General features: G+C 47.1%; 2 protein-coding genes across 2 annotated transcripts; one reads left to right on the plus strand and one right to left on the minus strand.

Moving 5' to 3' along the window:
• Positions 1-32,961: 32,961 nt before the first annotated feature.
• Positions 32,962-34,161, plus strand: LOC147852281 (uncharacterized). Its single transcript, XM_087334432.1, has 4 exons — positions 32,962-33,176; positions 33,253-33,289; positions 33,561-33,662; positions 33,792-34,161. Exons 1-4 carry the CDS (start codon positions 32,962-32,964, stop codon positions 33,873-33,875), a joined length of 438 nt encoding a protein of 145 aa, XP_087190558.1. The 3' UTR covers positions 33,876-34,161.
• Positions 34,162-34,727: 566 nt separating this feature from the next.
• LOC147852282 (putative chlorophyll(ide) b reductase NYC1, chloroplastic) lies at positions 34,728-39,587 on the minus strand. Its single transcript, XM_087334053.1, has 10 exons — positions 38,853-39,587; positions 38,483-38,561; positions 37,886-38,021; positions 37,641-37,715; positions 37,320-37,548; positions 37,147-37,215; positions 36,920-37,059; positions 36,614-36,736; positions 36,197-36,389; positions 34,728-35,046 (listed from the first exon to the last, which is right to left on the minus strand). Exons 1-10 carry the CDS (start codon positions 39,564-39,566, stop codon positions 34,870-34,872), a joined length of 1,935 nt encoding a protein of 644 aa, XP_087190179.1. The 5' UTR covers positions 39,567-39,587; the 3' UTR covers positions 34,728-34,869.
• Between the last annotated feature and the right edge of the window lie 32,502 nt (positions 39,588-72,089).

Below are 72,089 nucleotides of genomic sequence, written 5' to 3' on the forward strand. Positions count from 1 at the left end.
TGAGAATCAAAATCAACTTCCCATAGGAATGGTGTTCACAGTAGGTAGTGGACCACTTAGGAGGACATTTCTGTAATTAGTAGAAAGGGCATTTGCCCTAGACTAGTTGGTATTTAAACCAACCTTTTGTAACTGAGTAAACGTTGGATGTAATATACAGTTTCTTATCTAGAACTCTCTCTCTCTCATTCTCTCTTATCTCACGTGCACATACACACACACACACACACACACACACACACACACACACACACACACACACACACACACACACACACACACAGTCCTTCCGCTACACAGAAACGAAACAAAACCCAACTTGACACACATCGACTACCTAGCGTGGAAGCAGGCCGTGAGCTGTGTGTTGTATGGCCTTGCGTCATGCATTCATGACCACATGCTTGGCTATATTCGAGATTCAAAAACACTGAAAGAAGCTTGGGGAAATCTCACGAAGATTTTTGCGGCCTATACGGATGCATGAAAGCTCCAACTTTGATAGGAGGTAAACAACATGCAACAGAGGGACATGTTGATCACCGGCGATACGTTGAAGATCAAGGAGTTGTGTGATGCCCTCGGTTCGATTAATGTTGTCATCGACAATGAAGAAATGGTGCAAATATGCCTCAACGGCTTGGCACCTTGATTCGGCACGATCAGATTGGCCATTCTTGCGAGGGAAAACCCTCCCTCCTTTTTTGACTTTCAATCGATTATGTTGGTCGAAGAAAATCACGTTCAACAAAGGAACAATGCACCTGATGGTCAGATGCACTACTCACAATTGGATGATAGAAGAGGATTTAGTCGTGGAAATAATGGGTGGTTCGGACGAGGCCGAGATGGTCGGCTGACCCAAGAGCGTAACCCCCACCATTGGCAAGAGGATAGGAGCAATCCCAGAGAGTTCGGCGGAAGGGGGAGCCACCCCGCCGGACCGAGCAATCGTAACAACCCGATCGAATGTGGGTACTATGGAAAACAGACACTATGAAGAGGAGTGCCAAAAAAAGATACGGGACTCGTCTTCGACTAGCCGACAACTCATGAACTACGCTTCGAATTCCGACTACGACGATCGTGGTGGGATGTTCGTAATGAGGCATGAAGCACATTCGATGTCGGCACAAGCCTCGACTAGCACCTCTTCTTCAGATAACATATGGTTTGTCGCCTAGGGAGCATCCAATCACATGACGTCCCATCAAGATTGGGTCCGAGAATTACGAAAGCCCGATCGACCCGTCTATGTCGAAACCGGAGATGAAACGACTCACCCAATTCAGCATGTCAGAAATGCTCCATTCGGAAATGACAGCAAACAAACCTACCTCAAGAACTTCTTGCATGTCCCAACCATCATGAAAAACCTAGTCACGGTAGGCCACATTGTCGAACAAGGTATGCAAGTACGATTCAATAATATCGCATGGTTTCCAAGAAGGCCGAATGTTCATCCTCGAATCAGAGGAGGTGAAATCGGCTATGTTCGCAATAAGCCTTAAAGTCAAAACAGACTTGAAACTGTGGCACATGAGAATCGGCCACATCAATCTCCAAAAGCTCCAGAACATGCAAACGAAAGGAGCCGTAATCAGACTTCCGAACTTTACGGATAGAGAGATTACAGGCATATGCGAAGCGTGCTATTTCGGAAAACAATGCCGACATCTATTCCCAAAAGAGAGGATTGTAAGCAAAGGGATCCTGGATGTAGTACATTCAGATATGTGAGGACCAGCTCAAACAACTACATTCGGTGGTTGAAAATATTATGTCACCTTCATCAACGACTTTTCCAGGCACACTTGGATCTACCTGTAAAGAAATCAGGAGCAAGTGCGACTGAGATGCAGCGGAAGGACTGTGTGTGTGTGAGTACATAAGGCAAAACAGAGAGAGAGAGAGAGAGCTTAAGACAGAGATAAAAGACTGTATGATACATTAACCAAAATACTTCCAACAATAACTAGGTTACAAGGGGTTGGTTTAAATACCAACTAAGCTAGGGTAAGTGCCCTTTCTACTATTTACAAAACTAGCCTGGTATGTCTATGAGCTAGTGTGAAACCTATTACTATGGGAAGTTGAGTTCAACTCTCAACACGCCCCTTCGAACACAACTTCCATCTATCGAAAAGTTGTTTCGGTTCGGTCTTCGTGTTGAGATATCAAGTTCAACTAGTTTAATCTAGTTAGTCAACACATGTAACTTAGTAGTTACCTAGATCGAATCTAGTTAATGTGTTGACCTTAAGCCTTTAAATAGGACCTTGTACTTAAGTGGGATATTCTAGATCCTCCACTCCTTAGTACATTTAAAGTAGGACTTACACATAAGTACCTATGTTCTACCCACACATGTGCACCTTTGCACATGGGTTGTATATATACCTCATTGTGGGTATTTTTGTATTGCGATGACACTTTTTAATATAGTCAATCATCCCCCATTTATCTTCATGCTCATAAGTGTAACTTCCTCTCTCTCTCTCTCTCTCTCTCTTCCTCTCACACACTCTCACGTGCATATCATACTAATCTTCCACTGCTTAACGTAACCATATAATTAGTCTCTGATTAACCCTAGTTAATTACCTAATTCCTTAACATGGTATCAGAGCACGTGGTTTAGGAAATCCACTAAGCCCACCGCTTATCCGTGATTGTGTGTTCGAGATGCCGACGACAAATCCCGGTTATTCGCTATCCGCTACCGTAGTGCCGCTACGAAGGACGTGTATGCGACCAAGAGAAGAAAAACAAAACGAAAGACACAACAATCAACATGAACACAAAAATGGGAAGCTCACTCCCTAACGAAAAGCTAGACTGAAGCAACTATTCATCTTGGGAGTACAAGATAAATCAATACCTTGTCGGCCAAGGGTATTGGAGCTACATCAACGGCGCACAAGAAAACAAACCCGAAACCAGACACGCCAACTACCCAACATGGGAGCAAGGCGTGAGTCGGGTAATGTATTGCTTGGCAACATGTGTAAACGACCACATGCTTAGCCACATTCGTGACGCCAAGACGCCCAAAGAGGTGTGGGAAAATCTCAAGAAGATTTTCGCCGCAGACACATCCGCGCGCAAGCTTCAGCTCCGGCAAGAGTTGAACAACATACAACAAAAAGAAATGTCTGTGACGGACTACACCACCAAGATCAAGAGCATTTGCAAATCTCTTGGCTCCATCAATGTCAACATCGACGAGGACGAGATGGTGCAAGTATGCTTGAGCGGACTCGCACAACGATTCAACCCGTTGAGAACGGCAATCTCGGCGAGAGATACCCCTCCCTCGTTCTTCAACCTCCAATCAATGCTATTGGTTGAAGAAAACCACGTTCAATCAAAGACCAACACATTGGAAGGACAAATGCTCTTCTCCAATACGGATGGTGCCCAAAGACGAGGTCGAAGCGGAAGAGGTCAATTCGACCTATCCCACGAAGGGAATTCACAATTTCGGCAAGGAAACGGAAGCCATCGAGGAACCTTCACAAGAAGGGGGAGCTTCCATGCCAAACAAGGTCGGCGAACGACGCCACCTACCTGCAACTATTGCGGCAAAATCGGCCATCGCAAAGAGGAGTGCCGAAAAAGACGAAGCGAGTCGGCCTCAACAAGCCGGCAACTCACAAATTACGTCGTGAACGCGGAATACGCAGACTACGGCGGACTCTTCGTGATGAGGCATAGAGTGAACTCTATGATGGCCTCCGATCCCGCAAACTCCGCAAGCACCTCCAACTTTGAACACGTGTGGTTCGTAGACTCCGGCGCCTCGCACCACATGATGTCGCACCAAGAGTGGTTTCGCGACTTGCGAACGCCGGATCGACCCAGCTACATAGAGACCGGAGATGACACTCCGCATCCCATTCGGCACATCGGCGATGTCCCATTCGGGAAAGAAGGTGAGCAAACCTCCATCAAGAATGTCTTGCACGTGCCCATAATAACAAAGAATTTGGTCTCAGTCGGCATAATCGTGGAGCAAGGCATGCAAGTCCGCTTCAACAATGAAGGTTGCTTCATCGAGAAAGACAACCGACTCATAGCCAAGGGACGGAGAGACGGTCGCTTGTTCATCCTCGACTCGAATGAGGTAAAATCGGCCATGTACGCCAAAGGTCTCAAGACCGAGACAAACATCGAGTTGTGGCACAAGCGAATCGGCCACGTAAACCTCCAACGGCTTCGCGGAATGCAATCAAAGGGAGTCGTAATCGGACTTCCGGCCTTTGAATCGAAACGAGTCGACCGAGTGTGCGAAGCATGCCAACTCGGCAAACAACATCGACTCCCATTCCCGAAGGAGAGCTCCGCAAGCAAAGGCCTCCTTGACATAATCCACTCGGACGTATGGGGACCGGCTCAAACGCCAACGCTCAGCGAATGCCGCTACTACGTCACCTTCATCGACGACCACTCGCGCTACGCGTGGATATACCCGATGAAGAAGAAGAGCGAAGTGCTCTCCCACTTTCAAAGGCTCAAAAACCAAGTGGAGAAAGAAACCGGTCGGCACATTCGATGCCTACGATCGGACGGAGGGAAGGAGTACTTCTCCGACGAGTTCACCTCCTACCTCCAAGGTGAAGGCATTCGGAGGTAATTCTCATGCCGACACACTCCCCAACAAAACGGAGTAGCCGAGAGAAAGAATCGGCAAATTCTCGAGGTAGCACGCGCCATGATGCATGAGAAGCACATGCCGAATTTCTATTGGGCCGAAGCGGCATCCACGGCCGTCTATCTCATGAACCGGTGCACCACCAATGGAGTCCACGAGCTTACTCCATACGAGATCTTCGTTGGAAGGAAGCCCATTCTCGCGCACCTCAAGGTGTTCGGAAGCATTGCGAATGTACACATCCTGAACGAAAGTCGAGAGAAGCCCGACGCGAAGTCAGAAGAATGTATCCTCATAGGATACTTGTCCACGAAGAAGGCGTACAAGTGCTTCAACCCTTCGACCTGAGCGGTGCGGATAAGTCGCGACGTTGTTTTCAACGAATCGGCACCTTGGTATAAGCCCGATGCGACTCCATCTGACCCAATCGAGGAAAAGTTGAACGCCAACTCGGATGACGAAACTTGGCCAAGTCCTCCACTGAAGGATAATCCAAGCTCTACCAAGCTAATTGGCCCACAAGGGCCTCCACAAGATGAAAACACGTCGTGGCCAAGTCTGACATCGGACAAAGGCAAAGGTAAGATGCCCGAATACGAAGTCGAGGTCCACCCCGACGATCGTGATTCGGATGATTCGGCTCGCTCACTAGACAGTGAGTTCGGTGTACCCATCATGAGGACACCCGGAGTAAAGAAGGCGCTCACATCGAAAAATGAGAAACTCCGCCACTCATCATGAGCAAAGACCCAAGTCACTCGTTATGCCTACAACGAGTATATGGCCCATCACTATGCCCTCGCGATGGAGATAGTGGCCGAACAAGAGCCCGAGGATCCAAGCCTTCGTCACAGGCTTGAGGGGGAGAACAAAGCCGCGGAGAGCCGCACAACGAAGCAGCGAAGACGCTAAGAAAGCCGCGCAACGCCGCGAAGAAAGCCGCAAGCCGCACCGATGCGTGTTGAGATATCAAGCTCAACTAGTTTAATCTAGTTAGTCAACACATGTAACTTAGTAGTTACCTAGATCGAATCTAGTTAATGTGTTGACCTTAAGCCTTTAAATAGGACCTTGTACTTAAGTGGGATATTCTAGATCCTTTACTCCTTAGTACATTTAATGTAGGACTTACACATAAGTACCTATGTTCTACCCACACATGTGCACCTTTGCACATGGGTTGTATATATACCTCATTGTGGGTATTTTTGTATTGCGATGACACTTTTTAATATAGTCAATCATCCCCCATTTATCTTCGTGCTCATAAGTGTAACTTCCTCTCTCTCTCTCTTCCTCTCACACACTCTCACGTGCATATCATACTAATCTTCCGTTGCTTAACGTAACCATATAATTAGTCTCTAATTAACCCTAGTTAATTACCTAATCCGGCTTCTGACATTCGTAATCCTTGAACTTGATTGTTCGGCTTTTCGGCTTCGTGCTCGGTTCAATTAACTGGGTGTTGCGTACTCGATCAATTGCGTACAGTGCGTGCGTCTCGTGTAGTACTCCCCCTCAAGTTCGGCAATGTGGATGTCACGAGACCAAGGTCCGAGGCGAATTGCCCAAGTTTGTCAACACCTAAGGCCTTCGTAAACATATCAGCAACTTGGAGGTGTGTACTGATGTGTTGTAGATCGATTTCTCTGGCATGTACGCACTCGCGGATGAAGGGGTAGTACGCGCGTGAAATTCGGGGTTTCGCACCAAGTAGATGTTGCTCATGTTGTCGCAGTATAGGCGAACCAGATCTTTGATGGGTATGCCCAGATCCTTTAGAATACGCTTGAGCCATACGGCTTCGCATGCGGTGACTGTCGCGCCCCTGTATTCGGCTTCTGTGCTCGATAGTGTGACTGTCGGCTGCTTCTTACTACTCCACGAGATCGCTCCACTACCAAGGGAGAAGAAAAATCCGGATGTGGATCGTCTATCCGTTTTGTATCCTGCCTAGTCCGTGTTTGTGTATCCTTCGAGTCGAATTATTGTATTTGACTGATACATAATGCCATAATCCATCGTCATACTGACATACCGAAGTATCCTCTTAGCGCAAGTGAGATGAAAGTTTCATAGATTCTGCATGAATTGACTAAGTAGCCCGACCGAATAACTGAGGTCGGGAGTCGTAATGGTGAGATAGATTAAGTCGTCGATCAGTTGACGATACTGAGTTGACTCGCACTTGATTGAGATTACGATCAAGATGGGTAGACACAAGTTTGCACTCGGTCATTCCGAACTTGTACAGAAGGTTGAGAATGTAGTGTCGTTGAGAAATCATTATTCCGACTGGTGTCCGAATTACTTCAATGCCAAGGAAGTAATGGAGCTCGTGCAAGTCTTTCATTACGAATCTGCCGGAAAGAAGTGATTTGACCTTGTTAATCTTGGCGAGGTCCTTTCCTCCGATGAACAAATCATCCACATAAAGGATGATGACAATCGGGCTATCCGAATCGTTTCGGATGTACAGAGAAGTATCGGATTTTGACATTCAAAATCCGATCTGATGTAGAGAGGCTTCTTGAGTTGGCACATGGAGTTCGGATGATTGCGCGATTCAAAACCGGGTGGTTGGATCATGTACACCTCCTCTTCCAATTCTCCTTGAAGAAAGACATTCTTGACGTCCATCTGGTTGAGGTGCCACCCTTTTTGCTGTCGTGATTGCAATTACGGTCCGCACAGTTGTCATGTTTGCCACCGGGGCAAAGGTTTCTTCGTAGTCTACGCCGTGCGTTTGCGCGTATCCTTTCGCAACCAGCCGTGCTTTAAAGTGATTTATGGAGCCATCGACATTGTGTTTCACTTTGTAAATCCACATGTAGCCAATTGCTTTCCTGTCGGAGGGTGAGGAACGAGATCCCAGGTCTCTTTTTTGCATAACGCTTCCATTTCCTCATTCATCGCATCGACCCATCGCGGATCCTTTATGGCTTCGAAAAGCATCTCCGGCTCCCGTACTGACGCTACCTTCATCATGAAGGCGTAATGTTACGCCATATAATCGTTGTAGCCGAAGCGGCTCACGGGGTTCTTTTCATGGGTGGACCGGCGTAACTTCTCTTTCGCGGAGATGAATGCTTTCTTCGCTCCATTCGTTTGGGAGATCGGGATGTCCAAGCCTTCGAACTCACTATCAAGGGAGTGAGTTAACGTGATATCGATTGGATCTTCGTATTCGGACATCTTGGCCTTCCCTTTGTCGAGTTTCAGACTCGGCTGAAATGTGCTTTGGTCACTCGGGGGCTCCCATGGTCCACTAAGCCGTGTCGTACTCGGGCTTTCTTCAAACATGCGCATGAGTTGATCTTCTTTTTCTATCTCCATTTTGTCAGAATCCGGGTCGAGCGGAGTCAGAGTCGAAGTTGTTTCTGGTGCGTACCAGGATGCGGACTCGTCGAAAACGACATCTCAACTTACGCGAGCTTTTCGGGTAGATGGGTTGTAGCATTTGTACCCCTTCTGTTCGAGTGAGTATCCTACGAGGATACATTTCTCCGACTTCGGGTCGATTTTTTGTCATGTATCGTCGGGAATATGTACATAAGCGATTGCGCCGAAAATGCGGAGATGTGATAAGTTTGGCTTCTTTCCAAAGAACTTCTCATGAGGAGTTACATCGTGTACTCCCGAGGTTGTGCACCTATTCATGAGGTAAATAGCCGTGTTCGCCGCTTCTGTCCAATACGATTTCGGTAGGTTCTTCTCATTCATCATAGCCCGTGCGACTTCTACTATGTGCCGATTTTTATGCTCAACTACGCCGTTCTGCTGAGGTGTGTGACGACATGAGAACTCTCGTCAGATTCCTTCGTTTCGGAGATATGTCGTAAAATTGGCCGAGAAGTATTCTTTGCCTCCATTCGATTGAAGGCATCATATGTGCCAACCCATAGCTTTTTCGATTTCGGCTTTGAATCTCTGGAAGTATCCAAACACTTCGCTCTTTTGTTTCATCGAGTAGATCCAAGTGTTCCTGGAGAAGTCATTGATGAACGTGACATAGTATCGGCAACCACCGAATGTTGTTTTCGGGCCTGGTCCCCACACATCTGAATGTATGACATCCAGGATGCCTTTGCTCACATTCCACTCTTTCGGGAATGGATGTCAACGTTGCTTTCCGAACTGGCACACTTCGCATACACCCGTAATCTCCTTCGCGGTAAAGTTCGGGAGTCTGATTACGATTCCTTTCGATTGCATGTTCTGAAGTTTTTGGAGATTGATGTGGCCGATTCTTTTGTGCCACAAATTTAAGTTTGTTTCGACTTTGAGGCCCTTTGTGAACATGGCCGACTTTACCTCATTCGATTCAAGGATAAACATATGGCCTTCTCGTCGACCGTGAGCTACGACTTGACCGCCCCTTTCGATTAAGCACCCGTCGTTGTTGAATCGTACTTGCATTCCTTGTTCGACAATCTGGCTGACTGAGACCAGGTTTTTCGTGATGGAGGGGACATGCAATACATTCTTGAGGTAGGTTTGTTTTCTGTCGTTTCTGAATGGGACGTTCCCGATATGCTATATTGGATGAGTCGTGTCATCTCCTGTTTCGACATATCCGGGACGTTCAGGCTTCCGTAGTTCTCGGAACCAATATTCATAAGACATCATGTGATTGGATGCTCCCGAATCGACAAACCATACGTTATTTGAGTCAGAGGCACTAGTTGAATCCTATGCTGACATTGAGTGTGCTTCGTGTCTCATTACGAACATTTCGCTATGATCGTCGTAGTCGGAATTCGTAAACATTCCACTACGATTGTCGTAGTCGGAATTCGATGCGTAGTTCATGAGCTTTCGGCTAGTTGAAGCCGAGTCTTGTACCTTTTTCCCGCACTCCTCTTCATGGTGGCCGTGTTTTCCATAGTACCCGCATTCGATCGGGTTGTTACGATTGCTCGGTTCGGCGTGATGACTCCCCCTTCTGCCGAACTCTCTGGGACCATTCCTATCCACTTGCCATTGGTGGGGGTTACGCTCTTGAATCTGCCGACCATTACAGCTTGTTCAAATCGACCTCTATTTCCACGGCCGTAATTTCTTCTATCATCCGACTGGGAGTAGAGCATATGACCCTCTAGTGCGTTGCTCCTTTTTCGGGCGTGATTTTCCTCAACGAACAATATTGATTGGAGATCAAAAAATGAAGGAGGGTTCTCCCTTGCAAGGATGGCCGATCTAATCGAGCCAAATCGGGGTGCTAAGCCGCCAAGGCATATTTGCACCATCTCGTCATCGTCGATTACGACATTAATCGAACCGAGGGCATCACACATCTCCTTGATCTTTAAGGTATAGCCCGTGATCGACATGTCCCTTTGTTGCATGTTGTTTAGCTCCTATCGAAGTTGGAGCTTTCGTGCAGCCGTGTTGGCCGCAAAAATCTTCTTGAGTTTTCCCCAAGCTTATTTCGGTGTTTTCAAATCTCGAATATAGCCAAGCATATGATCATGAACGCATGATGCAAGGCAATACAATACAACACATGGCTTGCGGCCTGCTACCAAGCAGGATAGTCGGCGTGTGTTGGGTTGGGTTGAGTTTCGTGAGCTCCTTCAATGTAGCTCCAATAACCTTGTCCGACAAGGTATTGACGCATCTTGTATTCCCAATATGTGAAATTCGTTTTGTCAAGCTTCTCAGTAGGAAGAGCGCTTCCCATATGAGTGTTCATTATGTCGATTTCTTCTCTGTTGATTATCGGTGTGTACCACAACACAGTTGAATAGATTCAATTAAGCAACCACACGCTTTGATACCATGTAAAGAAATGAGGAGCAAGAGTGGTTGAGATGCAGCGGAAGGACTGTGTGTGTGTGTGTACGTAAGGCAAAACACAGAGAGAGAGAGAGAGCTTAAGATAGAGATAAAAGATTGTATGTTACATTAACCAAAATACTTCCAACAGTAACTAAGTTACAAGGGGTTGGTTTAAATACCAACTAAGCTAGGGTAAGTGCCCTTTCTACTATTTACAAAACTAGTCTGTTATGTCCATGAGCTACTGTGAAACCTATTACTATGGGAAGTTGAGTTCAACTCTCAAAACTACCCGATGAGACAGAAGAGCAAAGTGTTTAGACACTTCCAAAGGTTCAAAAACGAAGTCAAAAAAGACACGGGTCGGTACATACGTTGCCTCCAATCGGATGGAGGCAAAAAATATTTCTCGGATGAGAGTACGACATATCTCTGAAAGGAAAGAATACGACGAGAATTCTCGGGCTGACACACACCTCAACAAAATGGAGTAGCTGAACGAAAGAATCGGCACATAGTAGAGGTGGCAAGGGCCATGATGAATGAGAAGAACATGTTGAAATCGTACTACGCAGAAGTGGCTAGCACAATTGTCTACCTCATGAATAGGTGTACAACCTCAGGGGTACACGATGTCACCCCTCATGAGAAGTTTTTTGAAAAGAAGCCTAATCTATCACATGTTTGGATATTCGGCTCAATTGCCTATGTGCATATTCCCGACGAGATATGACAAAAGCTCGACCCAAAGTCACAGAAATGTATCCTCGTAGGGTACTCGCTCGAACAGAAGGGATACAAGTGCTACAGCCCATGTACATGAAAAGCTCGAGTGAGCGAGACATTGTTTTCGACGAATTGGCATCTTGGTATGATCTAGAGACGACTCTGATTTCTACTCCAATCAACCCGGAATCGGCTGAACGAGAGATTGAAGCCAAATTTCGACTCGGACACATGTTCGAAGAAAGTCCGATTACGACAATGCTTAGTGGGCCACAAGCGCCCCCGAGCAACCAAAGCACATCTCGGCCTAGTTCGAAATCGAATCAACTCACTCTCTCGATAGTGGGTTCGAAGGCCTCGACATCCGGACAAATGCGGCGAAGAAAGCCTTAGTATCTGCGAACGAGAAGCTATGCCGGTCTACTCGTGAAAAGAACCCTGTAAGCCGATTCGGCTACGATGAGTACATGGCGTATCATTACGCTTTTATGATGAAGGTAATGACAACACGGGAACCGGAAACATTTTCCGAAGCTACCAAGGACCCGCGATGGGTCGAAGTGATGAATGAGGTGATGCAGACCCTACGCAAAAACAAGACATGGGATCTCGTTCCCCATTCTACACACAAGAAAGCGATCGGTTGTAGATGGATATATAAGGTAAAATACAACACCGACGGCTCGGTAAATCGCTACAAGGCACAACTCATACCTAAGGGATACGCTCAAACACACGGAGTCAATTACGAGGAGACCTTTGCCCCGGTGGCAAAAATGACGACTGTTCGGACAGTTATTGCTCTCGCGACTGCAAAAGGGTGGCACCTCCATCGGATGGACGTAAAGAACGCCTTCCTAAAAGGAGATTTAGACGAGGAGGTCTTCATGGTTCAACCACCCAGTTTCGAATCGATGAAACACTCAATAGAAGTCTGTCGACTCAAGAAGCCTTTATATGGCCTCAAGTAAAAACTGTGTGCTTGGCACTCGAAGATCACTCAATATCTTCACCAAATCAGCTTCCGAATGTCGAAATCGGACAACTCCTCATACATCCAAAACGAGTCGAACAACCCGATTGTCATCATCCTGTATGTGGATGATCTGGTCATCAGAGGAAAGGATCTCACCGAGATTAATAAGGTAAAATCGCTCCTATCCGACATATTTGAAATGAAAGATATGCACGAGCTCCATTACTTCCTCAGTATCGAAGTAATTCGGACACCAGTCAGGATATTGATCACACAACGGCATTACGTTCTCAACTTACTCTACAAGTTCGGAATAATCGAGTGCAAACCTGCGTCTACCCCTCTCGACCGTAATCTCAAGCTCGATATCGACTCCAGCACAACCGAGTGTGAGCCGACTCAATATCGACAACTGATCGGAAGCCTAATCTATCTAACCATCACACAACCCGACCTCAGCTATTCAATTGGCCTACTAAGCCAATTCATGCAGAACCCACAAAATGATCATCTCGATTGCGCTAAGAGGATACTTCGGTATGTTAGTACGACGATGGATTACGACATCATGTATAAGTCGAATACACTTATTCGACTCGAAGGGTACACAAACGCGCACTGGGCAGGCTATAAGGCTGGTAGACGTTCAACCTCCGGATTCGTTTTCTCCCTTGGCAGTGGAGCAATCTTCCATAAGAAGCAGCTGACAATCGCATTGTCAAGCATAGAGGCCGAATAAAAGGGCGCTGCAATCGCCGCATGTGAAGCCATATTGCTCAAGCACATACTGAAGGATCTGGGCGTACCCATCAGGCATCCGATTCGCCTATACTACGACAACATGAGCAGTATCTACCTAGCTCGCAACCTTGTGTTCCACGCAGGGACTAAGCACATCGAAGTGCACTACCACTTCATCCATGAGCGCGTTCCGGTGGGAGATGTCGATTTACATATCAACACGAATCTTCAGGTTGTTGACATCTTCACGAAAGCCATGGGTATCGGCAAGCTGCGATAGTTCGCGACGAACCTCGATCCCCGACCAGCCGAACTTGAGGGGGAGTACAGGAGTAGTCGACACCGAACATTAACCGATCACTTGATTGAAGCTGACTAGAGGAGTCAAAACGATGATAGTCATGCATGGAGTGATCGAAAGCCGAAAACCGATTTAGTAGAATAGAAGTATTTCAAAGATCAAAAACCAATTCAGCAGAATCGAAGTATTTCAAAGACCAAAACGTAACAACTTTTCGTCATCTGGAAGTTGGTGTTCGACGGGGTGTGTTGAGAATCGAACTCAACTTCCCATAGGAATGGTGTTCACACTAGGCAGTGGATAACTTACTAGGACATTTCTGTAATTAGTAGAAAGGGCATTTACCCTAGACTAGTTGGTATTTAAACCAACCTTTTGTAACTGAGTAAACGTTGGATATAATATACAGTTTCTTGTATAGAACTCTCTCTGTCTCTCTCATTCTCTCGTCTCACGTGCACATACACACAGATCCCTTCTGTTGCACAGAATCACACTCGATTCTTTACAAAACATGATATTTGGGTGACAAACGAAAGAGTTATGATCATTCCTTTTAGATTGTTTTTGGGTGGTCCGTTTTTTCTCTTTTTTACTTTTCTCCATGTCTCTTGCTTTTAGTTTGACTTCTCCTTAAGATCTTGGTTCGTGTTCTTGCCCTCCAAATGTAAATGCTCCATACCTTATATTATTCTAATATTCAATGGCTTGAATTCTAAAAACACTTTCACACATAGCATCACTTGAAAGCTCTAAGAGATCTTCCTCATCCCATCTTTTGAACCATTTTTTGATGTCCACTACCTAACCAGATGACAAAAATTTGTTCTTATGATTCATTTGTTGTTTACATCCATCCAACATTCGAAGCAAGATGTCGTAATATATGGTTTGGCATATTCTTGACTTTTTTAATGGATCTATATACTCTTTGTAGCACCAATATCTTGTTAGGAAACAGGTCCCTCCGGATGGGAAGTGTGAACCGGATGACAAGTACCCGGCTACGGAAGACCCGGTGAGAACCGGATGAGGTGTGCCCGGCAAGCGCCGGATGATGCAGGCCCGGTGAGGAGTGCTCACCGGATGAAGGGACATATTTGTAAATATGTTTCTGAGAGTCCATCGGGATATATTTGTAAATAGCCGAAAAGTCATATTATTATAAATATGACTTAGGGAAAACTTAGTGTAAGTGGTTGTCATTCTTGTTGGTTCAAGACTAGAGAGCTCGTAACAGTGTACAGAGAGAGAGAGAGAGAGGAAGAGGTTGTTGCCTCTGTTGTAACCGCCGTCTGTGGCGAAGATAGCAAGCTCGAGGTCGTGGCCTCGGTGCTTTCTTATTTGTACATTCTGACATAGTGATAGTTTGCGGTCTGTGGGCTGCTGTGGTTTTTTCCCGAGTTTGGGTTTTTCACGTTAACATCATGTGTACTCTTCTCTTCATTGTGTCGTGCATTCATTCCCCATTTTCTGTGTTTTGATTCTAAGCTCGGTTGTGGCCGAGCGTTGTTCATCGGGAGCGTGTAGTTCCTGTCATATCTCTATAGGTTGAACACCTATTTCCAAGTGCATAACTTGATAGAAGGTGGTGGATTTTACTCCCAATTGTCTCCTTAAAAAGATCTTTTGAATATCCTCAATCTCATTCCATGCACGAAGAGAGATTGTGCCTCCCCACACTTCTACTCCATAAGGAAAACTTGTGTTACCATGACATTAAATAGCATTAGTTTCACTTCCCATCCATGAGTATAATAACTTCTCCAACCTGCATAAAGTCTAGACTCAAATCATACTCTCCATTTATTTGTGGTAGGTACATCGATACCAAGATACTTAAACCTTTGTACAAATTGTACATGTTCTTCCTTGTATGTAAGCATCAAATATTCGTGAGGTTGGATGGTTCACACTACCATCATTTTTGTTTTATCCATATTTATGTTAGGATTTTGTCCCTCCTAATGGGAGAAGTCAGTAGTGAAATGGGAGAAGTCGGCAGTTGACTTCAGGATGGTCAATTGGATCGACCAACGGGTCGATTTGGTGGTCAACCATTTGAAGGAAAGGGGGAGTCGACTGTGATAGTCGTAGTTGACTGTATTGGATAAATGATCCAAGTGAAACACTAGGTTGACTAATCGGGCCAGTTGGATGTTTGAAGGACAAGTCGACAATGGGAGTGGACTGGTTGGATTGACTAGACTGTCAACTTGTGGGTCGGACAGTCCAGTTGACCAGTCGACCAATTAAATATTATTATAATAATAAATAATAACATATTTCCTTCTATAAATATGTTGAGTTAGGGCAAAACTTGTTGTAACGGTAGAAGGTGTAGGGCAGAATATATAGCAACACAATGTGACAGAGAGAGTGTGTGAGGCGAGAGAGAGCGTGTGTGGCGGCACAATTTAGTGGAACTTGCCAAAACCCTAAGGGGTGAATACCCTGATCATCAGAGTCTTTGTACTTTGTTCCTTTTTTTCTTGTATCTCTATTCTATATTGAAATTTGTTGCCTTGTGGTTTTTCCCTATTTAGGGTTTTCATGTAAAATGTGTGTATTGTGTATTGTGTATTTTGGTGTTTTCTGTTTTTTACTTATTTCACATATCTTTCTCGTCCATCTATGGTCCTAATCTCAACAATTTACAGTTAGTCCACTACTTTAGCAAAATGCTTCTAATGCTCCAAGTATACGTTGCATACCATCAACATCATATGAAAAGATAACCTTGTAGTTCGCATATAAATGCAACTAAACTTGTTGCATTAGTTTTGGGGCATCTAATCCTTCTTCTCCTGCAACCCTATTAACCACTTCTTCCAATTTATGTATGCATAAACCAAAGAGTGTTGGTGATAATGGACTTCCTTGCTTAACCTCCATGTTACTTAAAAAGTGTTGTGAGAAACCATTCTCAATTTTCACTTGGCATTTAACTTGCTCATATAATCGTGCAATAGCAACTTGATACTCTAGTGGCATGCCAATTTCCCCCATTCTATTCCAAAGCTCTCTGCATGGTATTATATCAAATGTTTTTCTAAAATCAACAAAGCAATAATAGAGTGTCTTTCATTGTAGTCGACTTTCTTTCATAATTACCCTTAATGTAACAAGATGATCTACTGTGGAGTGCTTTGGTCTAAAACCTGCTTGGCCAAGTGCTCATTTGTTTTGACTTTCAGCCCATGCACTTACTGCTTGCTCCATGATAGTGCTATACAAATTAGCAATAATGGAACTCCCCATGATTGTATGATAATTTGATACTTTATTTTTATCTATTGCTTTAAAAAATGCCTTAATCTAGTTCATGAGCTAATCATTCGATAAACCTTGTTTAATAGCTTAATATATGATGGACATGATCTAAGGACGAGTACTTGACATTGTCCATTTTAAGAGCTCACTTGTAATGGGAGTTACATCGACTTCTTTCCCATTAGCCATCTTCTTTGTGTCGAATACAGGTTCATAACATAGTTCCTAATATTCGCATACGTCCAATTTACTGGACGTACGCGAACGTTTGCAAACGTATGCATATGATACGCGATATTCGTTTGGCTTCCTTTTTTCTTTGACTTTTTTTGGGTTTTTTTAATTTTTGATATTCATAATTCTTTGTGAATAGATTATAGAAGTGACGTCTCACACACACACTCTCTCTCACACACACACGAGAACTGACAGATCTTCTCTCTCTACAAAATCTAGATATCTAATATACATATTACACACTCCCTCACACAGACAAAACCCATAGCTCCTCTCTGTCTCTGTCTCTCTCTCTTTCTCACACACACACACTATGTACACCATATACACCATATGTATATATCTATGTACCACATATGGATTTCAATCATACTTGGAGCCTTTTAACGTATGAGTATGATACGAATATTGGCGTTTGAGTATGACACGAATGTCCCGTATGGCTAGAACTATGGTTCATAATGGAAGTATTCACACTGTCCCATTGGACAAACTAGGTTTAGGCCATATTTGTAAATATTGGGAAGGGTAGTTGCACTAGGTCAGTTAGTATTTAAACTGACCTTTGTAACCTAGTTAAATGTTGTTGATGTTGTTGTTGCCATTGTAACTCTCTGAGATAATAATACAATTACTTCTGTGCCTCTCGGTTTCTCTCTCTCTCTCTCATACATTCTCTCTCTTTGATCTTGATCTTTGTGAAGTTGTCTCTGGTTCTAATATGTTAAATCAACTCCTTCATCTTCGACTTGGTGTTCTTCATCTCATGATGTTGTTCTTGTTTCCACAACTGACAGCCTTCCCTACAACACTTTGTTCCCTTATTCCTTTATAAAATCACCTTTGATATCTTCCTTTCTACCATTGAGTTGTCTCCATGCTAGGCTTGGTTGGAGCTTAAACAACCTTTTTTCTTTCTTTCTTGCATTTAGAAGCATTGCCTTTTCTTTCTCCTCACTACCTTCTTATACTGGCGTCGTACCATGACCCATTCACTTTCCCCTTTCGCAAACTTATATAGTTTGAGATATATCTTACATTCCTCATCAAACCAAGAATTACATGGGAAAGTAGAACTTTTATGTCCACCAGCACAATTTTGAAAGTGTTGATATCCTACCTCAAGGTTGACATCTTTCAAGTGTTTCTGATTTTCTTTAACATCATTACCTAAAGAGAGTGTTGACAAATGGTTCTCAACTTCTTTTGCATATATCATAGCTTTATTGTAACAAGGTCAAATGATGTATCTTCTTTCCTCTTTCACTTTACCACATTTGTTGATAGAGTGTAAGAGTGTAAGGTCCAAGTACAAGGGCTTATGGTTCGAGTCCGAGGATAGAGCAATGATCTTATATGTATTCACCATGGATAGATCACATACATGCCTTCAAAAATACATAATCTACTACACTTCATCCACTTGGGGTAGTAAACATGTGAGTACATTTGTCAAAGGAAAAACATTTATACCATTCAAGACAATCAAATTTGTGCAATCAAGCATATGCATAAGAATTCGTCCATAATGTTGGGAGACAGGTCCCTCCGGATGGTGTAGACCCGGTGAGAACTGGATGAGGAGTACCCGGTTACGGAGAGCCGGATGGGGAGTACCCGGCTGCGGAGAGCCGGATGGTGCAGACCCGGTGAGAACCGGATGAGGTGTACCCGGCTACGAAGAGTCGGATGGTGCAGACCCAGTGAGAACCGGATGAGGAGTACCCGGCTACGGAGAGCCGGATGGTGCAGACCCGGTGAGGAGTGCTCACCGGTTGAAGAGACATATTCGTAAATATGTTTCTGAGAGTCCATCGAGGCTATATTTGTAAATAGTCGAAAAGTCATATTAGTATAAATATGACTTAGGGCAAACCTTTTGATGTAGTTGTTGTCATTTCTTGTTGGTGCAAGAAAAGAGAGAGAGCGTAACTATGTACAGAGAGAGAGAGAGAGAGAGAAAGAGGTCGTTGCCTCTGTTGTAACCGCCGTCTGTGGCGAGGATCATGAGCACGAGGTTGTTGCCTCTGTGAACTAACTGTTGTACATTCTAACATAGTGATAATTTGCAGCCTGTGGGCTGCCGTGGTTTTTCCCCTTAGATTGGGTTTTCCACGTAAACATCCTGTGTACACTTCTCTTCACTGTGTCGTACATTTATTTCCCGTTTTCTGTGCATGATTCTAAGCTCGGTTGTGGCCGAGCGTTGCGTATAGGGAGCGTGTTGTTCCTGACAAGTGGTATCAGAGCGAAACGACACAGAAAATGGACAAATCGTTTGGCGTCATGTTCAAGCTCACCGGCTCCAACTATTCAGTGTGGAAGTCGAAGATGAGGGACATGCTCGTGGTTAAAGACCTCTGGCTGCCGGTTCAGTTTGGGGACAAGAGACCGGACAAAATCGACGTCGCGATATGGGAGGTGATGCACATGAAGACAACGGCGTACATACGGTGCTTCATCGACATGAGCCTATACAACAACTTAAATGAAGAGAGCAAGGCTCATGAGCTCTAGGAGAAGATCGGCATAATGTTTCAAAACAAAAATGTTGTTAATCAGGTTTCGGTATTCCGGAAGCTAGTAAGACTCCGGTACCAAGATGGCTCCAGCATGGCGGAGCACATGAATGCCTTCTAGGGGCTGATCCACTAGGCAACTTCATTGGAAGTACCTCTCGCCGATGAGGTACTAGCGTTACTCCTACTCGGTTCCCTCCCGGATAGCTGGGAGACGTTGGTTGTCACTTTGGGCAACGCCGGGTCGGAAGGAAAGCGGTTATCCCTAGCAAGAGTAAAGTCGAGCTTGCTAGATGAGGAGGCGCGTCTGAAAGATAAAGATACGAGCTCCGACTCCAAAGCGCTCCTTACCGAATCGGAACGCGGAAGACAAAGAAACCGTAGTCCCTAGAACCGGGAGAAGTCGGGGACACGGTCAAAGTCAAGGGGGAGGCCCACTTGCTTCTATTGCGGCAAGTCGGGACACTTCCAGAAGAACTTTCGGCATTTCCGAAAGGACAAGGAAACCGACGGTACCGATTCGAAGCGGATACCGAACCGGAACGGTAAAGACCGGAGGGGGCCGGACCGGAAGGGGACGACGGCAATCGCAGCAAGTGAAGAAGAGTTGATGCTCATCACCGAGGAGAGTGAGATAAACCTTGCCGGCGATGAGATGACTTGGGTGGTCAACTCCGGAGCGTCGTTCCACCTTACCCCGGACCGGAAATGCTTCTCATCCTACTCAGCCGGTGATCACGGCTGTGTCCGGATGGGGAATGAAGGTACATGCCGAATTGTCGGCATAGGAGACATGTGGCTGACAACACCAACCGGATGCAAGTTGCTGCTGAAGGATGTCTGACACGTTCCGACGGTTCGTCTGAACCTGATATCAGCCGGTCGGCTAGATGATGAAGGTTACACGGGTAGCATCCGGAACGGTGTCAGGAAGTTCAGCAAAGGGAGCCTGATTGTGGCTAGGGCCCGGAAGGTAAACACACTGTACCTGATGAATCCCCGGTTATGTCCGGAAGAAGTGAACCTGGCATCTGACACTGCCGGTGAGCTGTGGCACAAGAGACTGCAGGCTATCCGGTAAGCAAAGCCCGAAGACAAAAGCAGAGAAGGCGGATATGATGAAGATTCCATATGCCTCAGCCATCGGGAGCTTGATGTACGCAATGGTGTGTACCCGACCGGATATAGGATACGCAGTCGGAGTGGTGAGCCGGTTTATGAGCAATCCCGGCAAGGAGCACTGGAACGCGGTCAAATGGATACTCCGGTATTTGAAGGGCACTTCAAATATATGTCTCCGATTCGGCTCCGGAAAACCTCAACTTGACGGTTTCACCGATTCGGACATGTCGGCTGATGTGGATACCAGCCGGTCTACATCCAGGTATGTAATGACATATGCAGGGGGAGCTGTCTCGTGGCAGTCGAGTCTGCAGAAGACGGTTGCATTGTCAACCACGGAGGCGGAGTACATGGCGGAGTAATTGTGTACAGAGAGAGAGAGAGAAAGAGGTCGTTGCCTCTGTTGTAACCGCCGTTTGTGGCGAGGATCGTGAGCGTGAGGTTGTTGCCTCCGTGAACTCACTGTTGTACATTCTAACATAGTGATAGTTTGCAGCCTGTGGGCTGCCGTGGTTTTTCCCCTTAGTTTGGGTTTTCCACGTAAACATCCTGTGTACACTTCTCTTCACTGTGTCGTGCATTTATTTCCCGTTTTCTGTGCATGATTCTAAGCTCGGTTGTGGCCGAGCGTTGCGTATAGGGAGCGTGTTGTTCCTGACACATAATTTGTCACAATGCAATCCTTTGAGTCACATAATAGACAAGGATCAAATATCTCCATATTTTGGTATTTTCCAACTCTAACATTAAAGTCTCCCATAATCAATACTTTACCAAGCTTCTAAAAAACATGTCTTCATATAAATCCGAGAAAGGATCATCATGTTCCAACCCAAATCTATGAAGAGAAATGCGCGGAATATTGCTCGGCCACAACCGAGTAGTAAGTCACTTCTATAAGAATCAAACACAGAAATGGGATGTGGAGAGTACACAAGAAAAATGACACTAGATGTTTACGTGGAAAAACCCTAATAGGGAAAAACCATGGGAGCCCACAAACTTTGAACTAACACTATGAAGAGAAGGGGTACAATTAGAGACTCGGACGGAGGCAACGACCTCGAGCTCTGTTTCTTCACACAGTGGCGGTTACAACAGAGTATTGCTCTATCTCTCTCTCTCTCTCCCTCTCACACTCTCTGTACAACAATTATAGTAATATATCAACAACACAATCATGCTCACACCTTTAATGTGATTGCCCTAAGTCATATTTATAGCTATATGAACTTAGGGCTATTTACAAATATAGCCTCAATGGGCTTATTCAAGACATATTTACAAATCTGTCTTCTCTTCCGGTTCTCACCGGTTCTCCTCCGGTTTCTGGATCTCTTCCTGTTCTCACCGTGTTCTCTTTATTCATCGCCGGATCCCATCCAGAGAGACCGATTTCCCAACAATCTCCCCCTTCACTCCGGTATGGGATGTCTTGTAAGTCCGATCCGCTTCCAACATGCGTCCAGCTTGTCGGGTGTCAGCACCTTGGTCAGCATATCCGACTCGTTCTCCTTCGTGTGGATCTTCGTCAGCACGAACTCTCGATCTTCAACTCACTCTCGGATCCAGTGGTACCTACGCTGGATGTGCTTCGTTTTGGAATGGTATGCCGCGTTCTTTGCAAGGTGCATGGCACTTTGACTGCCGCAGTAGAGCAGGCATTCCTCTTGCCGGATCCCTAGCTCTCTGATGAAGTCCTTCATCCATAATATTTCCTTGCCGGCTTCCACGGCTGCCATGTACTCTGCCTCCGTGGTTGACAACGCAACCATCTTCTACAGCCTCGACTGCCACGAAACGGCTCCACCTGCATAGGTCATGACATATCCGGAATTTGACCGGTTGGTGTCCACATCAGCCGACATATCCGAATCGGTAAAGCCTTCCATGAGGGGTTTACCGGAGCCGAATCGGAGGCACATACTCGAAGTGCCCTTTAAGTACCGGAGTATCCATTTTACCGCATTCCAGTGCTCTTTTCCGGGGTTGGTCATGAACTGACTCACCACTCCGACTGCGTATCCAATATCCGGTCGAGTACACACCATTGCGTACATCAAGCTCCCGACCGTAGAGGCATATGGAATCATCATCATATCGGCCTTCTCTGCCTTTGTCTTCGGTCTTTGTTTACCGGATAGTCTGTAGTTTGCCGGGAGTGTCGATCCAACCGGTTTTGCTTCTAACATGTTAAACCGCTGAAGCACCTTTGTCACATACTTTTTCTGTGACAGCCACAATTGCTTCTTCGACCGGTCCCGGATGATGTGCATCCCCAGTATCTGTCTTGCCGGACCCAAGTCTTTCATTGAGAAGGTCCGGTTAAGGGCCTTCTTCAGCATCTGTATCTTGACTTGGTCTCGTCCGACAATCAACATGTCGTCCATGTATAGGAGCAATATCAGGAAATCTCCTCCATCAAATTTCTTCACAAACACGCAGTGATCGGCTTGCGTCTTGTGATACCCTTGATCGGTCATGAAGGAGTCAAACTTCCGGTACCATTGCCGGGGAGCTTGCTTCAGTCCATATAAGCTCGTCTTCAGTCGACACACCAGGTGCTCCTTTCCTTTCTTCTCAAAACCTTCCGGTTGATGCATGTAGATCTCTTCTTCGAGGTCTCCGTGTAGGAATGTCGTATTGACATCCAGTTGCTCTACCTCGAGGTCCATGCTTGCTGCTATGCCCAATACCATCTGGATGAATGTCATCTTTACTACCGGGGCAAAGATTGTTGGGATTACGGTCCCTCCGGATGGGATGTCCGGAGATGAATGACGGCAAGCCCGGTTGCGGTTACGGAGCCGGATGATGAAGACCCCGGTTACGGAACCGGATGATGAAGACCCCGGTTACGGAGCCGGATGATGAAGACCCCGGTTACGGAACCGGATGATGAAGACCCCGGTTACGGAACCGGATGATGAAGACCCCGGTTACGGAGCCGGATGATGAAGACCCCGGTTACGGAACCGGATGATGAATGTACCCGGAGAGAGATCCGGATGCGGAGACATATTTGTGAATATGTTTGCCAAGAGCCCTTGAGGCTATATTTGTAAATAGCCCGAAAGTCATATGTGTATAAATATGACTTAGGGCAAACAGTTTTACGTTGTTGCTCATTGTCTGTTTTTCCACTTAGAGGGAGCGAAGTGAGAGCAGCCGAGAGAGAGAGAGAGAGAAACGAAGAGGTCGACGCCTCTGTGTAATACCGCCGCCTGTGGCGAGGACAGCGAGCTCAAGGTTGTTGCCTTGTAGCCTCGCCATTGTATATTCCAGTGTATAGTGGTAGTTGGAGTCGTGCACTCCCGTGGTTTTTCCCGTTTAGGGTTTTCCACGTTATACCCTGTGTATTCATCTCTCTGTGTCTTTGTTTTCATTTTTCTGCTGCATTGATCCGTGTTGTCTCGGTTGTGGCCGAGAGGCGAAAGAATTGATAGCGTCAAAGCTTTACAAAGTGGTATCAGAGCGACTGTTGCAGAAAATGGAAGGCGGCGGCAGCGGGCAGCCGATGATGATGGTGCTGAATGCACAGAATTACGCCGACTGGAAGATCAAGATGGAGGATCTTCTGATTGTTCGGGACCTGTACGAACCGATTGACAGGTCGGAAATACCGAAAGGGGTACTTGAGTCGGAGTGGAAGCTCCTGAACCGGAAAGCCGTAGCAACGATCCGACAATACGTCGATGTAAGCGTCCTACAACATGTGGCGAACGACACCAATGCATACGAGATGTGGAAGAAGCTGTCGGGCCTCTATGAGAGGAAGAATGCGTTGAACCGGACCTCCCTGATGAGGAAGATTGTGAATCTCAAGTACCGGGACGGCGAGAGTATGGTGGAACACGTAAGCACGTTCATGGGATTCGTGAACCAGCTTGCGGCGATCAAGTTCCCGTTGGAGGATGCAATGCAAGCCATCATCCTGATGTGTACATTGCCGGACAGCTGGGAGAACTTGGTGGTGACTCTCAGCACCTCCTGCACAGAAGACAACTTGTCCCTACAAACGGTAAAGACAAGTATTCTAAATGAAGAAGCGCGTCGGAGAGATAAAGAACCGGCCTCCGACTCGAAGGCGCTGCTTACCGAATCGGAACGGGGAAGACACTGGAACCGGAGTCCGCAAAGACGGGAGAAGTCGGGGACCCGGTCGCAGTCAAGAGGAAGACCCATTTGCTTCCACTGTGGGAAGCCGGGGCACTTCCGGAAAAATTGTCGGCATTACCGAAAGGACAACGGAGCCGACGACACCGATTCGAAGAAATCACCGGAGAGAAACGGTGCATACCGGGGAGCCACGGACCGGAGAGGTCCGGATCGGCGAGGGCAGGACCGGAAAGGAACGACGGCACTCGCGGCAAGTGAAGAAGAGATAATGCTCATTACCGAAGAGAGGGAGCTGAACCTTGCCGGCGTAGAGATGACCTGGGTGGTCGATTCCGGAGCGTCGTTCCACCTGACCCCGGAGAAGAAATACTTCTCATCCTACACAGCCGGTGAGCACGGCTGTGTCCGGATGGGAAATGAAGGTACGTGCCGGATAGCCGGCATAGGAGACGTGTGGCTGATGACATCAACCGGATGCAAGATGCTGTTGAAGGATGTGCGACACGTTCCGGAGGTCCGATTGAACCTGATCTCGGCCGGGAGGCTAGATGATGAAGGCTACACGGGTAGCATCCGGAACGGCGTAATGAAGTTCAGCAAGGGGAGCCTGATAGTGGCTCGGGCCCGGAAGGTCAACACTCTGTACCTGATGAATGCCCGGTTATGTCCGGAAGAGCTGAATGTAGCAGCCGACACTGCCGGTGAGCTGTGGCACAAAAGACTGTGCCACATGAGTGAGAAGGGGATGAAGAGGCTTGCAGAAGACAACCTTATTCCAGTGAAGCATGTGCACCTGGAGAAGTGCACCGACTGCCTGGCCGGTAAGCAAAACCGGACCTCCTTCCACTCAAGGCCACCGACGAGACGTAGCGCACCCTTGGAGCTGGTGCACACTGATGTGTGTCAGGTAGAAACGAAGTCACATGGCGGAGCCCAGTACTTCGTGACATTCATTGATGATCACAGCCGGAAGCTGTGGACGGCACCGTTGAAGACAAAGGACCAAGTATTGTCCGTCTTCAAAGAACTCCACGCGAGAGTGGAAAGGGAATCCGGCAAGAAGCTGAAAGCGATACGAGCGGATAACGGAGGGGAATACCGGGGGCAGTTCCAGGAGTACTGCCGCTCGAAGGGAATCCGGCTCGAGTTTACTGTGCCGAAGACGCCGGAACTGAACGGGCTGGCCGAGAGGATGAATCGGACCATAATGGAGAGGGTCCGGAGTATGCTAGCGCATGCGAAACTACCCAAGGGATTTTGGGCTGAGGCAATGTCGACGGCGACGTATGTGATAAATAGATCACCCTCAGTACCTTTGGACGGAGACACGCCGCAGAAAGTGTGGACCGGTAAGGAAGTGTCCTACCGGCATCTGAAGGTGTTCGGGTGTCTCACATACGTGCATGTGGCAAAGGACCGGAGAGGAAAGTTAGATCCAAAGACCCGGCCATGCATATTCCTCGGTTACGGCGACGACGAGTTTGGCTACCGAGTATGGGACCCGGTCGACAAGAAGATATTCAGGAGTCGAGATATCATTTTCATGGAGGACAAGACGCTCGCCGACTGGGAGTCGGAGAAGAAGATGAAGAGCTCCAAGTCGACCGGTGAGGATAAACTCTACGAGGAGCAGTCCCGACCGGCAAGGGACCGGTTAACACTCGAAGACCCGGCCGAAGACGGTGAAGAAACAGAACCGGCTGAAGAGGATGAAAATGATACCGGAACCGGCCCCGATCCCGAAATGGATTCGGATGAAGAAGAAGAATCGGAAGAACCGGTTACCGAAGCTCCCGAACGGAGATATCCTCTAAGAGAGAGAAGGGCCCCCCGGAGATTTCCGGAACCAGAGCACGTGCTGCTAACCGACGAGGGGGAGCCGGAGAGCTTTGAAGAAGCAAAGCACGACACCCAGAGCCGCAGGTGGTTAAGTGCCATGCAGGACGAGATGGATTCCCTGCATGAGAACCACACATATGAACTTGTGGAGTTGCCGAAAGGAAAGCGGGCACTTCGAAACAAGTGGGTGTTCAAGCTGAAACCGGGAGATGCCGGAAACCCCCCGAGATACAAAGCCCGGATCGTGGTGAAGGGGTTTCAGCAGAAGAAGGGCGTCGACTTCGACGAGATATTTGCCCCGGTAGTGAAGATGACCTCCATCCGGACGGTGCTGAGCATAGCGGCAAGCATGGACCTCGAGGTAGAACAGATGGACGTGAAGACGGCATTCCTTCACGGTGACCTCGAAGAAGAGATCTACATGCAGCAACCGGAAGGATTCGAGAAGAAAGGGAAGGAGCACCTGGTATGCCGGTTGAAGAAGAGCCTTTACGGACTGAAGCAGGCTCCCCGGCAATGGTACCGGAAGTTCGACTCCTTCATGACCAACGAAGGGTACCTCAAAACGCAGTCTGACCACTGCGTGTTTGTGAAGAAGTTCGAAGGAGGAGACTTTCTAATACTCCTCCTGTACGTGGACGACATGTTGATCGTCGGACGGGACCAGGTAAAGATACGGATGCTGAAGAAGGCTCTTCACCGAACCTTCTCAATGAAGGACCTGGGTCCGGCGAGGCAAATACTAGGGATGCACATCATCCGGGACCGGAGCAAGAAGCAGTTGTGGCTGTCACAAGAGAAGTACGTGACAAAGGTGCTTCAACGGTTCAACATGTCGGAAGCAAGACCGGTCGGATCAACCCTCCCGGCAAACTGCAAGCTGTCCAGCAAGCAATGTCCCAAGACAAAAGCTGAAAAGGAGGATATGATGAAAGTACCGTATGCCTCAGCCGTCGGGAGCTTGATGTACGCCATGGTGTGTACGAGACCGGATATAGGATATGCAGTCGGAGTGGTGAGCCGGTACATGAGCAATCCCGGCAAAGAGCACTGGAACGCGGTCAAGTGGATACTCCGATACCTGAAGGGCACAGCGAATGTGTGCCTCCGATTCGGCTCCGGTAAGCCCGAACTCGACGGCTTCACCGATTCGGATATGTCGGCTGATGCAGATACCAGCCGGTCCACATCAGGGTATGTGATGACGTATGCAGGGGGAGCCGTTTCGTGGCAGTCGAGGCTGCAGAAGACGGTTGCGTTGTCAACCACGGAGGCGGAGTACATGGCAGCTGTTGAAGCCGGCAAGGAAGTAATATGGATGAAGGACTTCATTAGAGAGCTCGGTATCCGGCAGGAGGAGTACCGACTCTACTGCGACAGTCAGAGTGCAATCCACCTTGCGAAGAATGCGGCCTATCACTCCCGGACGAAGCACATCCAGCGAAGATATCACTGGATCCGGGAAAGGATAGAAGACAAGGAGTTCGTGCTGACGAAGGTCCACACGGACGAGAACGGGTCGGATATGCTGACCAAGGTGCTCACACCCGACAAGCTGGAAGCATGCCGGAAGAGGATCGGATTGGAGAGACATCCCATGCCGAAGTGAAGGGGGAGTTTGTTGGGATTACGGTCCCTCCGGATGGGATGTCCGGAGATGAATGACGGCAAGCCCGGTTGCGGTTACGGAGCCGGATGATGAAGACCCCGGTTACGGAACCGGATGATGAAGACCCCGGTTACGGAGCCGGATGATGAAGACCCCGGTTACGGAACCGGATGATGAAGACCCCGGTTACGGAACCGGATGATGAAGACCCCGGTTACGGAGCCGGATGATGAAGACCCCGGTTACGGAACCGGATGATGAATGTACCCGGAGAGAGATCCGGATGCGGAGACATATTTGTGAATATGTTTGCCAAGAGCCCTTGAGGCTATATTTGTAAATAGCCCGAAAGTCATATGTGTATAAATATGACTTAGGGCAAACAGTTTTACGTTGTTGCTCATTGTCTGTTTTTCCACTTAGAGGGAGCGAAGTGAGAGCAGCCGAGAGAGAGAGAGAGAGAAACGAAGAGGTCGACGCCTCTGTGTAATACCGCCGCCTGTGGCGAGGACAGCGAGCTCAAGGTTGTTGCCTTGTAGCCTCGCCATTGTATATTCCAGTGTATAGTGGTAGTTGGAGTCGTGCACTCCCGTGGTTTTTCCCGTTTAGGGTTTTCCACGTTATACCCTGTGTATTCATCTCTCTGTGTCTTTGTTTTCATTTTTCTGCTGCATTGATCCGTGTTGTCTCGGTTGTGGCCGAGAGGCGAAAGAATTGATAGCGTCAAAGCTTTACAAAGATCTCCTCGAAATCCACTCCTTTCTTCTGCTAGAAGCCCTTCACCACGATTCGGGCCTTATACCTTGGTGGATTTCTGGCGTCTCCCGGTTTCAACTTGTACACCCACTTGTTCCGAAGTGCCCTCTTTCCTTTCGGCAACTCCACTAATTTGTATGTGTGGTTCTCATGCAGGGAATCCATCTAATCCTACATGGCTCTCAACCACTTGCGGTTGTGGGTGTCTCCCCTTGCTTATTCAAAGCTTTCCGGTTCCCCCTCATCGGTTAGCAACACATGCTCTGCATCCGGAAATCTTCGGGGGGCTCTTCTCTCCCGGAGAGGATATCTCCTTCCTTGGTTTCTGACGGTTGGTTCCTCCATTTGTTCCTCATCCTCATCCGATTCGGGATCTTGTCCAGTTCCAGTGTCATCATCATCTTCTTCTTCTTCTTCGGTCGATTCAGTTTCTTGTATGAATCCGGCCGGTTCGTTGAGTGTCATCCGGTTACCGGCTAACATCTGATTTTCAACCGGGTATATCCTTTTGTCCTCAAGCCGGTTTTCAATGGATGATCCGGAGTTTGTTACCTTCTTCTCCGACTCCCAGTCGGCAATGGTCTTGTCTTCCATGAAGACTATGTCCTGACTCCAGAACACCTTTCTGTCGACCAGATCCCACACCCGGTAACCGAACTTATCGTCGCCAAATCCAAGGAATATGCATGGCCGAGACTTTGGATCCAGCTTTGCTCTCTTGTCCTTCGCCACATGCATGTATGCGAGATACCCGAACACCTTCAGATGCCGGTAAGACACATCCTTACCGGTCCATACTTTCTTAGGTGAGTCTTCGTCCAAGGGTATTGAGGGTGATCTGTTTATCACATAGGTCGCCGTCGTCAGCGCCTCAGCCCAAAACGTCTTGGGTAACTTGGCATGTGCGAACATGCTCCGGACTCTCTCCATTATGGTTTGGTTCATCCTTTCGGCCAGCCCGTTTAGTTCTGGCGTCTTCGGCACAGTGAATTCGAGCTGGATTCCCTTCGACTAACAGTACTCCTCGAATTGCCCCCGGTATTCTCCTCCGTTATCTGCTCGAACTGCTTTCAGCTTCCGACCGCTTTCTCTTTCCACTCTTGCGTGGAGCTCCTTTAAGACGTATAATACTTGATCCTTCATCTTCAACGGTGAGACCCACAGCTTCCAGCTGTGGTCATCTATGAACGTCACGAAGTACTGCAATCCAGCATGTGACTTCGTGTCAACTTGACACACATCGGTATGCACTAGCTCCAGTGGTGCATTCCGTCTCATCGGTGGTCTTGACCGGAAGGAGGTGCGGTTTTGCTTGTCGGCCAGGTAGTCGGTGCACTTCTCAAGTTGCACGTCCTTCACCAGAATGAAGTTGTCTTCAGCAAGCCTCTTTATCCCCTTCTCACTCATGTGACACAATCTTTAGTGCCATAGCTCACCGGCAACGTCAAATGCTACGTTCACTTCTTCCCGGCATATCTAGGCATTCATCAAGTACAATGTGTTGACCTTCCGAGCTCGAGCCACTGTTAAGCTCCCTTTGCAGAACTTCATGACACCATTTCGGATGCTACCTCTGTAGCCTTCATCATCTAGCCGACCGGTTGATATCATGTTCAGTCGAACCTCCGGAACGTGTCGGACATCCTTCAGCAGCAACTTGCATCTAGTTGATGTCGTCAACAACACATCTCCTATGCCGATAATTCGGCATGTCCCTTCATTCCCCATCCAGACACAGCCGTGCTCATTGGTTGTGTAGGATGAGAAGCATTTCCAATCCGGGGTAAGGTGGAATGATGCTCCGGAATCGACAACCCACGTTGTCTCGTCGACGGCAAGGTTCAACTCACTCTCCTCAGTGATGAGCATTAGTTCTTCTTCACTTGCCGTGATCGCCGTTGTTCTCTTCTGGTCTAGGCCTCGCTGATCTGAACCATTTTGGTCCGGTGACTTCTTCGAATCGGTATTGTCGGTTCCCTTGTCTTTCCGGAAATGCCAATAGTTCTTTTGGAAGTGTCCCGGCTTGCCACAATAGAAGCAAGTGGGCCTCCCCCTTGACTTTGACCGTGTCCCCGACTTTTCCCGGTTTTGGGGACTCCGATTCCTTTGTCTTCCGCGTTCCGATTTGGTAAGGAGGGCTTTGGCGTCAAAGATCACCTCCTTGTCTTTCCGTCGCGCCTCCTCATCTAGCAAGCTCGACTTGACTCTTGCTAGGGATAGCTATTTTCCTTCCGGCCCAGCATTGCCCAACGTGACAACTAACGTCTCCCAACTATCCGGGAGGTAACCGAGCAGGAGTAGAGCAAGTACCTCATCGGCGAGAGGTACATACAACGAGGTTGCTTGGTGTATCAGCCCCTGGAAGGCATTCATGTGCTCCGCCATACTGGAGCCATCTTGGTACCGGAGCCTCACTAGCTTCCGAAATACCGAAACCCAATTAATGACATTCTTGTTCTGGAACATGATGTTGATCTTCTCCCAGAGTTCATGGGCCTTGCTCTCTTCATTGAAGTTGTTGTACAGGCTCATGTCGATGAAGCACCGGATGTATGACATCGTCTTCATGTGCATCACCTTCCACATTGTGGCGTCGATCTTATCTAGTCTCTTATCCCTAAACTGAACTGGCAACCAAAGATCTTTAACCACCAACATGTCCCTCATCGTCGACTTCCATACTGAGTAGTTGGAGCTGGTAAGTAAGTCACTTCTGTAAGAGTCAAACACAGAAATGGGAAGTGGAGAGTACACAAGAAAAATGACACGGGATGTTTACGTGGAAAAACCCTAATAGGGAAAAACCATGGGAGCCCACAGACTCCGAACTAACACTATGAAGAGAAGGGGTACAATCAGAGACTCGGAGGCAACGACCTCAAGCTTTGTTTCTTCACACAGTGGTGGTTACAACAAAGTATCGCTCTGTATCTCTCTCTCTCTCCCTCTCACACTCTCTATACAATAGTTACAGTAATATATCAACACAATCATGCTTACACCTTTAATGTGATTGCCCTAAGTCATATTTATAGCTATATGAACTTAGGGCTATTTACAAATATAGCCTCAATGGGCTTATTCAAGACATATTTACAAATCTGTCCTCTCTTCTGGTTCTCACCGGGTCTCCTTCGGTTTCCGGATCTCTACCAATTCTCACTAGGTTCTCTTTATTCATCACCGAATCCCATCTGGAGAGACCGATTTCCCAACAATCTACTATAGTAGTTTGACTTTTTATGAGGAATGTAGCATGCAGCTATGTAGAGATTCTCTTTGCCCAAATTAATCTTGATCCATAGGTATCGCTTATAATCATCATAATTACATAATCTTATATAATTATCTAATCTCTCGTTGTAAATGCATGTTATCCCTACATGTCCGATATTCCCTTTAGAGTGAGGCCATATTCATTTTATAAGGTAGCTATCTATCTTAGGTATGCATTTTGCATCATGCTCCCAAGTTTCAACCAAAAATATAACATTACTAATTTGCGCTACATCACTTAGTCCTAATCCCTTATCCCATGGATATCCTTGATAGTTCCAAAACATGATTTTCAAAATTGAGGTATATGTAGTCCCATGGGTCATCACTTGCTATGCATTTTGCATTCCTTTCCTAGATTTGTATGCTTGCATTTTGTGTTCTTGCTCTTTTGGAGTTCAATCCTCTATTATAAAGAAACTTGTGTGTGCGAGGAGGGGCAACCAAGGTGACGTAGTAGTAGTTGCGCTACTACTATTGTTGTAGTTGGTCGTCGACTATCGATCAACACTGACTTGCACACCACATGACGTGTTGATGCGACTAGCCAACCAACGCAAAGGCCAAGCCTCACTAATCCAGCGTGGGAAATATTGCCTTTATTACAAAGTGCGATTATTACTAGGAATCAGCAACACCTCGGCTCAAGCCCGAATCCAACCGTTAAAACCGTTTTTTAAAAGCTAAAAGGTTTAGCGGGTTGGTTTGGTTTAGGCTTGGGCTTCCTTAACAGGTTTGAGCTTAGGTTAGGATGGCTCAAACCGAACCGAACCGATTTGGGCCAAACCGGTTAAGGCTTAATCGGCTTGGCTAAACCTAGGTAAATCGGTTTAGGCTTAACCGGTTCGGTCAAACCGGTAAGCCTTAACTGTTTTAGAAATAGATTCGGTTCAAGTTCAGAAACTCCCAAACCGGAAAAGGCTTAAGTGGTCCGGTTGGGTCTAGGCCAAACCAGATAAGCCGAACCTGGACCGTTGCCAATTCCTAATCGTGGACATAACATGTAAATGTAGAGAGGAGAGAAGGGATATGGCTAATCAATATGGTCCTTCTTCTTCTTCTTCTTCTGGAAGAGCAGGGGATGGAGGAGGAGGCAGAGGCAGAGGCAGAGGCAGAGGAGGTAGGCCATGGGAGCGTAGCTTGGTCTGTGTCTTGAAGGCCCTGCGTGGGATGGAGGTGCTTGTCGAGCTCCAGAACGACGCCGTCATCAGGGGATCTCTCGATGACTGCGACGATGTCATGAAGTCAGTATCATCTCCTCTCTCCCTCCTTGCCCAATCTTCTGCTTAATGAAATGAAATGCAATGGACTTGTGTGCAGCGTCACCATTACTGATGCGACCATGGAAGATGTGGAGGTAACATCTCCCTCCCTCTCTCTCCATTTGCCTCTTTTCTCATAGGCTATGTCTCTAGTGCTCCTAAAGTATTTAGGGTTTAGGAGTAGGCTTCTAGTGTTTGAGGTATTGGGTTAGGTTTTTTAGTGTTTCTAGGCGTTAGGGTTAGCCTTTAAAATTAGTTGTAGCATTTAAGATTTAAGGTTAAGGGTAATGTTGTTTGGTTTTTTTTTATTGGCTAATGGTTACGTCTAGGATCGGCCGATCCTTTCTTCTCTTTTAACATTCTCAGGGTAATATGAAGACACTACCTCTCATCTTCATTAGAGGCAGCAATGTCCGGTTTGTCCACATACCAGATGGCATCAATGTATCTGATGCAGTAGAAGAGATGGTAACTTACATTCATGCTTTTCTTTGGTGTGCATGTATATATACCTATACATATAAAGATACATACATACATACCCTTGTTGCTTTATATTTTGTATGTTATTTTGCTCTTCTTCCCATCCCCTTGCAGAGACTTCTGCAAGATAAAGCTGCCTTTGCATATATGGGGAGAAAACCTGGTGAATCCTCCTCCGGCGGGTCAAGCATCAAATAGTAGGATTTAAGATCTTTAGGGGCAATGTGATGCCTCATTATTTATACATGAGACAGGGAAAAATCATTTATATACATGACAGAAAAACTGAACTTGATGGAAAGGTTTATAGCGATGGAAATTGAGGGAAAATTCATTTATATACATGACGGAAAAACTGAAGCTGATGGAAAGATTTATGGCGATGGAATTTGAGGTGAATAGAAACAGAGTTACTGAGATTTCCTTAGAATTTTTTTTACTGCATAATTTTACAGAATCAGAATAGAAGTTCTTATTTTGGGCACATTTCATTGTGGATAATAATTGCATGTTTATATTTAACTTTGAGCATTTCTGGTAAATAGAATTCTTGCGCCTATATGCATTCAAAATAATGCATATGCTAAGATTTTCCTTAACTGGTCATGAAAAGGTTTCGATGCTTTTAAGTTTAACATCAACCTATTATAAATCAAGTTGTCTCCCGGAATGAGAGTTTGATATAGTAAATATGAGAAAATATGCCATAAGCAAATTTGGATAGGCATCTAAGTAATGATCATTCAATGAATCGTTTATAAATACCAGGTTTTAAATTTGTACAATTGTCTTGTTCACAAGTTCATATATCTTCCTTCACAAGTTCATATATCTGGATGAACTTGCGTATCAAACAATGTGTAAGCTGCTTTACTATTGAGATCATGCCATTGTGTGACTAGATCTTCTATGTAAGTTACCCAAGTATATTAACATATAGGCTTCATATGATGATCAAACTGAAGTGTGTAATATTATAGACTGTATCATGATGATTGGACTGAAGTGTATAACATAGAGATTGTTATGATGTTGATGATCAGGCTGAAATGTATAATATAAAGAATATATGATGATGATCAGATTGAAGTGTATAATATATATATTATAGACCATATGATGATGATCTGGCTGAAGTATACAACAGATAGACTATACAATAATGATGATGGAATTACCCTGAATGACATCGCTATGTTCCTGAGATTCCACTTTCGAGCATTATGAATGCACAAATCACTGTAATGGAAAAGACTGAAACCAGTGTGGTATCGGAGAATTGCTCTATAGCCGCAGATACAGGCAACCTTGCTCGGTCTTCAGCCCAATTACGCAATCTGTCTGCCTCTGCAGCATAAACAGCTCGACCCTATAGATGCATTCACAACTTGGTCAACATTTGGGCATGCAACATACGTTCAGCATTTCAGCATCTAATAGAGAAGTATCCAACATATGTTTTATTACTTTCCCTATTCCCCCCCCAGTCAACCTTTGAAAGATAGAGAAAGGGAATGAGTTGAGAGTAAAACTGATCAAATATCACATATTTGGGCTTTGAAAATTGGGAAAGGGTTTGATCAATACATGGGGGATGAATTGGTTATATATTTAATCTCCGCATTTCAACATCCAATGGAATGTTTTAATAGTTTTATGTATTCCCTTCGGTCATCAAACTCTTAAAGTTGGACAAGGGAATGAATTGATCATATAATGGTACATCTAGTCTAGAAGAGGTTAAATAGGAATGATTTGCGAACACAATTTTTGCTCAAATAGCTCAAATGATTGAGACAAAGGCAATGAATTGGATATCAAATGCAAGACATTTTTAATAAAACTAGTGATGAATTGGTAACGAATTGTATTCGTGATATTATTGCTCGTGAGTAGCAATCAAACTCAAACCGTTTAAAGAAATTGAAACTTAAACTGTACAAAACCAAATCGTTTAAACCGAACCGTTACAAAAAAATCAAGCTCATACCTAATGGTTTTAGAGACTTTTAAACCATTAAAATCGTGGTTTTGCAGTTCGGTTTTGGTTTTCAAGTTCAGGTCAAAATTCAAAATTTCACAAAGGCTCTAACCGAACCGATAAAAACCCCAAACTGAACCTGAACCCGAACCGTTTACAAAAACCTGAACCGAATCAAACCGTTTAAATCATTAAGCTGTGGTTTAGCGGTTCGGTTCGGTTCAGGTCGCCAATTAAATAATTATTACTCGTGAGGCAGTTCCCAAGGTCATTTGGAGATGAAATTCTAGAGGCTTCTCTTGGAAATACAGAAAATTTCCTATAATACATAATGTGGGCCTTTAAACCTATCTTAAACTATGTGCATGCACATACTTATTGGGAAAAGATAATGTACACACATCAAAGAAAATATAACGGTAGAACAAAGAGCTTTTCATCGGTATCCATTTAGTCTTTCTTAAACCATGTATTCGTATTGATTTTTCCTAATTTAATGCAATCAGCAATGGCATGAAAGCAAACGAAGTCTACACACCTCTTCATCAAACCATCGACCGCGGCGTAGCCATGCTGTTACTAATGCTAGTAGTATTCGCGGGGGTGTGAGGAAGTTGATTGCTTTCCCTGTACCCTTGATGTCTCGCATCCTTGGGACTAAGGTTCTAGCCACAGTCTCCGGTAGCTCGCAGATTATGTTGAACATCTTTTTGTTTTGAAGTGATGCACCACTGCAGAAACAGCATGTAAAATTGACATTTCCACAGATTTATCAATATGTATAATTGATATTCCGGAGAGGATATTCCAGAGATAAATTGAGCGCCTTTGGGAAAATAACCAAAACTTGGGGAAAACAATGAAAAAACTTGGGTATCTCAGAGTTTTGTTTTTCACCAAGATTTTCCCAAATGATATGTAGTAAGCAAAGTTATGGGGGAATCCATGCTTTTACCTCAGGAGGAGATCGGTGAGAACCATTCCAGGGGAAGCTGTATGAATACCGACTCTTGATCCTTTGCATTCTTTTAATAGTGAACCATGTAGCTGGCGAAGACCACATTTTGTTGCCCCATACCTGCAAATAATCTGTCTCTGCTTGAGCAGCACTATACATGTTAACTTTCTGTTCTTACTTAGAATGGTTTTGACTGTGAAATGGATGGATATGATCAAATAAACTAAGTTTTGAGTGCAAACAGATGTTATCACAATTCATTTCGAGTGCAAATGGATATTATCACAATTCATTTTCTCATACACAGCAGTAAGAGGAGTGCTCGATCCTCCAGATCCAGCTCCATCCATGTTAAAAATATGCCCACCCTTCCTTTGCAACTTCATCACCCGGATCGCTTCTCGAGTACAAATCAATGACCCGATCATATTGGCAGAAACAATCTGTAGTGGGAAGGTTGAATTCCATATTCATGTATAATAATGTGTTTTCATTATAGCCACAAAGATTTCGATCTCAAGAAAACTCACCTCCTGAATGTCATCATCAGAGAATTGAGTAAGTGGTCTAAACCCTTTGTTGATACCTGCATTATTGATCTGTCCATATGATATATCAACATCATGATATTAAGGGTACAGGAATGTAATTTGAACATAAAATATCATAATATGATATGTTTGTGAGCATTGTGAAGACCTACCCATAAATCAATTGATCCAAGTTCACTCCCAGCAAATTCTGCCAATGCCTTTACATCATTGACTTTAGACACATCACATGCAATTCCAATAACTCTGGCCCCATCTTTCCTATCCTTGAGTGATAGAGAGTCATGAACCATTGAAAATGGGTGGTATAATCTGGATGCCAACTCAACTTGAAGCTCCTCGACCGTTTCAGCAACAGATTCAGGACTGAACCAAAAGTAGCTAGATATATTGACATTGAATTTCTACAACACTTTGAAAAGAAAAATGTGTATATTATATATATCTCCACGGCACTGAAAGGTGATGCATACCTCCGTGATGCAATTACCACCCGATCTCCAGCAAGGAGGAATTCCCTTGCCAAAGCCTTCCCTAGACCACGCGTGCTGTCATGTCACCGAATATAGTTAATGAGTTCAGTTAAAGCTGCATTGGAAAACTATAATTGTGCAAATTTTCAAGATTTGGATGGCTTTTGATAACCATAATGGTATATTGGTAGTTATCCCCAAATTATGAAACAAAAATGTCACTTGATGGAATTCAATCGGCTTACCTTCCAGTAATTATAACATTCCGAGGTCCCGATCGAAACCGCTTTTGCATAACTTTCTCAGCACCGATCATTGATCCTACAATGATTCCAGCAAGCCAGCTGAGCCAGATTACTGTCTCTAGTTCTGAATCTCCTCCTTCATTGACCAGAATTGATGAAAACAGAAACACATAAGACTTAGGCAGACAGACATTGCTTCAGAACAACCTTCAGAACTAGAACTACAAACTTCACAAGTAGAAATCATATGAATTTGCAAACACCATGATGGACACAATTCAGCAGAGCGCCCCCCTACATTTTTGTTATTTCACCAAATGCCCCTGGTCAAACCCTGGAAGCGTGAAAAAGATGGATGATTCGAGCAAATAATTGCTCAAATAGCATGTAGAAGTGAGAAAAATGGGTATCAATTGACCATATGATTGCTCGAATGCCACATGTTAACTTCTCGAGCGGTGGTTGACCAAGGTTATGTGGGAAAGTAACAAAAAGTTAGGGGGAATTGCAATGAGATAAAGAAAATCTCAGAGGTAAAGTTTCATGGTTTTCTCTCCAGATATAAATTATTCATATATGTCTTTGCATTGAGCATACCTGCTAGTTCATAACCTGTGGCAAGAACAGTTCCAGTTGCCATCATGGTGAACAAGAATTTTCCTAAATGACTAGTGAACTGGTAAAGAGACAATCAGAGGAAGAAAAATATTAGCTTTCATGTCTGCAGATGGCCAAAAGACTTTCGCTATATAAGCATCATACAACTCTATGTCAGCTACTATGGATTTATTTCATGTATGAAACATCTTTTTAAATTCCTCCATTACTTGTACCTAGAAATCATGTTTGAAGATCAACGTGAACAATGATATCTACAGTTGCTTCTCATTATTTGTGACACAAGAAAGTCACCATTTTGAACACAGGAAAGACCTGATATTTTACAGATTTAATATTATGAACTTACTGTAAAGAAATCAGCCTCAGCCTGCCTTAATCTGCGGCGGATCTTCCTTCTATGGTAACTAGGTGGCCATGATCCTGTCAACATCTTCACGAAGCTCCACGAAGTTCTTAAATCATCTGCTTCTGATCGCTGGAGCTTCTTGTTCTTCTTTTTCTTTCTCTCGTTCCCGAGCGATAAGTCCTTCAGATTGGATCCGTTCACTACCCTAATGAGAGGGCGAACTGTGTTGATGAAGCCATACTGAAACCAAGTCAACTTCCTTCCATCTCCGTCTATTAAATCAGTGCAGTTATTCAATGATTCAAAACTACCAGAAACATCTGGTAATTCTGTGTCTATTTGAAGATCCTTGCTGTCGCCATATCTGTTGGCCACGAAACCACTTCCATCTTGGGAAGAAGGGCTATCCTTCTTCTCCGCTTGCGTGGACTCCTCACGGATCAGAGAGTACGCGGAATCGTTCTTGCTGGTAGCAGAGGCAGGGATTCTTATCGAACTGCGAGGGTCCTTGGAGGAAGGATGGGGAAAGACAAAGCAGAAGATGGAGGAGGGAGGAGGGCCATGGAGGGGAGGGTTAAGCTTGGATCGGAGTGGGAATGGGAGCTCGGAAGCACAATTGTGGCGAGGCAGGGCGGCGGCGGCGGTATGTGTGGGGATCATGATGGCTCTGTAAGACAGTGGAGGAGGAGGATTTGAGGTATGCAGAGCCGCCATGGAAGCTTGAAAGGAAAGGAAAGGAAAGGAAAGGAAAGAAAGAAAGAAAGAGAAGGAAGGAGACAGGTTCATCAGTTTTCTGGTTGCGTGTGGATAGGCCATGTGGCCACGATCTGCTGCCACGTCAGCCGGCCGCCAGGTCCACGTGGCTGGCCCGCCCCCTGCACGGGGCCCGGGCTGCCGGTTCGTACCAACTCATATGTCCCGCCCGCGCCCCCGGTCTCTAGACCACAAACCTTCTCTGCGTTTCGGCCGAACCGAACCGAACCGAACCAATCAATTCTTTTGCTCGTCCTGTCCATTCGCTGCGTCTTTTGACTAGTAAGGCATCCTACGAGAGCCCGAGCCAATCAATCGACCACTTGTATTCGATTGATCGGCTCGGGTAGGCTTCTTTTCCAGTTCTCGTTCTCGGCCGTTGCTTCTAAGTCAAATGTAGCCTCCCCCCCCCCCCCACGTCCTTTGCCTTCTTAGCCAATCAATCAACCACTTGTATTCGGTCGAGGTGCACCTATTGCTCACCTCTGCTTTTTGAGATGTCCATTAGATATTTTTTTGCGTAGGGGTATCAAAAAGAATCTTGGTTGATGTAGTAGACCCCTCCACGTCTCCTTCTTGCTTTGTTAAAATGAGAAAAGTGGGATGTGAGGACAAAAGGGAAGGAGTATTAGTTTAACATCTCGAAGAGCACGGTCTATGAAACCTGGCAATGATCAACAATGATTTCGTTATAGAGCTATTTCTTTGGTTTTTGAAGCTTGACACAAGATTTGTATAAAACTCACCTTTTGTAGAAACCAGCCTCTCCTTTGATGTCGATGAAACATGCCCCTTAAAGTAATTGTGCCATATTCAACAACATTTTAGGTGACATAAAGTTCTATCCAAGGGAAAAAGGGACGAGAATATTCACATTCCCTAAATATTTTCTCCCGTCCAACAAATTTTCACAACACAAATGTTTACATATGGACACATGCACACTTGAACAAACATATACCCATAATTACTCGTACACAATAAAACATACATCTATATATATGCAGATCACTAATAGTGTTATGGGCATGACAATAATTTATCCCATGGTAAGTTGTACCGTAATATTCTACACACGAGGATAAAGTGTGAGGGTTAATCGAGAGTGTAAAGAAGGTAGGATTACATTTAATCTTAAGAATTGAGACAACCCATAAGCGCCAAGTGTGAACTTGCCTAGGGGTCTTAGGTCTGGTTATAAATATGAGGCCTATCTACTCTCATTAGTCACATTATCCGACTACATTGATACTGTGATATTGTGGTGAACAAACTCTTGTAGTGAGTGCGCAAGTACCATGTACGACTCGATGTCATGGCAGTGGTAGGGGATGTTGATCAAGGCTCGAGTCCGTCTCGATCCCTCTACTCGGGGGTGGTCGGGTGGATCGACACCCTTCTTTCTCTCTCTTTTCTTATTTTTCTATCTTATATTTCCTTATGTTTACATTAGGAATGATCTCTAACATATGGTATTTGAACGATTTCTTTAATGTTTCTTTTGTTGATGTGATTTTGTTTGGATGGTGATTGATCAATGTTTGTTAGAGCTTGATCCAGAAAAGGTGTTAACAAAGGAAAGTCGGTACTTCCTTCTTTTGCTATTCTTTCTTCTCCCATCTCAATAATGTTTAAGTTGATATGTTAAAATGTTAATCATTCAATTATGTTGTAGTGGTCATAGTTTGTTTGTATAAAACGTACATGTGCCATATGCGTAAGAGTTCAATACCTCAATTGCGTATTACGTTCACTCTTATGTCTTGGATGTTGCATGTGCGTAGAGGCTACATGCCTTGACTATGTATCTCGATCACATCATTCATTGGTTTAACAGTAGGTCATTTGAAATAGGTAACATGTCACATTCTCTTTTCCATATCTTGGTGAGATGTTCAAAAATGTCTTATTTTAGCAAACTTTCAAAAACACATGTGTACATGGTTTTTTAACACAGTGAAAAATAGAACTAAGTAATATAAAGACAACAAAGTCATCGGACGTATAATATGTCTACCATGTTTTTCATCCAAATCTTAGATAAGTATAATTGTATCATGACTCATTGTGCATAATCTAAAAATCAAACCCCACTAAATAAGTGTCTTCTTCTAATTTTGTGTGTATATTTATATATAATACATCTTAAAGGAAATTGTGAAGGTTGCAATTAAGAGATACTATTATATCGAGAGAAATATTCCATTGACACATGACACTGTCAATGTGGAAAGAAACCAGTCTACAATAACGTTCCAATAAGATGAACAACTGATAGAGTACAAATTTATCATGTGAATACGGTTGGGAAAACAGGTCCCTCCCAATGGGAAGAAGAGAACAAACTGAATCGAAGAAGAAATCGAAAATCGAAAACCGGAATCGAGAATAGATTATATAACCGATTTAGGAGACTATAATATTTGTAAATAGTCTAAATGTGCTCCATGTGGACTATATTTGTAAATAGCCAGAAAGTTGTAAGTAAAAATACAACTAGGGCAAACTTTATTAGTAGGTAATGTACCATTGTAGTTGATTATTATTACTATTACATAGTTAGAGAAGGTTGTTGCCTCTGTAATTGTGAGAGAGTGAGAGTTAGAGTAGTAATTCTCCCGCCGTCTGTTAGACGAATGAGAGCTTAAGGTTGTTGCCTTGGAGCTTCTCATTGTACTCCTCCAATCATAGTGCTATGTTTGGAGTTTGTGGACTCCACGTTGTCGTGAAGGATTTTGGACAAGAGAAAAGGAGCCAAGTGCACACAAACGATTGTGTGCACCGATGCACACAAATAAAGTATTATATACCAACATAATGTAAATAGCATAGGACTAGTAAGTACTAGGTAGTACAATTTAATGAGGCACTTTAAAGTCCCACACATTAAAAAGAAATCAGGGAAGAGGGAAATCTCTAACACCGATCACGATGTAATAGTCTTCCCTTGTGTTATAAAAGGGGAGGCTTGAGCCTATTTTAGGCATCTGGTTTTGGGAGCACGAAGGGCTGCCGATTTGTGGGCTGACTTCTCTCTCTCCCTCTCTCTCTCGTTCGCTGTCTTGTGCATGATTCTGTAAGCTCCCGGCCAGAGGCTCCTTGGTCTGTCTGTGTGCGTGTGTGCATGAGGATGTGTTTCGTAGAACGTACGACTCTGCTACCGGCTGAGCTCGATTGTAATCTGATTACCTTAATCTATTAGTTTCGATAGTTCTGGTTTTCATCTCGATTTCTGAATCTTCGTAACTGGTTTCCCGATCTACCTGTGGGCTACGTGACATGGTGCCTTTCACGAACCTACACACTCGTTGTCCGGCTTTCGGTAACCGACTAGGCACACTGTCACGATTGCTCTTCCTACTCCCTCTGACTCCTTGGCTCGAGGCCCCCGTGGTCCTGCCCGTTTCAACACTTACTCGTGGAAAATCTCGACATCTTTGGTGAACCCAACGTGAAAGGGGCAACTGAGGAGTCTGAAGATGAGAGGAAGCGAACTCGCTGAAGTAATGGCGGTGGTTGTAGACCGCCTAGTTAATGCTCGCGAGGGCAAGAGTGCCTTTGATAGGGCCATAGAAACGATGGTCGACAAGATAGGCTGGTTTAATGGGAAAGACGCAACAAGCTACCTGGAGGCCTATAGGACCGAGATGCTGATGAGGAATATTTCGGAGGACAGACAGTTGTTTGGATTCCCTCGGGTCGTAATGCCGAGAGTCCATGCAAAGGTGCTCGAAGTGAAAGTGGATTGCCGTAATTGGGCAGACTTCGAGGGGCGGTTGCTCAAGAAGTATGGCTTCAATGATTCTCTTTGGTTGTCAAAGAAGGACTTTATGGATGTTGGGAGACAGGTCCCTCTGGATGGGAAGGGAGAAGAACAGTGCTGATGAACAAACTCGGCCGAGGCCGATAGGCCGAGACCGAAACCGGATAAGGAGTATCCGACTACGAAGAGCCGGATGGTGCTGACCTGGTGAGAACCGGATGAGGAGTACCCGGCTACGGAGAGCCGGATGGTGTAGACCCGGTGAGGAGTGCTCACCGGTTGAAGAGACATATTCGTAAATATGTTTCTGAGAGTCCATCATGGCTATATTTGTAAATAGCCGAAAAGTCATATTAGTATAAATATGACTTAGGGCAAACTTTTGTATGTTGTTGTCATATTCTTGTTGGTGCAAGGATAGAGTGATCGCGTAACTGTGTACAGAGAGTGAGAGAGAGAAAGAGGTCGTTGCCTCTGTTGTAACCGCCGCCTGTGGCGAAGATCGTGAGCACGAGGTCGTTGCCTCCGTGAACTCACTGTTGTACATTCTAACATAGTGATAGTTTGCAGCCTGTGGGCTGCCGTGGTTTTTCCCTTAGTTTGGGTTTTCCACGTAAACATCTTGCGTACTTTTCTCTTCCTCGTGTCGTGCATTCTCTCACCGTTTTTCTGTGTATGATTTTAAGCTCGGTTGTGGCCAAGCGTTGCGCATATGGAACGTGAGTTCCCGTCAAGTGGTATCAGAGCGAAACGACATAGAAAATGGACGATTCGTTATGAGGCATGTTCAAGCTCACCGGCTCCAACTATTCGGTATGGAAGTCGAAGATGAGGGACATGCTCGTGGTTAAAGATCTTTGGTTACCGGTTCAGTTTGGGGACAAGAGACCGGACAAAATCGACGCCACGATATGGGAGGTGATGCACATGAAGACAACGGCTTTCATACGGTGCTTCATCGACATGAGCCTATACAACAACTTCAATGAAGAGAGCAAGGCTCATGAGCTCTGGGAGAAGATCGGCATTATATTTCAAAACAAAAATGTTGTTAATCAGGTTTCGATATTCCGGAAGCTAGTAAGACTCCGGTACCAAGATGGCTCCAACATGGTGGAGCACATGAATGCCTTCCAGGGGCTGATCCACCAGGCAACATCATTGGAAGTACCTCTCGCCGATGAGGTACTAGCGCTACTCCTGCTCGGTTCCCTCCCGGATAGTTGGGAGACGTTGGTTGTCACTTTGGGCAACGCCGGGCCGGAAGGAAAGCGGTTATCCCTAGCAAGAGTAAAGTCGAGCTTGCTAGATGAGGAGGCGGGTCGGAAAGATAAAGATACGAGCTCCTACTCCAAAGCGCTCCTTACCGAATCGGAACGCGGAAGACATAGAAACCGTAGTCCCTAGAACTGGGAGAAGTCGGGGACACGGTCAAAGTCAAGGGGGAGGCCTACTTGCTTCTATTGTGGCAAGCCGGGACACTTCCAAAAGAACTGTCGGCATTTCGGAAAAGACAAGGAAACCGACGGTACCGATTCGAAGCGGACCCCGGACCGGAACTGAAAAGACCGGAGGGGGCCGAACCAGAAGGGAACGACGACAATTGCGGCAAGTGAAGAAGAGTTGATGCTCATCACCGAGGAGTGTGAGATAAACCTTGCCGACGATGAGATGACCTGGGTGGTAGACTCCGGAGCGTCGTTCCACCTTACCCCGGACCGGAAATGCTTCTCATTCTACTCAGTCGGTGATCACGGCTGTGTCCGGATGGGGAATGAAGGTACATGCCGAATTGTCGGCATAGGAGACGTGTGGCTGACAACACCAACCGGATGCAAGTTGCTGTTGAAGGATGTCCGACACGTTCCGGAGGTTCGTCTGAACCTGATATCAGCCGATCGGCTAGATGATGAAGGCTACATGGGTAGCATCCGGAACGGTGTCATGAAGTTCAGCAAAGGGAGCCTGATTGTGGCTCGGGCTCGGAAGGTCAACACACTGTCCCTGATGAATGCCCGGTTATGTCCGGAAGAAGTGAACGTGGTATCCGACACTGCCGATGTGCTGTGGCACAAGAGGCTGTGTCATATGAGAGAGAAGGGGATGAAGAGGCTTTTAGACGACAATCTCATTCCAGTGAAGAACGTGCACTTGGAGAAGTGCACTGATTGTCTGGCTGGTAAGCAAAACCGGACCTCCTTCCGACAAAGGCCCCTGATGAGACGTAATGCACCACTGGAGTTGGTGCATACGGATGTGTGTCAAGTAGACACGAAGTCACATGCTGGAGCGCAGTACTTCATGACGTTCATAGATGACCACAACCAGAAGCTATGGGCCACACCGTTGAAGACAAAGGACCAAGTGCTATGACGGAGACACGCCACAGAGAGTATGGACCGGTAAGGAAGTATCCTACCGACATCTGAAGGTGTTCGGGTGTCTCGCGTACGTGCATGTCGCTAAGGACCGTAGAGGAAAGTTAGATCCAAAGACCCGACCATGCATATTCCTCGGTTACGGTGACGATGAGTTTGGCTACCGAGTGTGGGACCTGGTTGACAAGAAGGTATTCCGGAGTCGAGATATTATCTTCATGGAGGACAAGACGTTCGCCGACTAGGAGTCGGAGAAGAAGATAATAAACTGAGAGTCGACCGGTAAGGATCGACTCTACGATGAACAGACCCAACCGGCAAGAGACCGGTTAGCACTCGAGGGACCAGCCGGTTACGGTGAGGATACCGAACAGGCTGAAGAAGAAGTAGAGGAAGCTGAAACCGGAACTGACCAAGACCCTGAATCGGATTCGGATGAAGAGCAAATGGAGGAGCCGGTTACCGAAGCCCGAAGACGGAGATATCCTCTCAGAGAGAGAAGGGCGCCCCGGAGATTTCCGGATGCAGAGCATGTTCTGCTGACCGATGAGGGGGAGCCGGAAAGCTTCGAAGAAGCGAAGGATGACACCCACAGCCGCAAATGGTTAAGTGCCATGCAGGATGAGATGGATTCCCTACATGAGAACCATACGTACGAATTGGTGGAGTTGTCGAAAGGAAAGCGGGCACTCCGAAACAAGTGGGTGTACAAGTTGAAACCGGGAGATGCCGGCAAGCCCCTGAGATACAAAGCCAAGATCGTGGTGAAGGGGTTCCAGCAGAAAAAGGGCGTGAACTTTGACGAGATATTTGCCCTGGTAGTAAAGATGACCTCCATCCGGACGGTGCTGAGTATAGCGGCAAGCATGGACCTCGAGGTAGAACAGCTGGACGTGAAGACGGCATTCCTTCACGGCGACCTCGAAGAGGAGATCTACATGCAACAACCAGAGGGATTTGTGGAGAAAGGGAAGGAGCACCTGGTATGCCGGCTGAAGAAGAGCCTGTACGGACTAAAGCAGGCTCCCCGACAATGGTATCGGAAGTTCGATTCCTTCATGACCGATCAAGGGTACCACAAGACGCAAGCCGATCACTGCGTGTTTGTGAAGAAGTTCGAAGGAGGCGACCTCCTGATACTCCTTCTGTACGTGGACGACATGTTGATCGTCGGATAGGACCAAGCCAAAATACGGATGCTGAAGAAGGCTCTCAACCGGACCTTCTCAATGAAAGACTTGGGTCCGGCAAGACAGATGTTGGGGATGCATATTATTCGGAACCGGTCAATGAAGCAATTGTGGCTGTCACAGGAGAAGTATGTGACAAAGGTGCTTCAGCGGTTCAACATGTCAAATGCGAAACCGGTCGGATCGACACTTCCGGCAAACTGCAGGTTATCCGGTAAGCAAAGCCCGAAGACGAAAGTAGAGAAGGCGGTTATGATGAAGATTCCATATGCCTCTTCCGTCGGGCGCTTGATGTACGCAATGGTGTGTACCCGACCGGATATAGGATACGTAGTCGGAGTGGTGAGCCGGTTTATGAGCAATCCCGGCAAGGAGCACTAGAACGCAGTCAAATGGATACTCTGGTATTTGAAGGGCACTACAAATATGTGTCTCCGATTCGGCTCCGGAAAACCTCAACTGGACGGTTTCACCATTTCGGACATGCCGGCTGATGTGGATACCGGCCGGTCTACATCCGGGTATGTAATGACATATGCAGGGGGAGCTATTTCGTGGCACTTGAGGCTGCAGAAGACGGTTGCATTGTCAACCACGGAGGCGGAGTACATGAAGGCTGTGGAAGCCGGCAAGGAAATATTATGGATGAAGGACTTCATCGGAGAGCTCGGCATCCGGCAAGATGAATACCGACTTTATTGCGACAGTCAAAGTGCCATCCATCTTGCCAAGAATGCGGCCTACCATTCCCGGACGAAGCATATCTAGTGAAGATATCACTGGATCTGGGAAAGAGTAGATGACCACGAGTTCGCACTGACGAAGATCCACATGGCTCAGAACGGGTCAGATATGCTGACCAAAGTGCTGATACCCGACATGCTGGATGCATGCCGGAAGAGGATCGGACTAGTAAGACACCCCATGCCGGAGTGAAGGGGGAGTTTGTTGGGAGACAGGTCCCTCTGGATGGGAAGGGAGAAGAACAGTGCTAATGAGCCTATTTTAGGCATCCGGTTTTGGGAGCACGAAGGGCTGCCGGTTTGTGGGCTGACTTCTCTCTCTCCCTCTCTCTCTCGTTCGCTGTCTTGTGTATGATTCTGTAAGCTCCCAGCCAGAGGCTCCTTGGTCTGTCTGTGTGCGTGTGTGCATGAGGATGTGTTTCGTAGAACGTACGACTCTGCTACCGGCTGAGCTCGATTGTAATCTGATTACCTTAATCTATTAGTTTCGATAGTTCTGGTTTTCATCTCGATTTCTGAATCTTCGTAACTGGTTTCCCGATCTACCTGTGGGCTAAGTGACATGGTGCCTTTCATGAACCTACACACTCGTTGTCTGGCTTTCGGTAACTGACTAGGCACACTGTCACGATTGCTCTTCCTACTCCCTTTGACTCCTTGGCTCGAGGCCCCCGTGGTCCTGCCCGTTTCAACACTTACTCGTGGAAAATCTCGACATCTTTGGTGAACCCAACGTGAAAGGGGCAACTGAGGAGTCTGAAGATGAGAGGAAGCGAACTCGCTGAAGTAATGGCGGTGGTTGTAGACCGCCTAGTTAATGCTAGCGAGGGCAAGAGTGCCTTTGACAGGGCCATAGAAACGATGGTCGACAAGATAGGCTGGTTTAATGGGAAAGACGCAACAAGCTACCTGGAGGCCTATAGGACCGAGATGCTGATGAGGAATATTTCGGAGGACAGACAATTGTTTGGATTCCCTCGGGTCGTAATGCCGAGCGTCCATGCAGACGTGCTCGAAGTGAAAATGGATTGCCGTAATTGGGCAGACTTCGAGGGGCGGTTGCTCAAGAAGTATGGCTTCAATGATTCTCTTTGGCTGTCAAAGAAGGACTTTATGGATGTTGGGAGACAGGTCCCTCTGGATGGGAAGGGAGAAGAACAGTGCTGATGAACAAACTCGGCCGAGGCCGATAGGCCGAGACCGAAACCGGATAAGGAGTATCCGACTACGAAGAGCCGGATGGTGCTGACCTGGTGAGAACCGAATGAGGAGTACCCGGCTACGGAGAGCCGGATGGTGCAGACCCGGTGAGAACCGGATGAGGAGTACCCGGCTACGGAGAGCCGGATGGTGCAGACCCGGTGAGAACCGGATGAGGAGTACCCGGCTACGGAGAGCCGGATGGTGCAGACCCGGTGAGGAGTGCTCACCGGTTGAAGAGACATATTCGTAAATATGTTTCTGAGAGTCCATCATGGCTATATTTGTAAATAGCCGAAAAGTCATATTAGTATAAATATGACTTAGGGCAAACTTTTGTATGTTGTTGTCATATTCTTGTTGGTGCAAGGATAGAGTGATCGCGTAACTGTGTACAGAGAGTGAGAGAGAGAAAGAAGTCGTTGCCTCTGTTGTAACCGCCGCCTGTGGCGAAGATCGTGAGCACGAGGTCGTTGCCTCCGTGAACTCACTGTTGTACATTCTAACATAGTGATAGTTTGCAGCCTGTGGGCTGCCGTGGTTTTTCCCTTAGTTTGGGTTTTCCACGTAAACATCTTGCGTACTTTTCTCTTCCTCGTGTCGTGCATTCTCTCACCGTTTTTCTGTGTATGATTTTAAGCTCGGTTGTGGCCGAGCGTTGCGCATAAGGAACGTGAGTTCCCGTCAATGGATTGGGTCGAGAACCCCGCCAAGGGACGAAATACTTCGGCTCTACTTCAGGTGTTCGAAAGGTAGTTTGCGTGACTCTCGGCGCTAGACCAGACCGTGCTCGATACGAGCAAGGTCCTATTGTTTGTGAAGTCGGTCGACGTGCTCGACAGCGAGAAGGTTGGTTTCCTCTTGGAGACGGATGAAGGGCTCACGATCGATTGGGCCGTGGGAAAAAGAGTTTGTGGTCGTTTCGACAAACGAAGCGATTGGAACGACGCGGGGTTGTCGACAACCGACACGGTTTCTAGGAGGAAGCCGGAGGAACAAATTCTGACGAGAGCAGACGAAACGAGATGGTGGTTCGAGTCGGGCATGACGCTGACCAATGTGGTCACAGGACCGTCCGGGGGCGTGACTCTAGAGGAGCTGACAAAGATGGTGCGCAATCTCCAGATTGCGCAAGCTCGGAGAGATGGCTGGGGACAGTTGCATGACCTGAGGCCTCTGTTAGACCAACGATGCATGTGGTGCGATGCCGTCGGCCACATCCAAAGGGAGTGTGCTAATTTCGCAAAAGCACTCGAGAGCAATGTCGTGTACCTCTGGAAAGGGCGGGTACATGCATGCGATACGCGAAGGCCCCTCGAAGTGAGTACTGGACGAGGTGGCATGAAGAGGATAATGGAGGAAGTGGCCCGTAATGCTAAGGCCATCCACTATTCGGTGTCAGTGGGGATTCGGGTAGGCAGAGAGAAGGGTGCCGCATCCGAAAGCAATATGGGATTTTGGCCACTCGTATTGGAAGGCCTGACGGGAGTGAGGCTAAGGAAGGACGAGGCGAACCGTGCGGAGAGACGGGTCCAAGAGGGCACCGGGTGGAGTGACCCGGTAGAAGAGAAAACCGGCTTTGTGGAGGCCGTTTGCCAAAACTACGAGGCTCTAGTTGAAGACAAGTGGGCTGGAAAATCCTGAGGGGTCGGACCTTCGAACTGATACGAGACCCGAAGCGGTCCGAAAAGAAATGACAGGGGCCTGACCAGCCCACAGGAGAAGACGAAGTTGCTGAGCTTCCGGTTGAGCTCGGAGATCGAAAGGGCGACGGACCTACGAAAGGTCTTGGAGGAGCAGATCCTAGACAGTTGAGTGGAACTCACGCTGTAGGAAGTGCTAAGTATAGCAAAGGAGTTCGACGATTCTATCGTGTGACGGGAACTGGTCGTTCATTATGCGCAAACCTCGGCTACAACCGAGCTTAGAATGATACAAAGAAAACGGGAAATAGAACACGACACAAAGAGGAGGAAGATACACAGGAGGTTTACGTGGAAAAAACCCCAAACTAGGGGAAAAAACCACGGCAGCCCACAGACTGCAAACTGTCACTATGTAAGAATGTACAAAACAGTGAGTTCACAGAGGCAACGACCTCGAACTCACGATCTTCGCCACAGGCGGCGGTTACAATAGAGGCAACGACCTCTTTCTCTCTCTCTCTCTGTACAACGTTATGTACTCTCTCTTAATCTTGCACCAACAAGAAAATGGCAACCTTGTATACACATGTTTGCCCTAAGTCATATTTATACTGATATGACTTTTCGGCTATTTACAAATATAGCCTCGAAGGGCTCTCAGAAACATATTTACGAATATGTCTCTACCTCCGGTTCTCACCGGGTCTGCGTCATCTGGCTCTCCGTAGCCGGGTGCTCCTCATCCGGTTCTCACCGGGCCTGCACCATCCGGCTCTCCGTAACCGGGTACTCCTCATCCGGTTCATATCGGATTTGCACCATCCGGCTCTCCGTAGTCGGGTACTCCTCATCCAGTTCTCACCGGTTCTGCACCATCCGGCTCTCCGTAGCCGGGTACTCCTCATCCGGTTCACACCGGGCCTGCACCATTTGGCTCTCCGTAGCCGGGTACTCCTCATCCGGTTCACACCGGGCCTGCACCATCCGGCTCTCCGTAGCCGGGTACTCCTCATCCGGTTTCGTACCGGGTCTGCACCATCCGGCTCTCCGTAGCCGGGTACTCCTCATCCGGTTCACAGCCTCGGCCGAGTTTGTTCATTGGCACTGTTCTTCTCCCTTCCCATTCGGAGGGACCTGTCTCCCAACAAATTCCCCCTTCACTCCGGCGTGGGGTGTCTTACCAGTCCGATTCTCTTCCGACATGCGTTCAGCTTGTCGGGTGTCAGCACTTTGGTCAGCATATCTGACCCGTTCTCGACCGTGTGGATCTTCGTCAGTGCGAACTCCTGGTCATCTACTCTTTCCCAGATCCAGTGATACCTCCGCTGGATGTGCTTCGTCCAGGAATGGTAGGCCGCATTCTTAGCAAGGTGGATGGCACTTTGACTGTCGCAATAGAGTCGGTATTCCTCTTGCCGGATACCGAGCTCTCCGATGAAGTCCTTCATCCATAATATTTCCTTGCCGGCTTCCACAGCCGCCATGTACTCCGCCTCCGTGGTTGACAATGCAACCGTCTTCTGTAGCCTCGACTGTCATGAAATAGCTCCCCCTACATATGTTATTACATACCCGGATGTAGACCGGATGGTTTCCACATCAGTCGACATGTCCGAATCGGTGAAACCGTCCAATTGAGGTTTTCCGGAGCCGAATCAGAGACACATATTTGAAGTGCCCTTCAAATACCAGAGTATCCATTTGACCGCTGTCGAGGTATTCCTCGCGGATGCGTGGAATGAGGCGGGACCTCGGGGGTCTTGTACCGAAGACCAAGAGAGAAAGGAGAAGGGAAGAGGTCCACTAGGTGCGAGCGTAGATCCACAGGGACACGGCCCTTCGACACGAAGACGCAAGCGGGAAACCAACACAGAGAGACACGAAGGAATGTATGTATATATTAACAGAGACAAACAACAAAAACACGAAGTCGGTTACAACCGAACAGGCCGGCGAACAGATGCCGATGCCTGTTCGTAAACGCACAAAAAGAAAGAAGTAGGTTGGAGGTGCTGTCGGAAGCATTCGGGCATTCCTCAGAGCAGCGCGAGCCTCCCGAAACCTGCACAGAAAGAAGCTATGGAGTTTGGAAGAGAGAGAAGCGTTCGGCCCACAATCCGACAGCACCTCGTCCTCTCTTATTTCGCGATCCCCCCTCCCCTCCTTGTCTCCCTCCTTTTAAAGGCAAGGAAGGAGCCGTTTCCTATTAACTTCCTACCTACCGAGGATCTTCTATGTACAACATAAGGCGCACGTGTATGAAGAGCCGGTTCCTACGCTCCGGAACACCGATTCCGCTTGTGGACGGTTTTCTTCACGACATCCGCCCCCACCTAACCGCGCATCCACCGGCATGCGCCAAATTGAGTTGGGACGGAGAAAACCGGTCCAGCCTTTATTCCCAGCCCGTCGGTTCTTCTTCGGTTTCGGATCGTTCGTCGTCCCGGTCCAGGTCAACCGGATCCGGCTCGTCGTCGTGACGCTTCTTGAACGCTTTGATCCGCTTCCCAGCTACCGGTATCGCCATTCTTGTACCGTCGAGTTCCCCCAGATGGTACGTCCCGTTGTCGTTGGCGCTTTGTACCACGTAAGGCCCGAACCACCTTCTTGCGAACTTCCGTGTCGCTCGGTGCTGGTTGTCGAGGTTGCTGTCGTAGACTAGCACCCAGTCGCCTTCCTCGATCTTCTTCGGTCGGAGCCGGTGTGTTCGGTTGAACCGGGCTTTGTTCCTCATCCTTGCTACCTGAAGCTTTTCCGCAGCCTGCTCCACGTCCTCTGGTCTTCGCTCGAGCTGCCATATGCGCGCCGTCAACAGTTCCTCTCGGCTCATCTCGTCTCTCCAGTCCACGGTTGCCTAGGAGGAGATCGTACGTTCCATCGGCATGATCGGCTTCTGCCCAAACATGAGCTCTGCCGGCATGAATCCGGTTACCGAACTGTGCGTAGTTCGGTCCGCCCACAACGCGTAAGGCAACAGCCGCGGCTAGTTCCCGACTTGACCTCCGCATGCCCGAACTAACGTCTTTACGATCGGTCCGTGTCCGCGCTCCACCTTCCCATTTGCCTCCGGATTGTATGCAGTGGTGAGCGAGAGCTTGACTCCTAGCCGGTCGAACAGCTCCTCGGCCTCTTCGGCGTCCAACTCCCCGCGATCAGCCACGATCTTCCCGACGCACCTGTACCGGCATATCACGTCCTCAATCAGGAACCGACATACGGCCGCGGTCATTTTGTTTTGAAGGGCTCGGCCTTCTACCTGGTTCGTCAGATCTTCCCGAGCCAGGACCAGGTACCGCATCTGTCCTACTCCCATCGGCATCGTCACGAGATCTACCATCCATTTGAAGTGGATGGTCGGCGGGTACGTAGGGTGAAGCTCGTCCCGATGTCGGACTATGGAGTGCATCTGACAGCTCTCGCAAGTTGTCATGAACCGATGCACGTCCCGGTACAGTCCCGGCCACCAGTACTTCCCCTTTATCTTCTCGAACGTGGCCCACGTTCCACGCTGTCCAGCCCAAGGGCTGTCGTGGTAGGCCGTCAGCAGCTCCTCCTGTTCTTCCTTCATCGCCACCACCCGGAGCGGGACGCCGTTCCTCTTCTTCGGGTGCTTCCATAAGTATCCGTCCCGGAGAAAGAATCGGTAAGCTTTCTTCCGGATCCGGTTGGCCTCGTCCTTCGTCCAGGATGCATCCAGCGTCATTGTCCTAAAAAATCCACCGATCTGGAGCCACTCGCCGTCGTACTTGCTCTCATCGAAGTCGTTAAGTGCCGGAGTGCTCGTCCCATCAGTCGTCACGTACGCCGCCTCGAAGAAGTCCACGCCGACTTCTTCGTCCTCCGAAACCATGCCGCCCTCGTCATCAAACCTCGCCCTCGAAAGCATGTCGGCCATGGCGTTGTCCTTTCCGGAAATGTGCCGTATTTCCGGGTCCAGGGACTTGATGTACGCTTCCACCTGAGCATCGCCAGGTCCGGTGTCGCGCATCCAGAAACCATGCCGAGAATTGGCAGGCAATCCGTCTTTGTCGGCCTTTACTGCCGAAACGATACCCCAGAGTTCGCATTTAACCTGGGCGTACCCTCGTTGTCACTCACTGAGGACCTTCGCGCCGAATCGGATCGGGAACCGAATGCCGTCCCCGTCTTCTTGGTTGACGACCCATCCGATCCCGGTCGGACTCGTATCCACCGTTATGTATATCGGGGTACCCTTCTCGTAGACAGCCTTCCGGAGCGCCGGTGCTGCCGCAAGAGCTTCCTTCAGCTTCCAGACCTACTCCGTGTGCTCGTCTCGCCACTCGAATTTTCGCCCTTTCTTCAGCAACCCGTATAGCGGCTCCGCAACGTGGGCGTAATGCGGGATCCATATGTGGTAGAACGCGCATGCCCCCAGGAACCTCCGAACTTTCGTAACCGAGCTACAGTCGGTCTTCATTGCGGAGATGGCTTCTACCTTTGCCGGAGACGGCTTCCGGCCATAGGGTCCACATAGGTGTCCGACCACTAGGATTTCCGATTGCCCGAAGGCCGATTTCTCCCCGGAGAAGGTGAGCCTCGCATCCTCTAGCCTTTGTAGCACCTTCTCGCAGTCGTCGATGTGTGTTGCCACGAATCGCCGGCATCCGTCCGGCCCGACTGTCTCGTCCTTCTCTTCCACCGGGCACCCCTTAATCGGGATGTCGTCCAGAAATGGCATGGTGATGTCCGGGATGCAATCCCTCAGTACCTTGTTCATTGCATTCACCATGTGGGCCACCGAGTTGGTCCCTCCTTGCGGCAGGGTACACATTCGCACTAGGCCGAGGGGAGTTCGCATCGTCGTAATGTCTTTGCTCTCCACGGCTAGCTGGAACTGGTCGTACCCCAAGTACAGATCACCGACCAAGTAAATCGACCTTCCGGCGAAGGCCTCCGCGAACTCGTCTATGGTCGGTCCGATTCCTGCGTTCCGAATCGTCACTCTATTGACCGGCTGCAGGTCCTGAATGAAGCGCAATGTTCCGTTTTTCTTTGGTACGGTAAACCATCGGTTCGAGTATGGCGCGCTCGACGGTTCGAGAATACCCATATCGACTTTCTGCCTCAGTACCTCCATCAACTCCGGGATGTGAGCTCTTGGTACCGGAATCGGCTTGAGATTCCACGGCACATGCGGTACCGTGAATATCACCATCGGCTCCACGATTGTTGGGTCTACGCACCCGATCTCTTCCGGAGAAAATGCGAAGGCTTTCCCGTGCCTTCCGAGCATTCTCCAAAACCGGTCTTCCTCCGCCGGCAGTAGGAACCCGCCCCCACCGATCTTGAGCTCCCGGAGCGTCCCGTCGGCGAAGGTGTGTCCTATGCAGGCCGGATCTCGTAAACTGGGGTCCGACGCAACCCCTCTGATTCGGGACTCGCTGCCCTCCGGTAAGGGTGCCGCGACGGGCCTTACCTTCCGGTCCACAGCCTTGTACTTCGTGCTAACTCGGGCCGTCCGATCCGACCCGAGCCCTCGACTGAAGTTCGCGATGACTTTGTACATCTCTTCGGAACATACCGGTATCGTCCGGTCTTCGTTAAGGTCTTCTCCGGCTACCTCCCCCAGCATTCCCAAGGTGTCGTCGAAGGAGACCGCCTCCACGGCTCCGCTGATTTCCTCATCCGGGCCGAGAACTCCGCTCGCTCGAAGTCGCACTTCCGCCCTTGTCTTTTTTCGGCCGACGATGTCGACTATCATACACCCTCCGTTGTTGGAGAAGTAGAATTTCCTACCTATCGTACAGTCGTGGGGTCTTTCCCGAGTGTCCGGGCTGTCTCGGCCCCACGCCTTGGCAGCCCTCTCTAAAAATCCTCCCGGTTCTCGCCACCAAGGGATTCGCGGTTTCGCTCGTGGTTCGGCCGCACCGTCAAAAATTGGACTGAATGGCGCCCGTCCTGGCTTTTGACCCTCGCGTAGGCCGAACCGTTGTCCAGCACCTTGGTCTCCATTCGCGCTGCCGTGATGTATGGTTCCCCTAATATGACTGGGTGCGAGGACGTCTCCTGTACAAAGAAGTGCTGGTCAATCTCGACGTCGCCGATCTTGACTCGCACGTTCGGGCAGGCCCCGTGCAGTTCCTCGGTGGCGCGCGTCGCTGCCCGTATCTTCCACCCGTGCTTGGTGTTGATCGGCCACTTCCCCTTCTTATAGAAGTCCATTGACATCAGGTTTATTTCCGAACCGTGGTCCACCAATGCCACCACCGGTTCCTGAACATCTCCGATCTTTACCGGGGTCTCCGTGGTCGCTCAGGCCCAGTGCGGCCTTGAATAGTGGCTCTCTGCCCACTCATCTTCCAGCGCCATGTCGTCGATGTGCGTCGTCCGCACCTCCACCGGTCTTTCCGGTTCCGTCTCCGTCGATAGCCTCTTCCGTTTCACCAGGTCCACAATGGAGTCGTGGAACTCCTTCTTGGCGATCCCTAGCACCTCTCGCAATGACAGCTCCACTTTGTTGTCGAGGATCCGTTCTTCTAGGACCTTTCGTAGGTCCGTAGTCCTTTCTATTTCCGTCCCCAGTCGGTATCCGCCCTTCCTGGGGTTATCTTGCGAGCTGGACCCACCGGCATCGTTCCGTCGTTGCCCGAATCGGGTCTCGTACCGTTGTGAGGGCCCGGCCGCTCCGACTTTCCCCACTCGTTTGTCTTCTACCAGAGCCTCGTAGTTCCGGCAGGCGGCTTCTACGAAGCCCGTCTTCTGCTCGACCGAATCGCTCCACCCGGTTATTTCCCGGACCCGTCTCTCAGCGCGGTTCGTTTCATCTTTCCTTAGCCGTGCGCCGGCAAGACCTTCCAGCATTGCCGACCAGAATCCGTCTTTGCCCTCCTTTCGGGCCTCGTTGCCCCCGACCCGAATACCGGCCGACGCCGAGTAGTGGATGGCCTCCACGTGTCGGGCTGCTGCCTCTTCCATCAATCTCTTCATTCTTCCTCGCCCGTCGTTTCAGTTTAGGGCCCTTCTGGTGTCGCCGGCGTGCATCCGGCCTTCCCACAGGTACACCACCCGGTTCCTCAACGCTTCTGAGAAATCGCCGCAATCCTTCTGGATGTGGCCGACCTCGTCGCACCACATGCACCTGTTCCCTGCTACCGGCCGTCGGTCATGAGCCGGTTCGCCGCCTTCCCTTCGAGTCTGGGCGATCTGGAGATCCTTTATCGCCCGCGTCAACTCCTCCAGCGCTGCTCCTCCGGACGAGCCACTCACCATGCCGGTCGAAGCCGGACCGGTTTCGAGCCATTCCCGGGTTTCTTCCCTTCGCCCTTGCGGTGCCGGTTCAAGCCTCCTTGCTGTGACAAAGCCCGCACCAGCCGCCCCGTTGTCAGCCCATTCTCGCCGTTTGTCGAAACGGCAACAGACTCTCTTAACCGCAGCCCAGTCGGTCGTCAGCCCATCTTCGGTTTCCAGCAAGGAGTCGACTTGATCCCGGTCCCGCTTGTCCACCGACTTGACGAACAATAGGACCCGGCTCGTATCCAGAACGGTTCGGTCAAGCGCCGAAAGGCTCCCAAAGCGTTCTTCGAACTCCCGGAGGAGTGCCGACGCGTTTCTTCCCTTGCCGGGGGACTCCACCCATTCCATGAAGTCCCGTTTCGAAAGCCGGAGCGCGTCGTCCAGCCCGTATTTTTCTAGGAGTCGGCCTTCGAACTCCTCCCAGGTATGGCTCTCCGCCCGTACCTCGAGCACCTCCGCATGGATGCTCGGCATCGCCACTCGAGGGAACCCAGCAAGACACCTCTCTTCCGGAATGTCCCGCATCAACATTTCTGCCCCATAGGATGCCAAATACTTTGTGGCATCCTTTGTGCTGATCCGGCCGATCGTACCGATGACCGCCTCAATGGCTCTGTCGAGGGCGCCGGAGCCCTCGCGTGCGCTCAATATCCGATCTACGGCCGAAGCCATGGCCTCCGCAAGATCCGACCCTTTCATCTTCTGCTCTTCTGCCGCCTCCTTCACGTCGGGTTCACCAAGATGTCGAGGTATTCCTCGCGGATGCGTGGAATGAGGCGGGACCTCGGGGGTCTTGTACCGAAGACCAAGAGAGAAAGGAGAAGGGAAGAGGTCCACTAGGTGCAAGCGTAGATCCACAGGGACACGGCCCTTCGACACGAAGACGCGAGCGGGAAACCAACACAGAGAGACACGAAGGAATGTATGTATATATTAACAGAGACAAACAACAAAAACACGAAGTCGGTTACAACCGAACAGGCCAGCGAACAGATGCCGATGCCTGTTCGTAAACGCACAGAAAGAAAGAAGTAGGTTGGAGGTGCTGCCGGAAGCACTCAGGCATTCCTCAGAGCAGCGCGAGCCTCCCGAAACCTGCACTGAAAGAAGCTATGGAGTTTGGAAGAGAGAGAAGCCTTTGGCCCACAATCCGACAGCACCTCGTCCTCTCTTATTTCGCGATCCCCCCTCCCCTCCTTGTCTCCCTCCTTTTATAGGCAAGGAAGGAGTCGTTTCCTATTAACTTCCTACCTACCGAGGATCTTCTATGTACAACATAAGGCGCACGTGTATGAAGAGCCGGTTCCTACGCTCCGGTGCACCGATTCCGCTTGTGGACGGTTTTCTTCACGACACCGCGTTCGAGTGCTCCTTGCCGGGATTGCTCATAAACCAGCTCACCACTCCGACTGTGTATCCTATGTCCGGTCGGGTACAAACCATTGCGTACATCAAGCTCTCGACGACAGAGGCATATGGAATCTTCAACATATCCGCCTTCTCTGCTTTCGTCTTCGGGCTTTGCTTACCGGATAGCTTGCAGTTTGCCGGAAGTGTCGATCCGACCGATTTTGCTTCTGACATGTTGAACCGGTGAAGCACCTTTGTCACATACTTCTCCTGTGATAGCCATAATTGCTTCACTGACCGGTCCCGAATGATGTGCATCCCCAGCATCTGTCTTGCCGGACCCAAGTCTTTCATTGAGAAGGTCCGGTTGAGAGCCTTCTTTAGCATCCGTATCTTGACTTGGTCACGTCCGACGATCAACATGTCATCCACGTATAGAAGGAGTATCAGGAAGTCGCCTCCTTCAAACTTCTTCACAAACACGCAGTGATCGGCCTGCGTCTTGTGGTACCCTTCATCGGTCATAAGGAGTCAAACTTCCGGTACCATTGCCGGGGGGCCTGCTTCAACCCGTAGAGGCTCTTCTTCAACCGGCATACCAGGTGCTCCTTCCCTTTCTCCACAAATCCCTCTGGTTGTTGCATGTAGATCTGCTCTTCGAGGTCGCCGTGAAGGAATGCCGTCTTCAAGTCCAGCTGTTCTACCTCGAGGTCCATGCTTGCCGCTATACTCAGCACCGTCCGGATGGAGGTCATCTTTACTACCGGGGCAAATATCTCGTCGAAGTCCACGCCCTTCTTCTGCTGGAACCCCTTCACCACGATCCTGGCTTTGTATCTCGGGGGGTTGCCGGCATCTCCCGGTTTCAACTTGTACACCCACTTGTTTCGGAGTGCCCGCTTTCCTTTCGGCAACTCCACCAATTCGTACGTATGGTTCTCATGTAGGGAATCCATCTCGTCCTGCATGGCACTTAACCATTTTCGGCTGTGGGTGTCATCCTTGGCTTCTTTGAAGCTTTCCGGCTCCCCCTCATCGGTCAGCAGAACGTGCTCTGCATCCAGAAATCTACGGGGGGCCTTCTCTCTCTGAGAGGATATCTCTGTCTTTGGGCTTCGGTAGCCGGCTCCTCCATTTGCTCTTCATCCGAATCCGATTCGGGGTCTTGGCCGTTTCCGGTCTCAGCTTCCTCTACTTCTTCTTCTGCCAGTTCGGTATCCTCACCGTAACCGGCTGGTTCCTCGAGTGCTAACCGGTCCCTTGCCGGTTGGGTCTGCTCATCGTAGAGTCGATCCTTACCGGTCGACTCGGATTTTATTATCTTCTTCTCCGAGTCCCAGTCGGCGAGCGTCTTGTCCTCCATGAAGATAATATCTCGACTCCGGAATACCTTCTTGTCGATCGGGTCCCACACTCGGTAGCCGAACTCATCGTCACCGTAACCGAGGAATATGCATGGCCGGGTCTTTGGATCTAACTTTCCTCTCCGGTCCTTTGCTACATGCACGTATGCAAGACACCCGAACACCTTCAGATGCCGGTAGGACACTTCCTTACCGGTCCATACTCTATGTGGCGTGTCTCCGTCCAAGGGTACTGAGGGTGATCTGTTTATCACGTATGTCGCCGTCGACAGTGCCTCAGCCCAGAACTTCTTGGGTAGTTTTGCATGCGCTAGCATACTCCGGACCCTCTCCATTATGGTCCGGTTCATCCTCTCGGCAAGTCCGTTTAGTTCCGGCGTCTTCGGCATGGTAAATTCGAGCCGGATTCCCTTCGAGCGACAGTACTCCTCAAACTACCCTCGGTACTCTCCTCCGTTATCTGCTTGAACCGCCTTCAGCTTCCGGCCGGTTTCTCTTTCCACTCTTGCGTGGAGCTCTTTGAAGATGGATAGCACTTGATCCTTCGTCTTCAACGGTGTGGCCCACAACTTCCGGCTGTGATCATCTATGAATGTCACGAAGTACTGCGCTCCGGCATGTGACTTCGTGTCTACTTGACACACATCCGTATGCACCAACTCCAGTGGTGCATTACGTCTCATCAGTGGCCTTGGTCGGAAGGAGGTCCGGTTCCAATCCGGAGGGACCTGTCTCCCAACATTGTGGACCTGGTAAAGAGGAAGCGCTTCTCGACAGAGCCGGAGCCGGAAAAGCCAATCGAAGTAAAGGCGGCCCACATCGAAGAGGTGACGATGGAAGAGGAGTTCCTGGAGAGCCACGATATGAACCTGCACTAGGCCAGAGCAACGACGGAAACCCCTGTTCGAATCGGGGATGTGAAGGAGCTGGTGGTGGTGCTATTTGACCACAGGTCGGAGATTAACTTAATGTCCATGGACATCTACAAGAAGGGTAAATGGTCGATCAACACAAAGCATCGGTGGAAGATACACACGACGACCCGCGCTACTAAAGAGCTTTATGGTGTGTGCTTTCCTTTCTATAGTGTAGATTTTATGTATTTCCTTTCTATATATGAATTATAGATGGAACAACCATAGACAACCATGTGCACAAAACCATGGTTCTAAACCCATGGTTTGTGCATGACATAAGCAAAACCGTGTGCACAAAACCATGGTTTTAGCCCATGGTTTTGTGCATGTCACAAGCATGGAAAGACCTATAAAAGCCTCTAGTTGGGCTTGTGTAAGGGGGGCTCAATATGTGATATCACCAACACCACTATCATCAATATAATTATATTTGTCTTTATCTTCTTCATATTTTTCTACTTCTCAAGTGTACAATCCTTCTTCTTCTCAAGTGAATAAATTTCATCAAATCTTACATTGATCATCATCTCTTCGATAATTTCGTGAACGTCCTCCCCAGTCCAAGACCCTAGTGGTCGCTCGAGTAGCACACGCACGTGCGAATCTTCGCGACACCGGTGATACTCGACGAGCTTTACATTACAACGGCTCGTATGGAGACCAAAGTGTTGGACAATGGTTCGGCATATGCAAGGGTGAAGAGCCAGGACGGTAAGCACTCCATCCAATTCCTGACAGTGAGGCTGAATCATGAATGAAACCGTGATTCTCTCGGCGGCGAGGGCCGAGGGGATTTTTAGAGAGGACTATCAAGGTGTGGGGCCGCAATAGTCTGGAAAACTGGAAGAATCCCCACACCTGTACCATAAGTAGGAAATTTTGGCCCACCGCTAACGGAGGTTGTACCATAGCCGACATCGATGGCCGGGAGAAGAAGCGGGTCAAAGGACGCTTGAAGGCCTACGACGCCTTAGGCTCCGACGCCTTAGGCTCCGACGCCTTAGGCTCTGACGACGAGATTATTGGCGTTATGGATGCAGTCTTATTTGATGACACTCTCGGGGAGATCGAGAGGTTGGCCAAAGAGGACCTACGTGAGGACCGGATAGTTCCGACCGGTTTGATCGAAATGTACGAAGTAATCGAGGACTTCGGAAGGATGGTCGGGTCGGATCGAATGACCCTATAATGCACGGAATACAAGATTGTGGACCAGAAGGTGAGGCCAATCGCGACTCCCTTGTTGGAGGACAGCTGGGAACGGATCAAAGGGGCACGATCGACCCAAGTTTACGAAATCCGGCCGGCAGAGGACACCGGTTCACCAACAAGACGCTACGGGAGCTCAAGATCGGTGGGGGTGGCTTCCTACGCTTCATTTAGAACCTGCAGCTGGTCAACAAGGTGACCATTCGAAACGCAGGGATTGGGTCGACAATTGATGAGTTTATGGAGGCCTTTACGGGGAGGTCGGTCTACTCAGTCAGCGACTTGTACTCCGTGTTGAGAAACAAGCTCAACAAAAGCATATGATGCATATTGGTAAGTGAAATGTCCTATAGTAGCTATTGGGAAATTAACTACTATTAGGCATATAGGCAAAAACAACTATTTAGCTATCTACAACTAATTAGCTACTCATAGCTAATTAGCTGCACATGTAAGTCACGTTGTCATGCCTTTCGGCTTCGGATCGTTGCGTGAGTCGGGTGGGAATTGTCGGGGTTTTAGACTAGGAGGAGGAGAGTTTTAAGGCTAATAAGAATATAAATAGATTTTAAGAAAGAGATATAGAAACCTCGTGAATCCCACGAGTCTATTGTATTAGATTATTCAATATTAAGATAAGAATATGAATTTGGATTAAAAGAGAGATATTAAAAACGCGTGAATCCCACAAGTATAGATTATTAGATTTATTAATATTTAGAATCCTAATAACAATTTATTATAGATTGGAAGAGATAGATTATATCAAACTTCGTGAATCCCACGATTATATTTTATTAATTGGTGTTTTAGGAAATATATCCAATTTCCAAATATTCCACACCCTTATTACATTGTGCTTCCCATCCTTAATAGTGATGAGAGAGTCTTAATAATCCATGCTTTTTCTCTAACAATAGACTATATGCTTTATCTAACATGCCTTTTTCTAAAGTAATCATGCTTTTTCTAACTTGATGCGTTTTTATCGACTATAGTGTTCATGCACACTAGATGTGCATGTGTAGCTTTTTCTTTTATCATGCATTTCTATGTGGGACATCTACTTTTTGGCACTAATGATATGTTAGTGTAATGGTGAAGCTTCACATTGCATACATGGAGGTACAAGGTTTGAATCTTGCCTTATGCATGATGTATTTTAATATTTTCTTCTATTTCTTCATATTTATTGAATTGGTTATTTTATACGTTTTTCACGTAGTGTACGAAATACACTACGACGACGTATAACTTAGGTTAAAAAGTAGTAATGAGTGTAGTTGTAAGAGGAGAAGAAAACTGACGAGAGAGGTTTTCTCTACGTGTAATGAAATAAAAGTTTTTGGGTTGCTACAGAGGTAAGTCTCCTTCCCCCATCCTTTTCTGTCATGAGCACACCAAACGATCCAGCACATCATGATCCGATGTGCATTAAGAAGAACCGGAGTGCCTTCGTAACATGGTATCAGAGCAGAGTTACTCGTAAAGAGGAACAATACAAATCTGAGAAGTTTGGTTGTGGTTGCTAGTCTGAATTAGAGAGTTGTTTGTGAAGTTAATCGTAGCAAAAGCTCTTATTTGAAAGAGAGAATGGAAGCCAAATAGTCACAAAAAAGTTGGAGAAAAACAATTTCCTTGTGTGGAAATTCAGAATGACAAATTTCCTAATGGGAAAAGGATACTGGGATTACATTGAAGGAGACCTAGAAGAGGCTCTAGAGATCCTTGAAGAAAATGCAACTGTTGCACAGATTAGAGCATTTAAGGAATGGAATCAAGGGGCAAGGAAAGTATTGCATTGGCTATGACTTAACATCTAAGATTCGATGCTTGGACACATACAAGATGCTTTGCTTCCAAAAGAAGCTTGGAACAGTTTGGTAAAACTGTTTGCAGTAAACACAAAGGCTAGAAAGCTTCAGTTGAAGACTGAGCTAAATACCTTGGAAAAAGGTAAGATGTCTGTTAATGAGTATGCTCTGAAAATAAAGATCATATGTGAGTCATTTGCTTCTATTGATGTGAAGGTAGAAGATGATAAGGTGGAAATAGGCTTAAGAGGCTTAGGACCTCAATATAAAAGCTTCAAAACATCTATTCTCACAAGGGATAACATCCCAAGTTTTCCAGATCTAGTTTCAATGCTTGTAGTGGAAGAAAGAAATCAGATGGATTATGTAAACAAAGGAAACTCTGAGACTGAGGGGCAAGCCCTCTACAATAGTGTTGGAAGAGGTTGAGGAAGAGGTCATGGAAGATTTGGTTAAGCTAGAACCAACAATAATTATCAAGGAAGAGGACAACACGCTACAAATGGAAGAAACAACATCAGAGGCAGGGGAGCAATGGAGGCGGAGGTAAGTAAACTTTTTTGAATGATGATGGTTGTTTCATTGTGGAAAACCAGGCCATACACATGTTGAATGCTATAAAAAGAAAAATGATGAAAAAAGAGGGAAGAGACATCAAAATAACTATGCTTCAACTAGTGAAGACTGTGATAAAGAAGGTGCATTTATGATACAACATGAGACAACAACAATGATTGAACATTCACAAAGATGGAATGAAGAGTATATGTGGTATGTAGATTATAGGGCATCTAATCATATGACTGGACATGCAAATTGGTTTGAAAGTCTAAGAGAACCAGAGATTCCTGGTTATGTACAAACAGGTGATAATACCACTCATACAATCAAGCATGTTGGAGATATCCCATTGTGGGAAGAAAAAGGAAAAACAAAGTATATGATGAATGTTATGCATGTGCCAAACCTTGCAAAATATCTGATTTCTATTGGACATATGGTAGAGCAAAGAATGCAAATTAAGTTTAAGCAAAGTGGATGCTTTATAGAGAAACATGGAAAGCTTATTGCAAAAGGAAAACGACAAGGAAGAATGTTTGTGTTAGATGTGGATATGCCTAAAAAGATTACAACCATGTTTGTAGAAGGAATGAATGTAATCTCAGATGTGGAGATGTGGCATAAAAGAATCGGTCACATAAATATGCAAACCTTGGAAAATATGTTGAGGAAAAATGCAGTGGCTGGACTGCCTAAGTTGAAAGATTGTGAGATGAGCAAAATATGTGAAGCATGCCAATATGGAAAGCAAAACAAGTTACCTTTCCCTCTGTCATAACTAGACTCGAACCCATAACCTTTTGTTACACGGGTCGAGACTTTACCATTAGGGTATGAATTGTAATTTGAAGGATATTATTTTCATTTAGGTTTTATTGGGAAATTGATGTATATTCCAGATTTCTCTGGAACATTCTAGAAACTTCAGGAGTATTCCTGAAGACACTATAAAAGGAGGCGCAAGGCATTAGTTCGAACCAAATCGGTTCAACGCCAGTCTTCAGCCTTCTAACTACTGTTGTATATCTTCCGTCATATAATACATATATCTTTCGCATCATCATTCTCTCTCTCTCTCTCTCTCTCTCTCTCTCTCTCTCTCACTCATTCCTTCTCTCAAAGTTCGACACCTCTCATAGTACTAATCCTTCTCTGTCTTAGTACTATTCCCCAACAATAGTACTAATCCTTCTTTTAGTACTAATTCCTTCTCTGCCTTAATAGAGTTCCTGACAGTTTGAACCGATTTCGTCTACTAGTCTCCCTCTTCCTTCTGTCTCCCTCCTTTCCTACTAGTCTCTTATTTCCCTTTTCCTTCATCCCATGGCCACCGTTAGCGCTGAAGAGTATCAATCCGTTTTCTCGGAATTTCAATGCTTGAAAGAGAAGTTTCATGCTTTGGAACAAGAAAATCAACGCTTGTTGGGGGATCTTCAGCAAATTTCCTTAGAAAAGCAGCAAACGCAACAACAGCATGGGGAACTTGCGTTACGCGTGCAACAACTCGAAGCAACCATCGTAGCAATGCAACAACAAGGGCACGGAGCACAAGGGATTCATAAAGAACCCAAGATTGGCCTTCCCACGAAGTTCGATGGAACGCGATCGCAGTTTAGAGGGTTCCTTAACCAGGTACGGTTAGTTATTCAAATGCATCCGTCCCGATATCCCACCGATGCATCACGAGTGGGTTTAGTAGGCACGTTGTTAAATGGCTCAGCATTAGCATGGCTCGCTCCGCTACTAGAAAAGGAATCTCCAGTACTAAATAATTTTGAAGAATTCATAAGTGAGTTTAAAGCATGTTTTGGAGATACTGACAGCATAAGGACTGCAATCAACAAAATCCGGCGATTACGCCAAGGTGACCGTCCAGCCTCCGCATATGCTGCGGATTTCCGCCTACTCGCCGCCGATATCCCCTGGGATGATCAAGCATTGATGGAGCAGTTCCGCTATGGTCTACGCAACGATGTCAAGGATTTACTCTTGACTTTCCCTGAAGAGCCAAAATCATTAACAGAAGCAATCAGTCGAGCGGTCAGATGTGACAACCGCCTCTTCGAGCGACGTTCGGAACGACAATTTCAGATGCCGAGGGCAAGATCCGAGCCTACCTATGCCTCAGTGGTAGCGAAACCTTTTCAAAGGGAGTCACATAATGCGCCTCCAGTAAGTACTCCAACTCCAATGGAAATTGACACTACACGTCGTCGTGGGCCACTATCGGAGGAGGAAAAGCAACGACGCCGAACAAACCGATTATGCCTTTATTGCGGTGGACCAGGGCATATCGCGATAAACTGTCCCCATAGACCAAGAAGGCAGGTAAACCAAGTCATTGTTAGTTCTGACTATACTAAACCCGAGTCTATTTCAGTAGGAATCTCTGATAATCCTCATAGTCATAATAGTCCTAATAGTACTAATAGTCTGAATCTCGCAAACAAATTTGATGTCCTTAGCCAATTAGAAGAAGAGTTAAACGACTAAGTCCAGCCAAAATAGGAGCCGTTTGGTTGGACAGCCCTAGATCTGTGCAGCCCATTAGTGGTTCCATTCCCTCTAAGCAAGTTAGTGATGTGTTCGTAGCCCAAGTAGCAGTTAGTACTAAAAGTACCCCTCCAGTACATACCTGAGCCCTTCTAGATTCCGGAGCTAATTCTTGCTTCATGGATAGGAATTTTGCCCGAGCTCATCAGATATCTCTCAGAAAGCTCCCATGTCCAGCCTCAGTAGTAGTCATTGATGGTCGTCCCATTGCTTCTGGTAATATCATAGAAGAGTCGGAACCCGTTAATATTGTCCTAGATAACTTAACATGTGTAGTATCATTTAATATTATTAGTATTCCAGAACATCCCATAGTTTTAGGATTACCATGGTTCGAGTTACATGACCCAGACATAGATTGGAGGACAAGGGAAATCCGGTTGCGACAAACCCAAGGATCTACCCAGAAGGTTGCAACCATTTCGCTACGTCAGTTGCGTGAGGAAGGGCGCAAGGAGGAAATGTTTCTCTTTGCAATATCAGTACAACCCTCCAACACCACCAAAGAGGAGTCCACCGTTCAACTTCCCGAGAAGTATCGTCAGTATGCTGATGTGTTCGATAAAGTACAAGCCAACACACTTCCTCATCATCGGCCGTACGACTGCGCCATCGACTTACAACCGGGAAAAGAGCCGCCATGGGGGCCGATCTACAATTTGTCACCAACCGAGCTAGAAGTCCTTCGAGCCTATATAGAGGAGAATTTGGAGAACGGTTTCATTCGGCATTCGAAATCTCCAGCCGGCGCACCCATTTTCTTCGTCAAGAAAAAAGATGGCTCGCTTCGACTCGTTGTAGATTACCGTGGCTTGAATAAGGTCACAGTAAGAAATAGGTATGCTCTTCCCCTTATCTCAAGTCTTTTAGAACGGATCAACGGTGCTAGGTTCTTCACGAAGATAGACTTACGAGGAGCCTATAACCTCGTACGGATCCGACCAGGAGATGAATGGAAGACCGCGTTTCGCACCAGATATGGGCACTTCGAGTATACGGTCATGCCGTTCGGACTCACTAATGCGCCGGCAGTCTTCCAGCACATGGCGAATGATATATTTCGAGATCTCTTGGATGATTTTTTGATCATCTATTTGGATGATCTACTGGTTTATTCAAAGACCCAAGAAGAACATGATTCTCATGTACTATTAGTACTAAAACGACTTCGAGAACATGGTCTGTATGCAAAGTTAGAGAAATGTAGTTTCGGGTGCAACCAAGTGGAGTTTCTCGGCTATGTCATCTCCTCAGAAGGCATATCTATGGACCCAGCCAAGGTCAAAACGGTGATAGAATGGCACACTCCGCGTTCGGTGCGGGATGTGCAATGCTTCCTAGGCTTTGCAAATTTCTACCGGAAGTTCATACAAAATTACTCAAAAATTGTGCTGCCTCTCACACAGCTCACCAGGAAGGGACAATCATTCATTTGGTCTAAAGAGACGGACATGGCTTTCGAGAGTCTTAAGAAGGCGTTTACATCAGCTCCAATTTTAGGTCATGTGGATCCGGAAAAACCATTCATTATCGAAGCTGATGCATCGGATTTCGCATTGGGGAGCATTCTGTCACAACAGGGTAACGACGAGAAGCTACATCCTGTGGCTTTCCACTCCCGTAAGTTTGACGCCGCCGAAATCAACTACGAAATTCATGATAAAGAGCTATTAGCAATAGTTGATTCTTTTATGCAATGGAGGCATTTCCTGGAGGGATCTCCTCATCAGGTCACTGTATTCAGTGACCACAAGAACCTTGCCTACTTTCAAGATGCTCGTGTACTGAATCGACGTCAAGCTCGGTGGGCCCACTTCCTCACACGCTTCGACTTCAAAATTACATATCGTCCGGGGAAGCACCAAGGGAAGGCAGATGCATTATCACGGCGTTCGTATCTAACACCACGTCCCGGTGAGCCAGCTTTCGATAACCAGAAGCAAGTAATCTTGGGTCCAGCACGACTGCAAGCAGCACAGGTCTTTGACATGCCCGTGGATTCCGACATTACCAATACTATACGTGAGGACTTGAAGACTGACGCTTTCGCCCAAGCTATACTAGCACAAATTGACCCCTCTCGAGCGTCATGTTCACAATCACAATCACCAGGTACGGATTATCGACAATTCAAATACTGTGATGGATTACTCTTCTTTAAAGAACTTTTGTATGTTCCTAATGGTTCTTGCCGCCTTCGAGTAGTACAAAACTGCCATGACACATATACAGCAGGACATTTTGGTAGTACTAAAACATTAGATTTAGTACAACGATCATTCTGGTGGCCCCGTATGCGACAATTTGTCGAAGATTTTGTTCGGACTTGCGATACATGCTGCAGAGCGAAAATGCCAAGACATCATCCATATGGTTTATTAGAACCATTACCAATTCCGAGCAAGCCATGGCAATCCATTGCTCTTGACTTCATTACAGATCTTCCAGTCTCTAAGGGATTCAATGCGATTCTCACAGTGGTGGATCGATATACGAAGATGGCTCATTTCTTACCATGTACTAAAGAAATATCTAGTGAAGACACCGCCGAAATTGTCATGCGGGAAGTATGTCGGCATCATGGACTCCCTGATAATATCATCAGCGATCGTGGACCCCAGTTTGTGTCAAAATTCTGGAAGCACCTTTTTAAAATGCTGAAGGTCACTTGTAACCTCTCCTCCGGCTACCACCCACAAACCGACGGTCAAGCCGAACGAACAAATCAAACACTGGAGCAGTATCTGCGGTGCTTTCTCAACTATCATCAGAATGACTGGGCAGATATTCTTCAGTTCGCCGAATTTGCCTATAATAACGCTATCCACGCATCGACTAAAGTCACGCCATTCTACGCTTATACGGGATATCATCCCCGGTGGTGTGTCCTTGAAACCCCAGAAGTGTCCACAAATCCTTGCGCGGAGGATCGTTTGGAGCGGTTACGCAAGATACAAGCGGATTTATCTACTCAACTCCAGCAAGCTCAACAATCACACAAGGACTACGCAGATCGTCATCGACTTCCATCCAGTTTTAACATTGGAGATCGGGTGTGGCTGCTACGACGACACATCAAGACTACTCGCCCATGTGAGAAGTTGGATTATCGGCGATTAGGTCCTTTCCGTATTATCGGGAAGATTAATGATGTCGCTTTTCGTCTCGAGCTACCTCCGCAACTTCGGATACACCCGGTGTTTCATAGTTCTCTCCTCGAACCCTATCACGAGAGCACTATCCCAGGACGTACTATACAACCTCCACCTCCTATCGAGCTCGAAGATGGACCTGAGTATGAGGTCGCTGCCATCCTCGATTCCAAGATTGTTCGCAACAAGCTCTACTATCTAGTCGATTGGCTAGGATATAGTCCCAGCGAGCGTACTTGGGAACCGATCGAGAATGTGACCAATGCTCGTGCTCTTCTAGAAGACTTCCATCGACGATATCCCGAGAAACCGGGTCCTCAATCCAAAACGACTCGTGAAACTCGTCGTTTTAAAGGGGGGATAGTGTCATAACTAGACTCGAACCCATAACCTTTTGTTACACGGGTCGAGACTTTACCATTAGGGTATGAATTGTAATTTGAAGGATATTATTTTCATTTAGGTTTTATTGGGAAATTGATGTATATTCCAGATTTCTCTGGAACATTCTAGAAACTTCAGGAGTATTCCTGAAGACACTATAAAAGGAGGCGCAAGGCATTAGTTCGAACCAAATCGGTTCAACGCCAGTCTTCAGCCTTCTAACTACTGTTGTATATCTTCCGTCATATAATACATATATCTTTCGCATCATCATTCTCTCTCTCTCTCTCTCTCTCTCTCTCTCTCTCTCTCTCTCTCTCACTCATTCCTTCTCTCAAAGTTCGACACCTCTCATAGTACTAATCCTTCTCTGTCTTAGTACTATTCCCCAACAATAGTACTAATCCTTCTTTTAGTACTAATTCCTTCTCTGCCTTAATAGAGTTCCTGACACCCTCATGAAGACATGTAAGCAAACATTTGTTGGATTTGGTACATATAGATGTATGGGGACCAACAAAAAATGCATCAATTGGTGGCTGTAGGTTTTATGTAACATTTTATTGATGATTGAGTCTCAAGGAAAACATGGGTTTACTTCATGAAAGAGAAAAGTGAAGTATTTGATTGCTTTCGTAAGTTTAAAAGTAGACTAGAACTAGAATAAAATGTTTAAGATCTGATGGAGGAGGGAAATACTTCTCAAATGAATTTTCTAATTTTCTATGCAATCAAGAAATAAGGAGACAATTCACATGTAGATATACTCCACAACAAAATGGAGTGGCTTAGAGAAAAACAAAACTTTGGTGAACATAGCAAGAGCCCTGATGACTGAAAAAAGTATGCCATTGTATTACTGGGCAGAAGCTGTAAACACAACAAACTTTATTCTAAATAGATGTATAACATATGGAGTACATGAAGTAACTCCTGAAGAATGCTTCTATGGAAGGAAACCTAGTTTAGGACACTTAAAAGTGTTTGGATGCCTTGCCTATGTTCA

The sequence above is a fragment of the Azolla caroliniana genome, unplaced genomic scaffold (assembly GCF_043228905.1).
Source record: "Azolla caroliniana isolate FFs.n. ecotype wild unplaced genomic scaffold, voAzoCaro1.0.p SCAF_18, whole genome shotgun sequence".
In the NCBI taxonomy this organism is placed as follows: Eukaryota; Viridiplantae; Streptophyta; class Polypodiopsida; order Salviniales; family Salviniaceae; genus Azolla; species Azolla caroliniana.

Excerpts from the sequence above, each read along its gene's own strand:
- LOC147852281 (XM_087334432.1), top strand. The coding sequence starts at position 32,962 with ATGGCTAATCAATATGGTCCTTCTTCTTCTTCTTCTTCTGGAAGAGCA. Across the intron at positions 33,177-33,252 it reads GACTGCGACGATGTCATGAA|CGTCACCATTACTGATGCGA; the intron begins GTCAGTATCATC and ends ACTTGTGTGCAG. Across the intron at positions 33,290-33,560 it reads CGACCATGGAAGATGTGGAG|GGTAATATGAAGACACTACC; the intron begins GTAACATCTCCC and ends TAACATTCTCAG.
- LOC147852282 (XM_087334053.1), bottom strand. The coding sequence starts at position 39,566 with ATGGCGGCTCTGCATACCTCAAATCCTCCTCCTCCACTGTCTTACAGA. Across the intron at positions 38,022-38,482 it reads CACAGGTTATGAACTAGCAG|GAGGAGATTCAGAACTAGAG; the intron begins GTATGCTCAATG and ends TGGTCAATGAAG. Across the intron at positions 37,060-37,146 it reads CTGATGATGACATTCAGGAG|ATTGTTTCTGCCAATATGAT; the intron begins GTGAGTTTTCTT and ends TTCCCACTACAG.